This window comes from Thermobia domestica, chromosome 14 (genome assembly GCF_964235325.1).
Source record: "Thermobia domestica chromosome 14, izTheDome1.hap1.1, whole genome shotgun sequence".
Taxonomy (NCBI): domain Eukaryota; kingdom Metazoa; phylum Arthropoda; class Insecta; order Zygentoma; family Lepismatidae; genus Thermobia; species Thermobia domestica.
In genome coordinates this window covers 1,773,675-1,845,763 of record NC_137467.1, presented here as the reverse complement: position 1 = coordinate 1,845,763, position 72,089 = coordinate 1,773,675, and the positions used below count along the sequence as shown (strand labels likewise).

The 72,089-nt window shown below is 35.7% G+C and overlaps 1 protein-coding gene across 1 annotated transcript; it reads left to right on the top strand.

Annotated features, from left to right (window-relative positions):
- Positions 1-32,828: 32,828 nt before the first annotated feature.
- Positions 32,829-51,066, top strand: LOC145670637 (uncharacterized). The gene is made up of 4 exons (XM_081739430.1): positions 32,829-32,912; positions 38,966-39,130; positions 48,694-48,876; positions 50,830-51,066. Exons 1-4 carry the CDS (start codon positions 32,829-32,831, stop codon positions 50,995-50,997), a joined length of 600 nt encoding a protein of 199 aa, XP_081595556.1. The 3' UTR covers positions 50,998-51,066.
- Positions 51,067-72,089: the final 21,023 nt, after the last annotated feature.

The following is a 72,089-nucleotide window of genomic DNA, read 5'->3' as shown; positions in this document are numbered from 1 at the left end:
ATGCAAGATTGAAATATTGCACACGTATTATGTACATAACAACGTATTCTTTTTTAAAAAAATCTGATATCTACGTGATCAGAGATATTCCAGAGAATTGTTTGGGCGAGATTTTTAAAAAATGTCCAGTTTTTTTTTTAATTTTGTGGTTCAAGTGCATGTTACGGACATGTGAGAGATACCGTTGGTTCAAAGGGGCTCAACTTACTGAAGAAAAACTTTGATCCATCAGTCTAAGTCAAGAATTAATGACGCAGTAATTTTTAACATATATATATATATATATATATATATATATATATATATATATATATATATATATATGTGTGTGTGTGTGTGTGTGTGTGTGTGTATGTATACACTATGTGAAAACTATGGGTCTGCTTGAGGCTTTCAAAAATTTCTGTCGAGTGCAATTTTCAAGATGCAATACTAACATTTTGCACACTTATAAAGTACATAGCAAGGTATTCGTTTTAAAAAAACTCCGATCCCTACGTTATACCAGGTCCGGGTCCAAGGGCAAAGTGTTTTGACGAGATTTTCTAAAAAACTGTTTTTCCCGAAGTTTCTAGATCAGGTGTATGTTACGGAGAAGCGAGCTTTACCGTTACAGAGCATGCACTATGGTTGAAAAATGTGGTATGAGTCATGATCCTATGATGAATAGTAGGGAAGCTGTTAGAGTGAAAGTCTAAAATCTATACCAAAAAGTTAAAATGCTAAAAGAGTTAATCATCCGCACCTTGTTATTAATTATTGCTTTGTTTATTTAATTATTTGTTATGAATTAATGTTATTATTTTAATGAAATTATTATATATGTTTACTTGTGATGCTTGTACAGAGTGATTCATAAGTCTTCATACAAAACGACTAATGCTTATTTTTGATTTTCCAGGTAGTAAGTCTCCATACAAGATGACTAATGTTTTTTGATCGGTCAACGAATCGGTTGACGCGGTCCGGTGGAGTGACCACCAAGGTCACCAGACCTCACTTCCATGGATTTTTATTGGTGGGCCCACCTGAAATCGATTGTGTACCAGGAGAAAATTCGGGATTTGGATCATCTTAAACAAAGAATGAGTGCAGCTTGCAAACAAGTAACAAGTGCAACATTAACAAATATTCGTCGGACTTGGTAGAAGCGCATGTCATTTTGTCTCGACATGCAAGGGGAACATGTGCAACATATTTTATAACTATAGTGTAGTATTATCTCATTTGTATTGAGACTTATGACTCACCCTGTATATTCTGTGGCCTATCCCGAATCTGCTATTGGCGAAATTACTTGACTTCGATTTTTCCTTTTTTCGACTATGGCCAGCCTGCAACGATCTATTTACCATGAATTGGAGACAAGATTATGAAATTTATATTTTATGTATCATCACTCATAATTGATTAGAACATGAAGAAAAGAAGAAATGTTCATTAATTTTTAAGGAAAGTTGTTTTGAAAGCAAAAACGAAAGAAAAGAAATAACATTCTGTCTTACAGAATATAGAGGGAGAATGAAACTAATTCCATTGCTGTTCAAGGTCTTTTACGCTGCTCGAGGAGTCGTTTCTTAGCGATCTCACCGCCTGAGACTTCAAGGCAAGCTACCTATTTCTTGTACTTGATTCTTGAATCCTGTATGTGTAAAGACAGCTTTTCCTTGTACTGTTCGTCAGTTAATGTAAATGCATTCCTGTGAGACTTCGATTCCTTTCTTTTGTTAGTTGAAGTTTTTGAAGGAAGAATGATTTGTGAGTGTATGTGTGTGTGTTCCTGAAAACATGAATAAACTTGTGAAGTGTGTCACCAAACAGATATACCAATTAGTGAATTTTTAGAAAAATCGTGAAACGGCAAGTTAAGCAGTTTGTAAGTTTGCAAGTGGGCATAATTGAGAATGGAAACACTTTGTGAGAAGTGGAAAGAAAATCTTTCTAAGTAAGTGAATTATTGTAAAACAAAGTTCTTCCTAACCGTGATTTTTTTATTGATAATTGAAGTACTGGTTTGTTTTTTGAAACTTAGTGTCCCACAAGAGGTGAACGAGGAGGAAAATATAATTTTGACGAAGAATTAAGGTGAGTTATTATTTATTATATTTCATTTGGTTGTCCTCTGTCTGTGTTCTGCGTGTTTTGTGGGACGTTGACTTTGTCTCCAGTTTGATGGTTGTTAGGATGTTCTGGCCTTGACAGATTTTTCATGTCAGATAAATTGATAATTCAGCATCATTTGGTTAATGGGTTTAAACCCGAAATTACATGAAGTGCATTTTGCATGTTCCTTGCATGTTTTTTTCCTGGTTTACTTATTGAAGATAAGAATTAGTTAACGAACATTGAGTCCTTTCTATTTCTATTGAGTAAGTATTTTTGCATTTTTTTATCTCGTCCCGTTATCTATTTTAGTGGTGGGTAACGACTATTGTATAGTTGATATCTTGAACGGCCTATTAACCGTTAATTTGTTTCTTGAATTAATTTCAATTAGGAACTCGGGGTTCTTTAATTCTAAGATGCCCTCAAGAAACCTAGTGTCTAAATAGTGTATAACATCCCTTTCATTGCACTGATTTGATAATTGACATACAATTTGCCAAGGAATCTGATTTACCTATATTTGACTCAGCTTTGATATTAAATGACAAAATGACTTATATTGCAAGTTGCCTTTGAAAGAGCTGTTGGCTGCATCATTAAGAAAACTTGATCCAGAAAATCTTCATCGTCATGCTGCAACATTTCGTTTCCAAAGTTGGTACGTAAACGGTAGTATGTAGGCTTTAGAACTTGTAGCAACTGCAAACGATAAGGACGTAGTTGTAAGCTTCTCCTTAGAATTCTCCACACAGACAATTGCACTGTAACTACAGATTCAGTTTTAGCAAAATGTAAAACACAAAAACCTTTCTGCCCACTGGCAGCCATCTTTTCTACTAGCGCTTTCTAACGGCAGAGGATATGAGAGTGATGATACAATAGCTATTTCACTGCGAGTCTACGATTTTCTTTATACTAACAGAGTTAATGGCTCCAGGTACGTACTCCGTTGCCGTTTATGGCACTACCTTTTTGTGCATGAACTTGTCTTTCAAATGTTTATTGAATGGATTAGATTTGATTAGGAAGTCCCGATGACATGTTCATGTCGTTTCCTTCTAAGTAAGGTATTCTACTAGTGATCTAGTTTATTCAAAATATGTCAGTAAAGCATACTCCAGAAAAGTAGAATAAACTCCTATCCTTTTCAGCGAATAAAAGTCGGAAAAAACATCGTTTAGTACCTACAGAGCTATTGATATCAAGAGGAAGTTACAAACTGATTTTATTTAACCTCAAAAATAGCAAGAAAAAATCAAAGGTGTTCAAACCTGTAGCCGCTCCTTCATTTTGTTGGGTCACTCCTCTGGGCATCATCAAACCAACACAAGACGGTTCCAAATAGATTAATATTTTGTTTTAGCCCGGATATCACTAAATACGCTGCCAAGTTCCCTGGTCGTGGTTCGTTGTTCTGTAGAAGTACTGTGTACTTTCTATGTATAAAACTCACACGTCTAATTGGAATGTCAGCCATGAGATGATCAATACAAGAAGAAGAAGATAATTCAATATAAGGATGAATAAATAGAATATACCGTATTATATGCTACCTAGTGTCGATCAGGCTTCCTAACCATGGGCCACAGACATGAATACTATGAAGAGAACAATACGCTGTAATCATACACGGGCTCTTCAGCACCAGCATCAACATATTGCAGCATTGCCTCTATTTTACACATTCACCGTGATATTATTGTATACAACTGACGATTATACGTAGTCTGAAGCTATCAAAATATACAGTACTCGGTAAGTCTGTACTTTGGGCAAGACAGTGACAATAAGCAATGAATATTACCGGTTCCCACAATTATAGTTACAGTTCCTAAGAAGGAAAGACATAAAACAACGTGCCCTGCGGGGCTCTAACCCGCCTTCACTCGCTGACACTAGCTTGACAATAATATGTACTGACAGTATATCACTGCCTTGCCCAAAGTAAAGAGTTACCCAGTACTCATTCACCATGTCATCCAAAGGAAATAGAAGTAACTAAAATGATCAAATCTGGATATCACTACGACCATCTGTATATATTTATGCTGACTATAACCAACGACATAACTGGCGACTAAATTTCATCTATAGCACGAAAGAAGACTGGGACATCATTAGGTGTTAGGAGATTTGATCAGGGATCTCAATTACTTACTCGAACATAGTATTATTATTAGCTTCACGAACAAACATATCTATTCAATCGAAAAACAGAGAGACGTGGTTTAAATTATATATTTATATATAATATTAAATATGGGATACTAACAACTAGTATAATCCCTGTAAATAATACACGTTTAGTAGTAAATAAAACGTAATTAACCTTCAAAACTAATTTTCATGACATTTTAAAACTCCATGTCAGTAAATTATGCCACTACAACCCTTTTTTCTTTTTCTTCTTTACATAATATTTTCATTAAGAGTTCGGTTTTTCATTAAAATAACAAAATTGTGGATTGGATTTCCAAAGGGTTACAATGGTAAAATATATAATTATTTTGTTACATATTTTGAAATATGTTTAATTACAAAATTGGATATTTATTATATAGTTCATTATTCCGAATCTGCATATTAACTAATAAATTGAACATCTAGATATAAATAATCTTTGAAACAACGACAAAATCGATCAAATAAACAAATTATTTCAACCTTTCAGATATGCAGATAATGTAGGAGTTGACATATTGTATTTCTATTACAGCATAGATTTACTGTAAGGACCATGTGTCAAAATGGTCCCTTACAAACCTTCACTTCCATTCACAGCGTACAATGTCTTATGAATCTCTGTATGCTTTCCGTTATTCATTTCAAAGTTAGCTTTCGCTTTTGTTACTTTTAAGCTTCAGTATCATTACTACAACATTATGAAAAAATACATATATCACGTAGTGCGGGTGATTAGAATCTCATCTGCGTTTAGCGAATTCTTTTATCTGCAAAACCATCCTATTTGTCATTTCTCTAAAAGAGGAATTATTAGTATAGGCCATTTCACATTAAATTTAACAAGAACAATTTCCTGTTTCATATAATTGGTTCCCTGTGTGTTCAGGAAATGCATTCGAAAAAACAAAAGCACAGCTTAAGATACTAAACTAATTGCGTGTCCTTGGACAATTTAATTTGTGAAAGACATTGCATTAATAGAAAGCAAGTCATATTTTCAAATAGTAAAAATGTATATCTTTTGAGTATTGTGTAAGCACCTAACATGAGTTTGTGTAATTTAATCTCCAATTAATAACATAAGCATGTCTCTATTAGAAGCATTTACGAGACAAAAGGAACATGAGTTATCTATTTTAGAACACCGTAACAGATCAGAAACTATCCCTTGATATATTCTAACTAACCGAAAACTAATTACGTAAACAAGAATTAACAAAACTAAACTAGAACATAATCAAATACTAATTTGGATGTCTGTCCCTGATAACATCGCAATCTCCAGTCTCTCATGATTAATATGTGTCTGATTATAGTATCTCATCTCTAGGTGGAGAACTTGGAGCAAAGTGAATTCATAATTCACCTTGTAAAGACAAATTAAATTTAATAGTATTATTTGGAGGTAGAGTTGATTTAAACTAAAGATCCTGCGATTATTAGACCATCGTCTGGAACACCTTAACTATAATTCTCTCTCAGAAAGACAAAGAAGACTTACCACATTGATATTTATCATAGGAGATGGTAGTCTTATACACAAAATTTATAAAGATAATCACCAAAGAGTCAAGCGATTATAGACTATTTTAAAAACAGACTAGATACCGGCTTATAAGCTGAGCGACTGGGCCGACCCATCACGGAAAAAGTGCAATCTGCCACAGGAAGCATGTTGGAAGAATTGCTTGTATTATAGTGTTAGTTGACAGTCAGGAAGTAAAAGCGTGGTTGTTACGGTAAGAATTTGAAGCGAGAATCATAATAAATTTGGTGGTGTGATGTATAACCAGAGGACTACATATTTTGCATATGTATTTAAAAAGACTGGCGTGAAGTATCTGAAACTGAAATATATCAAAAACGTGTTATTTAAAATTCATACTCGTAGTTCAAAGTTAGTTTCTGTTATGTATACTGTAACTTTCTACGTTCTGATCGTTCTAGAACTCTTCTTATTGCTAGTTTATTATTATTGTTATCATTATTATTATTATTATTATTACTTTTATTCGAAAGAAATCAATTGTGATAGCATTTGTAGATATAGAAAAAGCTTTTGAGAATACAGATTGAAGTATCATGTTCAAGGAGTTGAAGATTATAAAGGTCGATTAGACACAGAAGAATAATATACCAATTAGGTACAGAAGCCAGGTATCTGTTATAGGAAGAGATCAGAAGAAAACAAGAATAAGTAAAGGAGTAAGACAAGGATAAGGATTTCCACCTCTCATGTTCAACGTCTATATAGAAGAGGCTATGAAAGAATTATTTGACAAAAAAGAAGAAAGGCTCAGAAGATGCCCAGGTTTACAGCACAAAAAGGTTTTTTGATGGCTAAGCACTAATAACGGAAAACTAAAATGAGTTGCGGGAAGCACTTTCAAACTACAATGACTAACTGGAAAAAACATGCAGAATGAAGATAAATAAGAGGGAAACGAAAGTGATGAAGTGAATAAGAGAAGAATATTAAGAGGAAACCGTATAGTTAGAGGGGTAGAAAATTGAAGACGTTAAGACGTTCCCCTATTAAGGTTATTCATTACGTCCAAATAGTTTGTGTCTAAAACGGTAGATGGCGCCACCGTCACCAATGTTAACATATGCAACTAATAAAATTAAAACAATCAAAAATAAAATGAACAATTCAAAAATTAAGCAAAAATGGATATAATATGGTTAATGGACGTTACAAAATCTAGGGAATGGTACGTGTCGATTTCACTTATTCTTATTAGTTTCATTGATAGAGGCCACCATTGTTAAGTAAACAATCAACTTTATCTGCCGTACTTTCTACCAAAAACTGACCAAACTTTACACACTTATTTCAGATTGAAATATCTAGAGAATGGTACGTGTCGATTTCACATATTGTTGTTAGTTTCATTGTTGAAGACCACCATTGTTAAATAAACAATCAACTTTATGTGCCACACTTTCTAAAACAAACTGACCAAACTTCGCACACCCATCCGATTAGCACAGACATCTAGCGAATGGTACCTGTCGATTTCACATATTGTAGTTAGTTTCATTGTTCGAGGAAACCATTGTTAAACAAACAATTGCTGGATTTTTCCATTGTTAAATAAACAATTAATTTTATCTGCCATACTTTACACTACAAACTAACCAAACTTGGCATGCTCATTTACAATTGAGACATCTATGGAACCGCACGTGTCTATTTCACTTATTGTTGTTAATTTCATTGTTAGAGGACATCATTGTTAAATAAAGAATCAACTTTATCTGCCATACTTTCTACCAGAAACTGACAAAACCTTGCGCACTCATTTAAGATTGAAATATCTAGGGAAAGAAATGTGTCGATTTCTCATATTGTTGTTAGTTTCATTGTTCAAGACCATCATTGTTAAATACACAAGCGTTGGATTTCTACATTGTTAAATAAACGATCATCTTCATCTGCCATACTTTCTAACACAAACTGACCAAACTTGGCGCACCCATCGGATTACCACAGAGATATATACTGAATGGTACCAATCAATTTCTCATATTGTTGTTAGCTTCATTCTTCGAGGCCACCATTGTTAAACAATCGTTGGATTTCTCCATTATTAAATAAACAATCAACTTTATCTGCCATATTTTCTACCACAAACTGACCAAACTTGCACAATCATTTACGATTGAGATGTCGATGGAACGGTACGTGCCGATTTCACTTATTGTTGTTAATTTCATTGTTAGAGGACATCATTGTTAAATAAAGAATCAACTTTATCTGCCATACTTTCTACCAGAAACTGACAAAACCTTGCGCACTCATTTAAGATTGAAATATCTAGGGAAAGATATGTGTCGATTTCTCATATTGTTGTTAGTTTCATTGTTCAAGACCATCATTGTTAAATACACAAGCGTTGGATTTCTACATTGTTAAATAAACCATCATCTTCATCTGCCATACTTTCTAACACAAACTGACCAAACTTGTCGCACCCATCTGATTATCACTGGGATATATACTGAATGGTACCAATCAATTTCTCATATTGTTGTTAGCTTCATTCTTCGAGGCCACCATTGTTAAACAACCGTTGGATTTCTCTATTATCAAATAAACAATCAACATTATCTGAGATACTTTCTACCACAAACTGACCAAACTTACACAATCATTTACGATTGAGATGTCGATGGAACGTTACGTGCCGGTTTCACTTATTGTTGTTAGTTTCATTCTTAGAGGCCACCATTGTTAAAAAAAACAACTTTATCTGCCACACTTTCTACCAGAAACTGACCAAACTTTGCACACGCATTTAAGATTGAAATATCTAAGGAATGGTACGTGTCGATTTTACATATTGTTGTTCTTTCATTGTTAGATGTCACCATTGTTAAATAAACAATCAAGTTTTTCTGCCACACTTTCTACCACAAACTAACCAAAATTTGCAGAATCATTTAAGATTGAGATGTCTATGAAATGGTATGGGTCGATTTCACATATCGTTGTTTGTTTCATTGTTAGAGGCCACCATTGTTAAACAAACAATCAATATTAATTTCCATACGTTCTACTAAAAACTGACCAAACTTTGCACACCCATTTAAAGTTGAAATATCTACGGAATTCTATGTGTCGATTTCACATATTGTTGTTAGTTTCATTGTTGTAAGACATCATTGTTAAATACATATTCGTTGGATTTCTTCATTATTAAACAAACAATCAACTTTATCTGCCATATTTTCTACCACAAACTGACCAAACTTGCACAATCATTTACGATTCAGATGTCGATGGAACGGTACGTGCCGATTTCACTTATTGTTGTTACTTTCATTCTTAGAGGCCACCATTGTTAAAAAAAACAATCAACTTTGTCTGCCACCCGTTCTACCAGAAACTGACCAAACTATGCACACCCATTTAAGATTGAAATATTTAGGGATCAACTGATCAAACTTGGCACACCCATCTGATTACCACACAGATATCTACTTAATGGTACCAATCGATTTCACATGTTGTTAGTTTCACTGTTCGAGGCCACCATTTTAAAACAATCGTTGGATTTCTCCATTATTAAATAAACAATCAACTTTATCTGCCATACTTTATACTACAAACTAACCAAACGTGGCATACTTATTTACGATTGAGATATCTATGGAATGGTACGTGTCGATTTCATTTATTGTTGTTAGTTTTATTGTTAGAGACCACCATTTTCAAATAAACAATCAAATATCTGCCATACTTTCTACCAGAAAGTGACCAAATTTTGCATACCCCTTGAAAGTTGAAATTTCTACGGAATTCTATTTGTCGATTTCACATGTTGTTGTTAGTTTCATTATTGATGGCCACCATTGTTAAATACAGAATCGTTGGATTTCTCCAGTGTTAAGTACACAGTCAACTTTGGTCTGCCATATTTTCTACCACAAACTAACCAAACGTGGCGCACTCATTTACGATTGAGATATCAATGGAATGGTTCGTGCCGATTTCACATATTGTTATTAGTTTCATTGTTAGAGGCCAGCGTTGTTAAGTAAACAATCAACTTTATCTTTCGTACTTTCTACGAGAAAATGAAGACACTTTGCACATCCATTTAAGATTGCAGTATCTAGGGAATGGTACGTGTGGATTCCACATATTGTTGTTAGTTTCATTGTTGAAGGCCACTATTCTTAAATAAACAATCAACTTTATCTGCCATATTTTCTAAAACAAAGTGACCAAATTTGGCACACCCATCGGATTTGCACAGAGATATCTACTTAATGGTACAAGTCGATTTCACATATTGTTGTTAGTTTCATTGTAAAGATCACCATTGTTAAATAGACATTCGTTGGATTTCTCCATTGTTAAATAAACGATCAACTTTATCTGCCATACTTTCTACCACGAACTAAGCAAACTTTGCACACTCATGAAGGATTGAGATATCTATGGAATGGTATGTGTCGATTTCACATATCGTTGTTCTTTTATTGTTGAAGGCCACCATTGTTAAATAAGGATTGAGATATCTATGGAATGGTATGTGTCGATTTCACATATCGTTGTTCTTTTATTGTTGAAGGCCACCATTGTTAAATAAACAATCGTTGAATTTCTAAATTGTTACCTAAACAATCAACTTTATCTTACACTCTTTCTACTACAACTAACCAAATTTGGCGCACTCATTTACAATTGAGACATCTATGGAACGGTACGTGTCGATTTCACTTATTGTTGTTAATTTCATTGTTAGAGGCCACCATTATTAAATAAAGAATCAACTTTATCTGCCATACTTTCTAGCAGAAACTGACCAAACCTTACACACTCATTTAAGATTGAAATATCTAGGGAAAGATATGTGTCGATTTCTCATATTGTTGTTAGTTTCATTGTTGAAGACCACCATTGTTAAATACACAAGCGTTGGATTTCTACATTGTGAAATAAACGATCAACTTTATCTGCCATACTTTCTACCACAGACTAACCAAACTTTGCACATCCACTTAAGATTGAAATATGTAGGAAATAATACGTGTTGATTTCACATATTGTTCTTAGTTTCATTGTTGGAGGCCACCATTGTTAAATAAAGAATCAACTTTATTTGCTATATTTTGTACCAGAAACTGGCCAAACTTGGCACACCAATCGGATTACCACTGAGATATCTAGGTAATGGTACTTGTCGATTTCACATATTATTGTTAGTTTTATCGTTTTAAGCCACCATTGTTCAATAAATAATTGTTGAATTTCTCCATTGTTAAATAAACCATCAACTTTATCTGCCATACTTTTTACCACAGATTAACCATACTTAGCACACACCTTTACGATTTAGATATCTATGAAATGGTACTTGTCGATTTCACTTGTTGTTGTTAATTTCATTGTTAGAGGCCACCATTGTCAAATAAACAATAAACTTTATCGGTCATACTTTCTACCAGAAACTGACCAAACTTTGCGTACCTATGTAAGATTGAAATATCTATCCTATGGTTCATGTTGATTTCACATATTGTTTTAGTTACGTTGTTGGAGACTACCATTGTTAAATAAACGAGTCACTTTATTTTCCATACTTTTTACCAGAAGCTGACCAAACTTGACATATTTACGATTCAGATATCTAGAGAATGGTACATGTCGATTTCTCATATTGTTGTTAGTTTCATTGTTAGAGGCCTCCATTTTTAAATAAACAGTAAACTATTTTCCATACTTGCTACCAGAAACTAAGCAAACTTTGCTTACCTATTTACGATTGAAATATCTATGGAATGATACATGTCGATTATCAAGGGCTAACAAGCTCTAGCCAAATTGTGTGTAATACATCAGTATGCGTTGGGATCAAACGATAATTATTCGTGATCAAACGAGCTGGACAAATTCCGATTGAATTTGTTTCCATGGTGGCTGTGGTGGAGGGGCTAACAGGTCATCGGTAAATGTTATTGTTCGGAAAATGGAATAGTAAAAAAAAATAAATAAATAAACATATTTCAGTCAGAACTTTGTTACGCCTGTTTTATAACCAGTGTGAACTAGTTGTGTGCCTCCAGATTTTTTTTGTCTCAGGTGGAGCGAGATGGCCCCCTACAGCGTTCCTAGAATTACACTCTAAAATCCCACAGTGTTCCTAGAATTGCACTCTGAAAGCCCCTCCCATACAACTGACCTGTGCTTTCCAGCAGACACCTCACATTTGAACTCTGTTGAGATTCTATGTAAGTTTGTCGGCTGTACGTACAAATTCAGAGAATAAACATGTATCAGGGAATGAGAAGTTCTCGAAATAAATTTGCAAGCTGAATATTTCTTCGCGACATAAGTGAAGAGTAATTATATACCCTTGAAGAGTACCCTGGAGAGTAAAAAAGCTCAAAGCAAAATAATCATTGAATAAATAGCAATGTAATCACAGTAATGTGTATATATGGCATGTTGTATTTCTACCAGATTGTCAGAGCACTAATTCTCTCATTTTTTGATGTGAGCGATTTCGCTATCGAATTTCCAGAAGAACATTTAAAAAAAAGTTGTATTTAGGTCTATTCCATTTTAAACAAACGAAATACGTTGCGTAAAAGAACTTTCCATGTTAAAATATTTGATGGGTAGAGTAGTTTGTGTGGGATTTGATTGTTATTGCATGTATCTATTGCATGCTGAATAGGTAGCTGGGAAAGCAGCGAGGATATTCATTCTGACGGTTGCAAGCCCGTGAAAATACAGAGCAACAGTTACTCCAAAAAATTCTTAAAACTACCGTGGGAGAGAGAGCCGAAAGAGGGTATAGTGTGAAAGTTTGGGGCGGAACTAGGGAAGTTCCGCCAGGAACTCAGAATCACATGTGTACAGCTCTCATTGTTGAGACAGTAAAATTTTTCAATTACTCGTATACGGAAGATAAACATTACGAAACTATTTTTATATTTATTTACTTATTCCTCGGAGGGTAGTCTATCTCAGAAGATTACGATTAGCATAATTCTATGTTTCAGGAGTGCGCTTCGAACCCACCCCCCAGAGGCGTTTTTTTGGGCGGGCGAACTATACCTTGTCCGCAGGTCCACACATTAATTAAAGTATATGTAACACACATGTACGTGTGTATGTGTGTGTATATATGTATGCTAAATTTAAAATATTTTTGAACCAATGTTTCCAATCCAAATAATAGAGCCCCACGGCTCCAACTCGCCAAGGGCTCCATAGGAACAAATTCCGCCTGTGTCACCTTCTACACATCAGTGGCTATGCCCATTGTATATTCTATGTTAACAATTGACTGATGTGCTTTTCAACTTTCACTTTCTTGGAAAGACAATGCGTAAGACTCTCTTAGTGTTCCAACGAGACGGGACTCGACTCTTTGAAGCGAGACACGATACAATACGAAACGTTTTGTGAAATGTCTCGTTTCGTGTCTCGAAAAATACAAACACAGTTTCTGAATTTGCTTAAAAAATTATTAACTCGGAATAAATTATTTGCCTTCGAAATGTATACCATTTTTATTATTTCAAATGATCAAAATAATTCAATGTTTCAAATCCTACAAAGAATAGGGAATACCTAAAGAATTTTTTAAAAATGATTCTTACAAACAGCTTTCACTTCCATTTTTCAATCGATTCAAGTTTAATTATTTTGTGATAGTGCTCCAGATTCAAACACAAATGTAAAGCGTTCATTGAGATCAGTGTTTCAGAAGATTTTATTCCGGGGGCTGGTGGAGATATCTACGTATAAAAATCCTGTTATAGAAGTACAAGTAGAAGTGGCAATTTTATCAGTAACAAACTATTGTTTCATGGTCTTTCTCGTTCCGAACCAAGACAGAAACGTGTCAGCCTTTCTCGATACTGAGTTTTGAAAAGATGCTGATTTGACAACAAAATTTATCTTTTTTATTGTTTTATGATGTTATTCGAAGCTAAACCATTTTTTAAACGGGAAAGTTACATAGGCCTCCTTATTTGTTGAAGTGGCGCCAGGGGTTCTGAAAAAAGTATATCAGAATAAATGGGGAAATCTTGCCTTTCGACTGTACTGACGGTATTGACAAATGTTTCTATCGAAGTAATCACTGGTTCAGTCGAATCTAAGCAGTCGTTGCTGGAAAATTGCAGTCGTGTTGTGTGTTATGCTACCAAACAAAACTTGGTTAAAAGTTGTAATTTTAACCACTTGGAATAACAGCTCTTTTTGCAGACCTCAGCCTTTCTGGTGTTGCCACGAGACGAGACAGAACCATTGGATACGAGACGAGACGGGCAGATCTTTTCTAGACGAGACGACACAGCCAGAAATCTCGTCTTGTCTCGTGGCAACACTAGACTCTTTAGATATATCAGTAAAAGGTATGACAACGTTCCTCACGGAGCACGTGTTAGCTCTCAGCCTCTTTCTTTCACTGATGTTTGTTTACATAGTAGATGAATATATAGAGAGTAACGAAAGGATGAGATATGCAGATTCTCCTGAAACCACATTAAAATTGTAGCAGTATTTGGAGCTTGTTATAAATGGATTTAGCGGGGAACTAAAATAATTCTTGGAATTGATCATACAGTATTGATATAAAAAAACATGGAAACAAGTAAAGAAACTGAAATCGTGAATTTGTTTTCAAAATACAGAAATCTCGAAGGAATATCTGTTTAGCCGACTTTAATTGTACCGTGTTATGCAAAAGTGAACTAAGCGCCAAATTTTGAAAATCCACGTAAATGCGACGATTGGTTCCTGATAAGCATTAGAACGTTTTTCACAATCGAAAAGAGAGGAAAACCAACACCTTTCCAAAAAAAAGAAACATAATTTCACTTTAGATTACGGCTACCCTAATGCTGGACATCAACCTTTAAACGTAATTTTCTTAAATGGCGCTTAGTTCGCTTAGTTAATGAAAGTGGCGCTTAGTTCGGTTTCGCATGACACGGTACAATTGTAAACGAATTTTGAATAAATTTGCATTCCTTGAATTCTTATTCATAAAAAATAGAAATCTTTCTTTTAGCGTACGAATGAGATGCTTTAGGAAATTAGGCCAAGATAATTAAAATGATACTGTCCTTTACAAAATTTAAGGGGAAGACCATGATCGAAAAAGCATCAGTCAAACTATAAAGGTCAATGGTAGCTTTTGTTATTTCTTACGACCACTATATGCACCTTATTGCGAAAAATTTTTTCCTATTATAAAACCGCTATCGTTCAATAAATGTCAAATTTAATAGATCTTTAGAGATGAAATTGTCATTACATCTGTCGCATAATATATTCTAGCTTTGGGACCCATGTCATTATATGACTTTCACGATAAGTGACAAGAAGAATATAAATCCCAAGTTCAAAACGTAAGGAAAGAAACCAGCTGTTCGCCCTTCAAATTATGAGAAATGTACCAAAATGGTTGAAATAATGATTTTGTATTTCTTTACGAGAAAGAAGAATAAAAATAAAAATTGGAGCAATTATGTATGTATAAGGCCACTATCTTCTTCAAGTTACTAAACTAACTTCAAGTGTTTCAACCATTTTTGACACATATATCGAAAACTTTTAGTGATATTAGAGGCAAGAATACGTGGTTGATAATGAGCTTTTTAATTATGTCACAATACTTTTGAACTTTACCTTATGAGAAATGGCATATTCCGAAAATAATTCAGTACCACCCTAACCTGAATTTTACCGAAAGATTAGCGAAAGTGATACGGTGTGCGTCGTCCAGGGTTTAATTCCCGGTGTGGCACTCAAACATTGCTGTGTTGACCAAACATCGAGAGAAAAGTTGGGAAACTAAAAGATAGCGGACTTCAATCTAGACAGCCGGCTACGTTGGGTGTAGTTGTGCTGACCACTAACATAAGCCCGCTGCAGACTCAGATCACAAGGGACTGTTGCGCCAGGAGTTTATATATATATTGGTGTTATTATTTTACCTTACCTCTCAGTAGCGTAAGTAAGGACGAATGGGCCTCCCCGCAAAAATGTTAAACGGACCCCCTCTATCCACATCCATGAGTCAAGTAAAATTTACAGAGAACAGTTTTGATTTTCTATGTTCTATCTAGTGAGTCACAACTTGCTCATATGCAAAAACAAAATGCACATTATTATTATTATTATTATTATTATTATTATTATTATTATTATTATTATTATTATTATTATTATTATTATTATTATTATTATTATTATATTATTACTATATTATTATTGTGCTATAGTTTTCGTCTATTCTGCTGTAGCAACCTCGAGAGTCTACGACATCCGACATTTTTAATGAGGTGTAGTCGCCCCACTTTTTGTTGGTTGGTTCGATGCTGGTTTCACTGATTTTTCCCACCTTTGAAATACATAAGCACGGCAGATCGCGAAAACTCGACAAGTCGCGCTGTTTTCGAAATGAAGCTCCCAGCCATTTACTCACCCTGATATATCGTCGTCCTTTCCCATTCAAGGCACAAGCACCACACTGACTAATCGAGTGAGATTCTTGCCACGTTTGGCGCGCGGTTGTGTTATGCCTTGTAGCTCTTATCTCTGCACAATGATTTCGTTCAAAAAGTAGCGAGTGGTCATAATAAGTTTCCGCTGGCCAGTATAAGTTTTGTTGGCATTTAATTTACTAAATAATCGCTCAGGTGTTACCGTCTTCACAGGTAAAAATGAGATATAGTTGGAACATCACATAATTTTTAACATCCTAATATTATAAAGTTTAACTTCGAAACTGAAATGGGCTTCTCAATGTTGCGAGCTCTGCAGGCCCTTTAGTTGCGCCACAGCATTCTCTCTACTCAGAAAGATAGGGACAAATAGAAAAATCAAAATTCATTCAGTCCATTTTTCAAGCATCATACACTTTAGGAAAAAAAATCATATAATACTGATATGTAAGAAAATATTGGTATTGTTTGTTTTCTGTATACAAAGAACCATTTCGGTTTTTAATCTCATATTCTGGTAATAATCGAAAAAAAAGAAAAGAACTTCATGTGATAAACGGACGAAAAAAAATTGTCAACGCGATGCGAATGACGTTCTCTGCAACCTAATTCACGTTTTTCGTACAAAAACTATATTCCTACCTGCAAAAAAAAAAATATTTCTGTTACTCGTCAATGGTTGAGATTTTGCCCTGCGGCTGAACAGCACGGCTTGTAAAAATAGACTCTGACTGACTGCAGGTGCACGAAGGGAAAAAAAACTGTGGGATTCCTCTACCCGCCCACTTCAAGTGTGGATATCCTAAACACATTCAAACTGAGCGGTACGATCTTTCATTTCTTCCCAGTAGAGGTGCCAGCAGTGATTGCTAAATGAAAAAGTGAGCATCTGGTGGCGAAAAGGCGAAGTGCTCGGACAAGGAGGTGGGCACAGTAACCTTAAGGAAGTCTTCTTATATCCTCAGACGGAAGAAGTGAAAAAGACGCTAGAATAAAGCAGCTAAACAAGCATTCAATATCAAGAGAGGACTGTTGACACCAAGAAAAGTGCTCGTGGGTTTTCTCGGGGTTCTCCCGTTTCCTCCCACTTTCTTCATTCCACCATTTTATTTAGGATTATTCCAACACGAAAATGCGCCATGCTTCTTCTTATAGCATATTGGGCACACGGCTATTTTATCACCTCTTACAAAATTTTTATTTTTCCTACCACTTTTATTTCCTTTGGTGGTATTCTATGCGTCCGCCTTATGTTGTCCGTTCACTTGACGATGTTTCCCTTCATTATTACGCCTGAAGTTAGTCTTCATAGGATTCTGTGATACCACTAATCATAGTTCGGCCATTTGATTGGCTAGGTTAATGAGGTTGTGGGAATATGAAGAGGTTGTGAGCGTTTGAAACTTCAGGTTGAGTGGAAGTTGACTGTGGATGGGAAATATTATGCCATTAGGTGCAGAAAGTAACGATTGCGAATAACAAGGAGTAGGTTAGGTGTGTTGCACAGTAGAAATTGCCTGTTCTGCATAAGTTGGCATTAACAAACTAGGATTCATGTGCGTATTAAAGTCATACAAAGGAAATGTTGCGGGCGTTTAGAGAATGAATTCCTGACAGAATTGTACATAGTTCCACTTCTGTATGAGGTTCTGAGCTTTTTCTAATTTATGGAGTCGATCCTGTAACTGCTGTATTGTTTGGAATGATTCGAATGCTATCTTCTGTAAAAAAAAAAAAAAAAAACATCTTTGCAACCCTAATGAAAGAAAATAAATCTTCTGTTGCTCCGAGCACAAAATTTATATTATTAAATTAGATAAAGTTATGAATGAGCATTATTATTGTACAAAGAAAATGAAAAATTAAATTAAATCTTTAAGTTTTACGTCCCACGTTATGCCGGTTAGGCTAAAGGAGACGGTAATGATGAGGTATGAGTGAAACGGTGGAATTATGAATGTGGGAGGAAACGGAAGAACCCCGTGCAAACCCCACGAACACAGTGTTTGTACTGTACAAAGAATTTTAATATAATTAAACATAAAGAGCATATATATCAAAAGTACACTACACTTGATTACGTTTCTACTTTAGTTCGTATTGTCCCTAGGCAAATGTATTCACGCGATCTCGTAAGACACATTTGTTATTATCATTTGAGTCTTTTGCTCCCTTATCAACGTTTATAGTATATACAGATGCTTAGGACTTCTAATACGATTTATATCTTTACATGTATTTACATAATTGAGTTAGAAGTTTTTATAATCATCAACTTGTATTTCTTTTCATATTACATTCGTTGTTTTAATCTCTCATGTATTGTATTTTAGAGTATATATACCTTTGCTTTTAATTAGATAAATTTTGTTATTATTTTACCTTTATACTCAGCCTTCATCTTCCATAATACTTTTTGTTTATTAGTAGTATAACATATTTTTAGCATTTTTTATAATCACTTGTGTCAAATTGATGAACCATTTCTTTTTAATCTTTTTAGAAAGAATTTGTTTCAATTAATATATAAAACTATCAGTGTCATATAACATTAATACATATTAATCTCAGGAACGGGAATGGGGAATGGGAGGAACTTCATAAACAGGAACTACGTAATTTATATGATTTACCTAACATTGTTAGGGTCGTGAAGTCTAGCAGGCTTAGGTGGGCGGGTCATGTAGCTAGAATGGAAGAAAGTAGAAACGCTTTCAGAGTCTTGACTGGAAGACCTAGGCGCAGATGGGAGGACAATATTAAGATGGATCTCGCAGAGATAGGAATACAAAGTAGAAACTGGATCAAATTGGGTAAGGATAGAAGTCAGTGGAGAGCTTTAGTGAACGCGGCATTGAACCTCCGGGTTCCATAGGCCATAGAGTTAGTTAGTTAGTTATATTACTGTCATACGTGGTTGAAATGAAAGTGATGCATTAAAAGCTTTGATAATTCTAATACACTCATACTCATGTATATTGGTTTATTAAAAGATAATATTTCATTTTCATATATGTTGTACATACACAACTCTCCAGTACATATTGTTCTGTAACAGAAGTTAGGTTTTGCAATTAATTGTCACACCCTTTTATAATCACATTCTAATTGAAAAGATTGTATCTTCCGAAGCTTCTGTAAACTCCATCCGAACCCACTATTATCGATTAACCTATTACAGTATTTTTAAAGCCATTTTTTGCTTTTTTTCTAATTTCTGAATTTAAATCAGTGGAATTTATAAACCAACCTTACATTTTAAATATTAATCCTATATACACCTTTTTTCAATCTAATTTCAAGTGGCGTGTATAATTTTATGTTTCGATAGTTAATAATATGTATTTCATTATTACCAAGTGCTGTTCATAATCTGGCTGTGCTATATATTCTGGAGCCAATTATAAGTCAGAAGTTTAGTTATCTAAGTGCTTTCAATACTCCAAATGAACTTCTAGTATGTATCCAGTTTCAGAGTTATCTGGTATATTCATTGTGTTTATGTAATAATGAAGCATTTTAAAGTCTTTCTATTACATCTATTGATTCATAGTTAAACTATACAAGTTATTTGAGTCTAAATATATCAAATACGCTTAACAAAATGCTTTAAGATAATTTTATACGTATTTGTTATATGATTTTGTTCTATTAGTATTATACCATTACCATCCTGAAACGAATATTCAGTCCTAAGAGGAACAGGAATGGGTAATGGCGGAAAATTCATAGCAAGGAACTACATAATTTATACGGTTCACCCAACATTGTTAGGGTTGTCTAGTCTGGGAGGCTTAGGTGGGTAGGTCATGTAGCTAGAATGGAAGAAAGTAGAAATGCTTTCAAAATCTTGACTGGAAGACTAATCGGAAAACGTCCATTAGGAAGAAATAGGCGCAGATGGGAGGACAATATTAAGATGGATCTCGCAGAGATTGGAATACAAAGTAGAAACTGGATGCAGTTAGCTAAGGATAGAAGTCAGTGGAGAGCTTTTGTGAACTCGGCATTGAACCTCCGGGTTCCATAGGCCATAGAGTTAGTTAGTTAGTTAGTATTATATCATAATCACTGAACATTGTAATTTAATTTTATTCATTTTAGTAATTGAATCCAACGACGACATAGATCTTGTATAATAATTAGCACGATCTAATACTTTTGGCTGTAATAACACAGTTCTAACTAGTGACTAGCTTGTCTTTTCTACCTGCTTCAAGAATTTAGTCCAGAATATCTTCTCAGCCGAAATACTAGCATGGACTTTTCAAGTGAGAGAAAATAATAGTCACGCAGAACAAGTTGCTTGTGCGTAATTTCTACATACAACACCATATTCTGGGAAGAATAGTTCTCTAGAAAATTTGTTTTTATTCAGACAAAACTGTGTAGACCATAATTCTGCCGTGAATTCTTCTGGGCTTTGTACACGTTTCTGAAGACTTAAACAAATATTAACTGCACCATTTCAACAGAAGTTGGAACTATTTTTACATATTCATTCACATAATATTTGTGAAAGAAATGCGATTATCCCCATACAACGATAGAATATTTACAGACTTTGCTCACAAAGGTACGGTACTGTTGTAGCAACGCTTCAAACACTTGAGGATATTTGAGATCTTTTGTTGCATTTAATGTAGGACAACCAAAGGCAATACTTGTCGTAGATAACAGTCATCTATAGCGGAGGATTACAAGCATAGCGGAAAGAGATGACCACATAAATTCGTCACTGAAGAGTCTACCGTAAAATCTCTTCATTGACTTCTGCCCTTAGCCTAAATAATCCAACTTATACGTTGTATTATTATTTCAGCGATATCTTACAAGTAAGGGACCATATGGTTGTCGCGCAAATCAAATGCAGACATACGCCATCTGATTGAGCATGAAAAGATATGGAGAACACAGAAATTTAAGGTGCTAAGGGCCATAGGGAGCGGAGCGAGGAAAGAGGAAACATTGAATGTCGGCAAATTTGGAGAAAGTCAGGAATGACGGGAAAAGTTAATTTCGTGCAAACAGGGAAAGAAAGTCAACCAAAAGAAAGAAACTAAACATAACAAGGGCATCAAGGACAAAGAAAGATCATAATCAGGGTTGCCATCCGGAACACAGTGTTGCCAGCGCTGCATAACATTGATATGGAAGATATAGCACAGTATAGTAATTCATGCAGAAGGAAAAATATTAGTAACACAAAAGACAATTGAAAAGACTCTGTACACGTGCGTAAAAAGGTTTAACGTAGTCGTGAGTGAATATTACACCCGCGTGAATACAAATGGAGGAAAATAGAGAACAGTACGCACCATTTGTAGTTTAATTGCAGTTGACGTGAAGATCACGAATGAATGTCTGGTCAACACACAAACATTTCACGCAGTGAGTACAGCGGATGAAAGTAAGCTGTATTACGGTTCTGGGGTTCTGGCAGCATTGCGCTGCAGGGTGCACACCATCCTTAACCGGCCTCCGTGAAGAACTCCCCACTCCTCGCCCTCAAATAATACAGCTTTGCACTATTTTATTTATGGGTTCGGAAAGTTCATCCCCACGACGATCGTTCAAGGAAGGCGCGATACACCTCACCGTTACGGTCCAGATTCGGACGGAAATCACCTGGGCGAAGATCTAAGGCGTATTATGAAAATAGACGAGAGCATCACCTACTTTCATGAACCGAACACAAGTTATCCAACAATCACGTTCTTATTACGTCATGCAATCTATAAAAGAAAAACTGACAAATTTATATCTTATTGTGCCATTTATTAAAATGAATAAACATACCTGAGATAAACAAACTTTTCCTTACATTATTCGCCCCGTTTACGTAATGAATTCGTAAGTGCACTTTTACTACTCACTTTATTATATTGTCCGCCATGGCTTGATGAAAGGTGTGATCACATTTTAAGTTGGAACACTATATATCCGTCGAATCCACTCACTAAGATCGTCCTTTCTTCCAATATTGAGAATTTAGCAGACAGTCATTCCAAGTGAACACATTGATGGCATTATGTTGTGGTTTTTGATAAAGAGTCGACTAGTTTTGATATATTTTTGTGTTGGTCGCTTACTACATGTCCGTTGCGTTTGAGTACCACCTTCTAAGTTCTTTTTTTTTTGCTTTTAGTCTCGAACACGCCCCCTTGTCGTTATAAAATATTACTTGGGGCTAATTTGTTTCGATAATGAGTTACGTAAGAATTGCCAAAATGTTCAGATTAGTAATACTGTTTTCGTTAATAGTTTCTACATATTCGAAGACAGTGATGAATTTCTAAATTACAAGGTAACTAATATTCCACTTAAAATAACGTCTGAGGACAAGATCATGTAGTGATCAGCAAAATAGCTGAGTCACTCACATTAACACACACCAACACAACACAACGAAAAACTAGTTGTCGCCTCTCATAACTTTCCTCTTCTTCTTCTTCTATCCTGTCTTTTAGCACCACTAGGCGGCAGCACAATCAACAAGAAGCATACACTGCACAAAGTGTACGAATTCAGATGAACGTCACATAACGCTCTAACGCAGAATTTGCGTTTATACGAAAAATATTTTAAGCAGAATTTTGGTACAGTTACATTGGCGGTCGAAAGGAATGTACGTGCACCATTGGATAATGGTAAACGTTCAAGAACCCTGACTGTAGTTCCACTTCAACAATCATCACTGTTCCATAGTGAAGACGAGCACTAGTTCACAAGGAAGTTTATAAGAACTTTCGTCGGATTACACTTCATCAGATGAAAAAGTTTCATTAAGTTTCATTTAACGTAGAAAAACGACAAACGCGTGGGGCATTTATACACTTACGTAAAAGTTTCATGGGGCTTTAATATGTAAAGTCTTTAAAGTTTTTTTTTTTTTTTTTTTTTTTTTTACATTCGGCACTGCTACTAAGTTAAACATTCATAAGTGCATGACTCACAATTAATATTCAAATAATTCTCATGATATACTTTTAATATACAAATTACAATATTGCTATATGCGCTCTTACCATTAAAATTAACACAAACATTATATGAAATCATGGCATTATTTAGAAGTAAAATATTCACATTACTTACTTTACGATATTATACGAATACTATAGAACACGAACAAATAATTATCATGGACAACTCAACTTTTCAACAAATAGATAAAACAAATATTATTTGAATAATATATTTCAATATTCCACAAAAGTAAATGAACAAACTTATTCTACACACATCATATTTAAATTGCATAAATGACAAAACATACTTGCGTTTCTCAAGCTATTCTGACAAAAAGTTACAAAAACAAAATTGTTATTCACAAATACAAGGATTACACATCATTTAAACAAAATAACTACATGAAACAAATTTATTACCACTCTATTGTACTGTAACAATAAGAGTGAGGCCGGATAGAAGTAAGTCTGCCACACTTTTACGCTAATAAGCGCCTATCCACTTAAGTTTTTAAGTCTCCCTTCCCCATTATACATTTATATTATCGTCCCACCCCTTTGGAATGGCAACAAGACCTTCTAGTGAGGTAGGAATATAAAGCAACATAGAAAAATGTACCCAAAGGTTAAAAATAAATGAGGGGGGGGAGGTTACCATTCATAATTCAATTCTCGTGTCACAGTGGTCCACTGACACATAAAAACTTACTCTTACTCTGACTACATCAGAGCATACCATCGTTTACATTCTTAATAACACATGAATGCTATACAATTCACCTCGTACATTTGGTGGTTTAAGATCTTACAGTTAGTCTTGATAACTTATCGCAAAGCATCAACAAGACAATACAATTATTCATGTAAAGGAGTTTTTTTTTTTTTTTTTTTTTTTTTTTTTTTTTTTTTTACATGTCACTTCTGTTCAGCTTAGGATTCAGCAAATGATTTAAAGCTAACATAAGAGTACGATACCGACAATCTAGCTTGTCGTTTAAATATTGCAAATATGTATCACATTTCAATAGTTCTTTCAACAACAACTGAACATTAAACTTATTACTTTCGCTCTCGTTGAAAACAGACAAACTAACTTTCGTTATATTCAAAGAATTTACATTTACTAAAGTTTCTGGTTCACAAGAATCGGTTTTTTCACTATTTTCTCTTACAGAATCAAATTCTCTTTCATGTATATGTTTCTTAGCTAATTCTAACCAGATGTTCCTAGTTTTCTGAGTGGGTCTCCACACTCTCATACGATCGATAGAGTGTACGCCACAAGATTCTCCAGTTAAAGGATCTACAAGTTCAAAGACTTTATCTGAAATTTTATTTTTACAAAACAGTGGACCTTTGTAAAGCATGAAAAACTTGCGGATCTTTTTGTCTACTGCTGAACTCAAATGTGATTGCAACAAAAATACCAAATCATTTTCTTTTATTTTGTATTTTCTTTCTTGGGATGCATTATATTTCTCGTTTCTTTTTCTAACTTTTTCACTTCTATGGTAGTCAGCCATTATGAGTTTATTTTCCCAATTTACAGGTTCACTTTCATCATAGTTTTCGTTTGTTACAATGCCAAAATGCTTCAACACAGAATAATTTGCTTTTACATTCAAATGAAGACTAGCAGGGCTGACACCTAAACTACTACACACAGAATAATTTAACAAAATGACAATCTGAGGTATATATCTCTATATGACGACGATTACAAAAGAATTTTAAATTTTCTACAATTCCAAAATCATTGCAAATATCACATATTCCAAACAATCAATCCAGCGGAAGGTAATAATTTACTTAACCTACGCCTACTTTCGGTTTCTCTAACTCAGGAGTAATTTTGTACGGCTTCATTTGCCAGAACATCATGTACGTAAAATCACAAATGATTAAGTGGTTTCTAATTACAGCTTTACTTTTAGAACACACCACATTTATACATGCACTTTGTTTTTCAACACTGGAGATGGCAACATTGCATAAAATATTGCTCTTTCTTTTGCATTTTAACGCACTAAACAGCTTGACTTTCACTTTATTAGCATTAAATTTTGCATCTTTTAATTTTTTATTCATTATGGCAACACTGCGTCGATACTTGGATCGCATACCAAGTTGTGAAGTAAAACACTGATTCATGCTAGAAGATTGATTCACTAACTTTTGAACTGTACCACAATCTTCACAATTTTTTCTATTTTTTCGAAGACTTTCAACACGCTTCACTAGCATTTTTCGAAATTTTGATCGATCACTAGTTTTACTTTTCATTTTAGATCGGTTTTTTGACGCACCTGCATGTTTGGGTTTTTTCATTGTACTGACGCGATTAACATACCGTTTTTCATTGACAAGCATTTTTGACCTACATTTCGTTTTGCATTTATTTTTACTTTTGGTTTTTACCAGTGCGTGTGATTTATTCAATAACCTAACGGACATTTTCTGAAAAATTTTACAATTCTTGCCGTTTACAAATGATCTGCGGTTTGCACCTGATTCAATACTTAATGATCTACTATGATCGCTAGATTTCAAATTACTGTCATTCGTACCACAACTTTCGGAAGACAATTCAGAAACATAAGCAGAATCATTTTTGCGTGTACCATGTTCTATCATTACACTACGATGATATTCAAATCTACTTTTAAGATTGGAACGCAGGACCTTATTTGAAAATTTATGAAAGTTATGCAACAAGCGGAACAATTTCTTCACTTTCTTACGAACTTTATGCAACTTTCGTTTGTTTTTCTCACTCTTTTTACTATAAGCTAATAAATGAGTGCGCTTTTCGACAAGTTTACTGCACATATGCTTTACGCTACTGAAAATTTCACAACAAACTAGGCTTTTTTCTTTCCATGAGACAAAATTGTTACTACAATTGGGAAACTTACTGAACACAGAACCATTATTTTTAATTTTTGAATGTACAGACATCGTGCATACGAGTACAAAGAAAGTTATTCGTTGGATTTCCTTAACTTGTACTTGACTGACTACTAACTCACAACAGTGCAGATTACTTTCAACATGACCTAGTTTAACAATCGTTACCTTAACAAAGTAAAAGCAACTAGTGCGGACGGGGATACATTCTAACTTACTAAGCGGTACACTACCCAACACACTATCAAGTGTTTGCGATAACAAGCTACCAACGCGCATTGAGGTCTCTTTGCCTCGAATTTCATTACAATAAACGACGACATTAGTGCTGTTCTTCGCCAAACGGTATGCACACAGCTCATGAATGTTATTCAACCCTTCACACAATACACAATTTTCTCTTACCTGTCGCTTTTCAACTATTTTCAGACTAGGTGTGTCTGCTACAGCAATCTGACAACGAGAACTTTCGTCAATAGCTAGACTAGGAGTGTTCGCATATTCTTTACCTGTGCAAGTACTAGTAACTTCAACACTATTTACTTGATTACTTTCTTTCTCTTGTGACTCAAACTTATCATTTAACTGTATGGAAAATCGCTTAACACTATCTGAGCCCGCACGATTGATTTTGTCTACACTTCTTTCTAAGCTCTTTTTCAATTCAACAGAGGATTCTCGTAATGTTGATAGTCCAATTGTAATACCGTCAAAACATTTTTCTAACTGTTGGTTAATTTTGTTATGACATTTTTCTACTTGTTGGTGAATTTCACTGTTTGTCTCATTAAGTCGCTGTTTGATATCATTCACAACACCAATAAATGATTGCTTAGTGTCATTAAAAGTACCATTAAGTGATTGCATTAGTTGTTCGGTGTCATTTACAGTATCATGAACTTTATTAATAGCTTCAAGCAAAGTTTGCAAGCTTATATTTTTACTTTCTGCCATGATTACCAATTACAAATATACAAACACAACAAACACCAATAATATCTTTAAGTTAGAGCATATAGCATATCATGAGAAATAAAACCAGTCGAATATTACACCTAGATCTTCTCCCAGATGTTACATCCGTTACGAATCAATTAATAAAAACGTGAATTATTATTAATTGATCCGTCCCTGGAGGGAAACGCCATTCTATTACGGTGTCCGGGCTCGATCCGCGTACCTTCCTGGTTGAGACTTTTGTCCCTGTGAAGGGCTTAGCCATTCTATTACGGTTCTGGGGTTCTGGCAGCATTGCGCTGCAGGGTGCACACCATCCTTAACCGGCCTCCGTGAAGAACTCCCCACTCCTCGCCCTCAAATAATACAGCTTTGCACTATTTTATTTATGGGTTCGGAAAGTTCATCCCCACGACGATCGTTCAAGGAAGGCGCGATACACCTCACCGTTACGGTCCAGATTCGGACGGAAATCACCTGGGCGAAGATCTAAGGCGTATTATGAAAATAGACGAGAGCATCACCTACTTTCATGAACCGAACACAAGTTATCCAACAATCACGTTCTTATTACGTCATGCAATCTATAAAAGAAAAACTGACAAATTTATATCTTATTGTGCCATTTATTAAAATGAATAAACATACCTGAGATAAACAAACTTTTCCTTACATTATTCGCCCCGTTTACGTAATGAATTCGTAAGTGCACTTTTACTACTCACTTTATTATATTGTCCGCCATGGCTTGATGAAAGGTGTGATCACATTTTAAGTTGGAACACTATATATCCGTCGAATCCACTCACTAAGATCGTCCTTTCTTCCAATATTGAGAATTTAGCAGACAGTCATTCCAAGTGAACACATTGATGGCATTATGTTGTGGTTTTTGATAAAGAGTCGACTAGTTTTGATATATTTTTGTGTTGGTCGCTTACTACATGTCCGTTGCGTTTGAGTACCACCTTCTAAGTTCTTTTTTTTTTTGCTTTTAGTCTCGAACACGCCCCCTTGTCGTTATAAAATATTACTTGGGGCTAATTTGTTTCGATAATGAGTTACGTAAGAATTGCCAAAATGTTCAGATTAGTAATACTGTTTTCGTTAATAGTTTCTACATATTCGAAGACAGTGATGAATTTCTAAATTACAAGGTAACTAATATTCCACTTAAAATAACGTCTGAGGACAAGATCATGTAGTGATCAGCAAAATAGCTGAGTCACTCACATTAACACACACCAACACAACACAACGAAAAACTAGTTGTCGCCTCTCATAACTTTCCTCTTCTTCTTCTTCTATCCTGTCTTTTAGCACCACTAGGCGGCAGCACAATCAACAAGAAGCATACACTGCACAAAGTGTACGAATTCAGATGAACGTCACATAACGCTCTAACGCAGAATTTGCGTTTATACGAAAAATATTTTAAGCAGAATTTTGGTACAGTTACAGCTGGTCACGCGCGTCTCTGCAGCATTCCTCTGTGAGTCCTTTTTTAAAGCAATATGCGGAAGGTGTTTCAAACTGTCCAGGATGTTCATTGGAGTAGCCACATTTGAAAAACGCAAAGCGTATCATCTTTTGGAATCGCCTAAAGGAAAACTGGTAATGAACAAATGACTGAAGGCGGAGAAAGTTCTCACGTTGCCTCACCTTAATACTGGAGAACACTAACGTATCTGTGATTAACTTCACCATGTTTTTGAATGGACGAAAGAAGAACACATCAACAGGTTGTATAAGGACTGTACATTTCGGATGAATCAGCTTTTTGTAGAACTGAACACCGTCAGGAACTGTCATGGTGTAAAGAGTGTCATCCTTGTTTGGAGTCCGGAGTCAACCAAAAGCAAAACACGATCCTTACCCTGAAGATCAGGCCACAAAACTTCTTCCAGGAAATTTGCAAATCCCGTTTGGACATATTCGCTGTTCTGCTTGCATATGCTTTCACATTGGATAATTTAGCGACCATGCGCGCTGGAAAGTTAGCACTGGGTTCCGAAACAAGAATATACATGTGTGGAAGGAGTGTACCGTCCATCCCAATCTCCGACATAATCATATAGGAATGCGTCGTTGCGGTAACTGAACCTACGGCACCAAAGATTGGGTTGCTTCCTTTAATGGCAAGGGTTCTGCCTGAATGCAACTCTTTAGCTAATCTCGACTGATCTGTATTAAGGACCTTTCATGTGTATATTTGTCCTCCCTCATGTACATTATTCACTCACGACTATCATTAAACCTTTTTACGCACGTGTACAGAGTCTTTTCAATTGTCTTTTGTGTTACTAATATTTTTCCTTGTGCATGAATTGCTATACTGTGCTATATCTTCCATATCAATGTTATGCAGCGCTGTCAACACTGCGGACCGGATGGCAACCCCGATTATGATCTTTCTTTGTATTTGATGCCCTTATTATGTTTAGTTTCGTTCTTTTTGTTGACTTTCTTTCCCTGTTTGCACGAAATTAACTTTTCCCGTCATTCCTGACTTTCTTCAATTTTGCCGACATTCAATGTTTTCTCTTTCCTCGCTCTGCTCCCTATGGCCCTTAGTACCTTAAATTTCTGTGTTCTCCACATCTTTTCATGCTCAATCACATGGCGTAGGTCTGCATTTGATTTGCGCGACAACCATATGGTCCCTTACTTGTTAGTATTGTCCTTGTATCTGCATCTCGGTCCTCGTAAAAGACTTTTCTCGATATGGTTTCCAGTTAAAAGTTTGAAAGCGAAACACGACTATTTTTACGTCAACACTGCGGATACTTGACCTGTACACTACTTACTTATCAGCTATAACAAAATATGTATAATGGGTTAAATGCGATTAGCTTTTATTCCTATAATGAAGTTGGTTTTACAACACTATCCGATAAATATATGCAAGCACAAAGTTATAAAGACTGTGTAAATTGATGCCAATGCAATTTTCCGTGAGTTTAGCAGAGCAATAAGGGAAAAGTAACTTCATCGTCATGGTAAATAAATGTTGTATCTGGGTAAAATGTGTTTTTTTTATATTATCTTAATTAGTATATTTGACAATGAGTAAAACTCTAAAAAGTAAACTCTAAAAAAATAGCTGGACCATTAAATAGGATAAATCGGCTGAAATTAGGTACTAACAAACCAAAAACCATGAAACAAATGCAGTCCAGAAAAGTGGACAAGAGACAATTTGGAACTGGACTACTCCGTTGAAGAACTAACTTTCGAAAAGCCATCTCAGGTATGGCTGAGTTAATGAAATCACCATTTACTCCGACGCATATAGAGGGTGTTTAAAGCAACAGCGACAACGTTTGCAGGTGATTCCTAATACCGAGATAAGACGAAAAGTATAATCAACGAGGGTGCACAAATGATTCCTTTTAGAGTTCTAGGCTGCCGAAAACCTGAAAAAATGAACTTTAAAGGTCCATAGCTGAAATACTATGGGACCTACCATGTAGCGTCAAGACTTAATTTTGGAACTAGGATGTTCCCTATCTAAATACCCATGTTTCAGAATCCTGCGGAACTTCCACAACAGTTTTTATAGAGTTAGTTGGTGAGTATTTCGAATTATATACCCGTAGCCAAACTGCCTCTTTAAAAAATTCTGGGTGAGTACTTTAGAATTCTGAAACATATAGTTTTGAATTGCGCACATGTTAGTTCCTAAGTGAAGTCCTGATCCGACAACGGCAGGTCCCATTTTATGGGCGTTATGGACCTTTTATGTTCATAGTTTGGTGTTTTAGACAGCCTGTAACTCCAAAGGAAGTGTTTGTGCACGCCTGTTGGTCTATACTTGTTGTCTCATCTTGGTGTCAGGAATCACGCCCCAAACGATGTCGGTGTTGTTTCTGAAACACTCTGTATAGTGTCAAATTATTCTTGGGTATTGGTGTGTATAACGTACATAGCGAACAACTTGTTTTGCCAAGAATAGACGATGTCAGAATGGTTAAAGTTAAGGAAAATTGACTATTAAGTATATATCAAATAATAAAAAATGACGAACCCATGAAAAATATATTAATTTAGATAAGAATCACGAAATGTTACAAAGGCGTAGCAAATCAAGGCATGTGGAGGTAAAAATAAAGTCTATATCTATCTATCTACGATGTTAATGGATTTACCTGTTACGCTACTAACATATTGATTCCATTAACGATCCCGGTCTAGATAATCGTTTTTACTATCTATTACGAAATACAATTTGAATCAGTAAGTTTCGTTTCACAGTGTGAAACTACAGTGGGGTCAAAAAGTATGGCAATTCACTACTCAAACTTGAAGTAGTACATCCATAACTACCGATTGCAATAGATTAAAAAGATCAAAGATAGAACCTGTCCATCGGACCCTGAATCCAAATCAAACAGCCGGTTCTCGCTATACCTTACTATTTTTGTTGGATGGCGATAGAGAGTACAACACAGAATAGTTAATTTGAACACTTAGGTCGTTGGAGGAAAATATAGACTGCAATCTTGGGAAATTGAATAGATTGCAAACACCGGCATCTTAATATCTCTTACCTTTCTTCCTCTACAGAAAAATGTATTGAAACGGAAAGTAATGGTAGATTACAATAACTTATAGTTTTCGTAGATCGTTGGTGGGTTCTAATGGTGTGTTGTCTTGACAGTATGAGTCAATTGCAGAAAACCACTAGTAGCTTTCTACTAACCGGTTTGATCTATTGCGATACATGTTCAAACCAGAAATGGTTATTTTAAACAATTCTGGTTTGAATATAGTTTTAACGGAAGAGAAAATATATAATTCTAGGACATTAAAATTAGTCGCCAGAAAGCACATCTCGATATCTGTTGTCGTTTTCCTCTGTGAAAATCAGTATACAAACCGGAAGTAGTAGTAAATTATAAGCACTTCCGGTTTGGGTAGAGTGTTGCGAGTTGTGGTCATATGTTTTCTTGACAGCCTCCATCACTCGCAAATAACTGCTCGTCGCTATCGTCTGCCGTTTTTGTTTTATTGCGATAAACGTTGAAACTCCTTATGACTAATTTCAACCAGTTTCATTTTGAAAATAGTTAGCACAGAAATTTGAGCCTTGAGATTTTGAATCGATTGTAGAAAACTGCATCTCGATATATCTTAGCGTTTTTGCTTTAATGTAGACAGAAAGATGGACGAATGGACAGTTGCATTCTGTAACACTTCCGACACTTCTGCATAACATAGATTGGAAATCAGAAAATCGCAACGTCCTGTTGAAACTATTGTATTGGCCAGCGGATATTTAGTCAAAGTTACTGTATTGTTCGTCACTTCTTCGGAAGGTTATACGTGATTCACTGCAGTTCATTGAGCAAAATATTAAAAAAAATATAAAGAAAGAAGTTTTTTTTGAAGGAATGAACACAGATCATATCTAAAACACGGAAATATGTTTACCCATGAACAAACACAAAAAAGAGATTAGGAAATGTGAATATTAGAAATATTAGAAAAAAAGTTGAACGAATAATATCAGTTATTGCAAATCGATACTGATCTCAAATAGCGTGTCAAACCTTAGCAAGTATGAGATTGGATATTGCGTAAAGAACACAAAAAATCACGTTTGTATAAATAAAAAAAATAAAAGCTGTATATAAATCCCAGCATCGCAATCTATCCAACTCTTGTTACCTGTGTGGTCTAACTGACAAATTAGTTCTTCTTTTCGTGTTGATAACTACGACAATGTTCGTAAGCCCAGATGTAATAACTGTGCTTCTAGGACTCTTTTCCTTGCAATTAACTCTTGTGTTCGCAGCGGAAACAGAGGTAATGTTATCCTAAAAAATATTAGTAAATTTCGAGGACATATTAGATAAAGTCAACCTTCACTTTCTTCAAAATAGGAGTTGTTTTAACAATTTCGCTCTTGGACTTACTTACCTTTGTAAATTTCAGTTTCCTGGCATCCTCGTACTTTCTTTACAACAAAACTATCATTTAGTACTATAATTGTTAACATACAGGATTCGTGATGAATAAATGTTTACTATTCAATTTCAAGATGAGCACAATATTTATTTTTGTTCTTGGAAAAAATTGCTACGATAACACTTCAAGCAAATGTTATTTCATTTACATGAAAAGATGGTTTTAAATAAAATAATTTGCAAAATCGTCCTGATACGAACACTCCAAAACAAGATGGACGGGAATGAGAAATTCCAAAGTTTATAACGAGTAATTACATAATTTATACCATTTACGTAGAATTGTTATAGTCACATTAAATATAAGGGTTCGGGTGAGGAGGTCACGTAGTCAGAACGAAAAATTTTTGAGCACTTTTGAAATTTTAACTGAAAACCCAAACAGAAAAAGACCATTAGAAATAAAAGTTAGATCTGACAGGAGGAGAATATTACGATGGGTCTCCTAGATATAGAAGTACTAAGTAGATTCTGGATAAAGTTGGCTAAGAATAATACTGATATGCGAATATGAGAAAAACCTTAGCGGCCGAAACCATGGATCCACAACTTCACGTTTCAGAATCATGCACAGTGAAACCTCGAAGCCCAACACCCAGACTGGCAAAAATCTCGGCTTATAAAACCTAAATGTTCAAATGTTGTCTCTGCAGAACCTCGCAGATGGAAATCTCATCCAGGACAAAATTTTGTTGGCCAAAATATCACGCGACGAAATTACACCCCAGCGATTTCTTCACTGTAGAATTTTCAATAGATCGCTGCATGAATATACACTTTTAAAAGCTTATACAATTAAACTTCTCTTAACGGACACTTTCATAGTAAGGTATGGTTTTTCTTCCGGTAAGAATATATGTATTATTACGGAAGACGTCATAGTCTTTGATAAATAGTGTCATTTATGAACGCAGACCGTCACTCACTAGCGACATGTTACTTATATGGAACTTTACTTCTTCATAAAGGAAGGACACTATTTTAAGTCCAATAGCATTTGTTAGCATATAACACTTCGCATTTCTACATTTTAAAAGTAAACCTGAGTACAGTATAGTAGACAGAAAATTCATTTCAGATTGTTCAACAGTTTTGAAGTGGTAATAAATGATTACACAAATAACGTTGTTTCAGAAGTGGAGAAAAGAATTCAGAAATTATTCCATCCGCTCTTAAAAGAAGAATTTTGAAAAACATTGGGTCGCATTTCCACTTATTTTTAATGATAAATTTATGAGTTTCATCTTACTATCTTCAGGGATTCCTAATAAGGTAAGTTTTGGTATAAAGTATAAATCCCCTGTTCACTCTCACCAAACAATTTATCTGAAATACATTTAATGTATAATATTGATTCTAATATGAGTTTATTGACTATTATATATCGATTCTTGTATTATTATTCTTATTCTCCTTCTTCGTTTTATTATTATTATTATTATTATTATTATTATTATTATTATTATTATTATTATTATTATTATTCATCTTTTGACTTTAGAAACTGTTATATTATTACGTAGTTACAATGTTATTGCGAGATTTTGAAATGCGAGGTTTGGTCCACGAGATATTGGACGGCGAGATTTTGGCCAGGAATATTTTGACCCACAAGATTTTGATCAGTTTGCTGGTGTACGTTTCGGCCACGAGAGGCTTTGGACGGCAAAGTTTTGAACAAGTGAGAGTTCTGTGACAGAAGATATTGGTTAGTGGTATTTTGAACGATAATGTTTCATCCACCAGATTTTGTCTGTATGGCCAACAGAACTTTGTATAATGGGACATGGATCCTTAGCGTCCCGTAGGTCCCAGTCTTAGTTCCTTAACGCGAAAAAGCGCAAGAATGTTTTTTTAGTGATACATTTAGTGAAACTGCTACAAATAAAGTAGTTTCTAGTGCAAAGAGACAATGTAGGACAAATAATAGCGGAAACGTTTGGAATCCATTTAGAAATAGTTTTCTCTTCGGTTGTACAGTGTAACTTCAAATTGTGGTCCAGAGAAAGAACGCTATTTTTCTAAGAAGACTTTTCACACAACCGAACACAACTTGCAGAACATAACTCCGAAACTCATACGTTACAATCCAGTTAAGCTCTGGCTTAAGGTTACCATTCGTCCCGGACAATCCGGAACAGTAACGGAATCGAGATCTACTTTCCGGGGTCCCGAAAGTATGTCTCGGGAAGCCTAAATATGCCGGATTTCAGCGACGAAGAAAGAAAAGGAATATTACAGTTCGCTTTCTTCACAACATTATGTATATAATTCTTCTCTTAAGAGAAATAAAGTAACAATTCAACGAATGAAGTTCTTCGAAGATAGCAAACACCGCCAGAACATATTGCCAATGAATTAACAGTCCTTGAAAAAAACGATGCCACAGAGAAAACAGAGAAGACTTCTGAAAAAAATATCACACCTTGAATTACCTAAAACAGATTCTGAAAGCCACGAAACATAACAGATCCTGAGGAATTACTAAAATTGTTTATCAGGGGGGAGAGGATAAATAATTAGGGAGAAGAAGGCCTAACTACTAAAATGCCTAAAAATGTGATAACGTAATACCTGAATAACTCTATCTAATGGAAGAAAGTAAATTAGTACAGAACAAGTCTTTTCATTTTAAGCATTTCAAAGATACTCGTAATTTAGTAGCGTCCCGGATTTTAATTTTGAAATGTGGCAACCCTACTCTGACTTTGTCTAGTTATATTTTTTTTTTTAAAAAAAAAATAGCACGGGTTCTTCTATTGCTTAAGGTTGAATGTGTTAAGTTTCGTCATACTCTTTGGTAAATGCCTTCCCTATAGACATGCTCTGCTTAATTAACAACAATCAAAGTTTATGAAACAGATAATAATAGAGTATAACAAAGGCTTAAAAGAAGAAAAATAGAGAGAGAACTAACATATATCTGAAAAAGAATTCCCGTGTTCTAATAAAATACTGAAAGTGCTTAGAACTGGCATACGTCAATGTTAGGATTATACCTTTTAGGGTAAGGACTACTTCCATTACTCTAGGAGAAATCCAATAACGGTAAATACAATCCAGTTCTTTGGAGTATATATTTTTTTCATATTCAGTGCATGAATGAATACATAGTCTACCAAAGATGAATAGAAACTATCAGTCACGTCAGCTCGAAACCAAGCAACGCATTATATATATATAGGGTGCCCCATTTTAATCTTTGCAGGGAAATATCTTGAAAACTGTTGAACATAAATGAACTGAACAAAAACTCAAATAGGAAATAAAATAGGACAAATCGAATGGTGATGTTGCGGTGCGCCCTAGGGCCGCTCTTCAAGGGGCCCGGGACCCAATTTTAAACTTTTAAATGGAAACATGGGGCGAGTGACTCCTCTTTCGATAGAACTTTATAAACTAAAAAGCGATGTGGCAAAATAATTTTTATATCGGTCACCGTATTCAAAATGGCTGCCAAGATAGTTACCTGTATCAGATAAACATCCAGTAGCATTAATATGAAAGCGGTTGAACATAAATGAAGCAAACAAAAACTGAAATAGGAAAGCCATGGACAAAATCGAATGACGTTGTCACGGTTCCCCTCAGGGTCGCATTTTATGGAGCCCAAGCCAGACTTAGAAATTTTAAACGAAAATGTGGATTAAGTGATACCTCGTTCGATATATCACTATACACTAAACAGCGTTGTGGCGAAATATTGTTCATATGGGTCACCGTTTTCAAAATGGCCGCCAAGACATAGTGCTTGTATCGGAACGAGGTATCACTTGATCCATATTTTAGTTTAAAATTTTTAAGTTGCGCCTGGTCCCCAATGAAAGGCGGCACTGGGGGCCACCGCAACAAAATCGTTCGATTTGCCCCATCGCCTTCCTATTTCAGTTTTTGTTCAGTTCATTTATGTTCAATCGTCTTTATATTAGTGCTACTGGACGTTTACCTACTTGGCGGGCATTTTGAATACGGTGACCGACATGAAAAATTTTTTGCCACATCACTTTTTATTTTGTAAAGATCTATTGAACGAGGTGTCACTTGCCTCATGTTTCCATTTAAAATTTTAAAGTTGGGCTCCGGGCCCCCTAGAAGAACAGATCTGGGGGCACCGCGAATTCACCATTCGATTTTCCCCATGGTATTTCCTATTTGAGTTTTTGTTCATTTCATTTATGTTCAACCATTTTCGAGATGTTTCCGTGGAAAAATTAAAATGCGCCTCCCTGTATATAGGATGGTAAGAAACTATTTGATCATACTTCGGGAGGCGATTCTCGTTACCGAAACTTGCAAAAAAGTCCTCTGGAACTTTGGTCAGTGAGGGATGGTTTCGGCGATATAAGGTGCCGAAAGCATGGACAAATGAACTTCAGCGGGCTGTAATTCAAAAACAACGCAATGTAAAGGGTGCGGTTTAATACATGACACCCGAAGACATATCTGCTCGATTGAAAAATGTATATTTCAAACCTCCGCAAAATGTGTACAAGGTATTCTCCAAAGGAACTTAGGGATTCCTTATACCCTGTCAAGTAATCAGCTCCCGAAGTTTTTTCAGACAGTTTCTTACCATCCATCCACATTCTTGGAAAATTTACTCTCAAGTACGTGATTTTGTTAAGCATATCACAATTTGTTACGCAGAGTCGTATTTCGTGGACTACTGGCGGTAGCCCTTGGATATTACGAAGTAATGGGTTAATTGCCGCAGATGACAGCCCCGAAACACAAAATATACAGAATCAGACTTAATGTTATAACGCGAGTAACAAACCTTAGAAAGGTAATCACTGTATTGTGATAAATGAGGGAGAAAACATAAGATAAATTGTGTACTCTATGTGTTCGCGGATTGACGCGATATAAGGTAAGGAATCAGTAGAGCGTAATTTGACAGTGTTTCAAACCCATTAACTAAAACTAACTAACTCTATGGCCTATGGAACCCGGAGGTTCAGTGCCGCGTTCACAAAAGCTCTCCACTGACTTCTATCTTAGCTAATTGGATCCAGTTTCTACTTTGTATTCCAATGTCTGCGAGATCCATCTTAATATTATCCTCCCATCTGCGCCTAGGTCTTCCTAATGGTCGTTTTCCTATGGGTCTACCAGTCAAGACTTTGAAAGCGTTTCTACTTTCTTCCATTCTAGCTACATGACCTGCCCACCTAAGCCTCCTAGACTTGACGACCCTAACAATGTTGGGTAAACCGTATAAACTATGTAGTTCCTCGTTATGAAGCTTTCGCCATTCCCCATTCTCGTTCCTCTTGGGTCCGAATATTCTTCTCAGGATCCTGTTCTCAAATACTTTCAGTCTATGTTCTTCCCTCAGAGTAAGGCGACCATGTTTCGCAACCATACAGAACAACAGGCATGATTATCGTTTTATATATTTTAAGCTTCAAATTCCTCGACAGAATTCGCGACGACAAGAGATTTTGAACCGAATAGTAACACGAATTCCCTGCTTTTAGTCGACATTTAATTTCTTCGTGAATATGATTTTCGTCTGTTAATATTGATCATTAATATTTGAAAGTATCCACTTTATCAAAAGTATTATTTAATATTTTAACGCCTCCACAATTTGCCGTATTCCGGTCCGACGACGCATTTCAAACCCATTACGTTATTCAATAATCTGAAAAGTGGAAAATTTGTTAAAGAATTCCTGTCAGGGAATGTAGGCATTAATTTTCATTTGGGTTCACCCTGCAAACTTGCATCAATTACTTAATTCTATTTTCGTATATAAATATTGTTTGTTAAACCATGTCATTTTTTTAATGAAAAGACGTTGTGAACATGCTGACGTTATGGTAAGAATGGCAGACAAGAACTGCATGCATTTAATTAAATTTGAGATACTCTTTTACATTCTTTCAGTGTGAAGGTTACAAAATCTACCTGGGACATTTTCATGATTGTGGTGTTGAAGAAAAGGAGCACCGTGCTCTATCAATCGATGTGAAATTTCGTCTAGAGGGCTGTGAGGCCAGGATAGAAGGATGTGTGGATGTCTTGAAATGGTTTGGAAACAATACTGCCTCGGTAAGGAAAAGTAAGAATGGAGTAGATTAAATAGCATGAGTATTTTAATTGTACAAAATAATGTTTTAATATACTTAAGTGGTGTACGACATGAACTCACAAGTTAAATTTATGTATTACTACCAATGTACGATTACATTAGTATGTTTTATAAGTTAGTTTCGACATAAATAGTATTTTTTATGGACATCACTTTCGTGTGCTCAAAACGTAATAAGTTCGTTGTTTTTTGTTATTTTTTATGCCATCTCCGAAGACCAAAGGAGAACTAAAATCATCTAACGCTAATTCTAGAAAGATATGCTCACATTACCCTATCCGGACAAAAAAACAACGTGAAGAACGAAATGGAATACCTGAAAGTTTTAAGCAATTGATAATAAGTATGGCTACTCAGTCGTACTAAGACAGCTGTATGCGAAATAGTTTCAATTTCAACTGATTTCTAAGATATAAGTTGGGAAGTAAAAGTTACAATACAATGTAAAATTTCGTATTTCGTATGTATTGTATTGTTTAACAATTTTATATGGTTCCATGATTACTTGTTAGTTTAATTTGATCAAAATTAATCGTAATTATCATTAATGATCTTAATTTTTATAGCTGAGAACAGCTTTCACAAACAATACAATAACAAACAACCTCTAACAGACAAGAAGTGAGTGATAAAAGGTAATGACGTTTTACAAATACAAACAGCGATTTTGATGGGTTTGCTAAGTAATTTCACATTATATTTTCTACAAGATTAAGTAATAAGTTAGTAATATGTATACATATACTTATCAATTTAAGGTCGCACTGTGGATTACTCGTAGAGCTCTTACCTCTGGTGCCTGAGGTGCATGGTTCGTTCCCCGGACAAGCAATCTGTTTAGGACAACATCGTGTTCTTGGATTTTCTCGGGGCACTCTCGTTTCTTCCCACATTTCATTCCACCAATTTTAGATTCATCATTCGCTTGCTTTAATCATTGTCTCCCTTAGCCTAACAGGTGTAATCGTGTTACGTTAAGTGAATGATTACAACTTACCTGATTACGCGAATAACGAATGCCTTTTAACCCATTAGTTATTTGTGTGATAATTTCCACAGTCGTGATAGATACACTCATGTCCAAAATGATTGTCGCATATCTATAGCTGTCTTGCAAGAATATAATTTAATAGTGATTTTGCAGGGCTCTTTTAATACTGATACTATCTGTATAATCGGGAAATAAATATCGGGAAATGTAAACAATTATAAATACGACAATTAGAATGAGTAAACCAAAATGATGCTAAATGGACAAGAAAGTTTTACTTTCGTTTCATTGTTCTTATTTGCTGCCCTTTGGACATGAAATTTAACACATGCATGTCTTTGCCGATTATACATATACTAACATTGTAAGAAATACCGGGCGAATTCATTATCAACTTATATTTCTACAACAACATATTTATTGACATGCGACAATAATTTTGGACATGAATGTACAATTTTCTGATTAATATGGTGATGAGTCAATTTCCCCCTCAGAACAGCACTTATGCAACGTTGTCGTGAAAAGTAGCAACGGAATACTTTTATCATGTTGTGCCAAATGCATTGCTTAGTTTCGTAAACGAGATGAATGCGGAAATCTACGAGGGGATCCTCTCGCAAAAGCGGAAAACAAATAGGCAATTATTTTCTATTGTGGTAACTGGGTGAGCCACAGAAGTTGTTCGATTTTATGCTTAAACTACACACTCCTCAGAACATGCCACAAAAGCTCTGACTAGAAATAAGTTCATTATCATCGTGGAATATGGAGTCGTTGTCCAGAAACAGAATATAAATCACATAATGCGCATACTCTCCTAAACTGACGGCATAATCACAAGCCATGATACAGAGTTTAAATGTTATCAAGGCGCCCACTATTTACTTATCTATTTCAAGAACAGAACATCTATTTTTCCGCCGAGCAGTTCAGTGAAATAGCGTTTAATGTAGACATTTAAAATGAAAAGATGAAACCTACTGAAACATGTTCTACGTATCGGTCTTAATACTCCGCTAAAATTCAAAAAAATCCAGATGCTGGTTTTCCGCAATGTTGGATATATAGCCTGCCATCTTGGATTTCTCACATGCACTTAGTTTATGCCACATAACTTCTAAACTAATTGACATAGAAGGATCATTCTTTCTTTATTATACTTCTAATGTTATAGACAATATAATAAAATATTATCACTTTTATAAATTATTATCACTTTTCTCCGAGTAACCATTTGGGCATAACTTTAGAATATAATGAAATATTCCTTTCATTGCTTCACACAACTTAACAGAGTAGAAATATGGAAAAGTTGTTCGGATAAAAGTTGTTGGAAATTTCATAATCTTTGAAACGATGTATATATTGTCACTATATACTGTGTGAAAGATGCGTAATGAAGCTTCACATCATCGGATTGCGCACAATTTGTGCAGAAACATAAGAATGAGTCATTTAACATGAAGAAAAAATATTTAATGATTTGAGACGGCTTCCCAATGCAATTTCCGGTAAGTATCATCAGGTTTAGAAGTCTACCTACTTTAATAAATAGTTCGTAAACAGTTGTGTCGCCAGGGTGTGCGCAAGAATTCTGAAAGTAAACTTTCGCACTATCTTTCTGTAATGTAGGACTAGGTGTCCATTGAAATTAGTATTTGAGATAAACGTTTTAAAAAGAAGATGAAATCTATTGAAATATGATTTACTGATGTTGTTGTCATGCAAACAATACAGTTGCGGGTTTTCTACCTTTTTGAATAAATAGCCCTAGCCCAGCGCAATTACGGCAAAAATCAATCTAACTTAAACTTTTTTTTAGATTAAAGCTGTTAGAACATGTTCTATGTATTGATATTACACTAAACCAATCTCAAAACTCTTCATAGCTCCTTACCCACTAAACGTAAAAGTATATCTTTTTATTACACTTCTAACAATATAGATCATTAAATAAGTTATCACTTTTCTGCGCGTTACCGAAAGTTCAGTGTACCGTACATCGTTATCTATTACTTGAAAATATAACTTTAAGGAAAAAATAAAAATGATTTAAACAAGGGATTAATCATTAAAAAGGAAAAAAAAATCACCACTTGAATATACACTGAGCACCAGTTGACTTTGAGATACCTACCTAATACCGTGTAACATCACCTTTCCCTCTGACAACGGCGGCTAACCCCACGGCATGGACTCCACGAGGCGCCTGAAGGGTTCTTGTGGCATCTTAATGTATATATGCTGCACAGTCTCCCACATTGCCTATAGGTTAGTCGGAAGAGAGTCCATAGTCAAAGGCGTCGTTAATGGAATCCCACAGGTGTTAGACCCTATTGAGGTCCGGTGACTATGATTCCAAGAGAAGTATTGCAAGATCAGTGGAGTGCTCATCAAACCACTCTGCGGCCATCCAGAGCGGTGGGCAAACGCATTGTCCTGCTGAAAGATGAGGTCACCATCCGGATGTTGCAGCCGAGCAAATAACATGAAATGGTCGTCCAGAAGATCACGGTAGCGTTCACCTGTAAAAGTCCACGCAATCATGCCCCAGAGGAGAATACCACCACCACCGGTCTGTACAGTTCTCTGCTGGCATGGATCCATTCTGTCGTGCGATTGGCAACGCACCCTTACCCGTCCATCGGCATGTACAAATGTGAAATGTGATTCATCTGTTCAGGCAACTTTTTCCCACATTTCCACTGTCCAGCAACGGTGTTACTTTGCCCATGCTAGACGTTTTTTACTGTGTTGTGAGGTTAGAAGGGATACTCGCGTGGGCCGACGCTTCTGTACCCCATGGAGAGTAGGTAGTTGCGAAAGGTGTGGCTGCTGACACGGCGTTGTTGTCTTGTATTGAACTGTAGTCCGTCTATCGGCTGTTACGATGTAGGCCAGTGCGCGCCTACCCCTGTCATCTACGTGCCTATGATCGCGGCAGTTTGAAAGTGTGGGTGCGGTTTTACCGGAAGCAGGTACTAACGATACCCCTTTGACACAATTCCATTTCAATATCCGAGTGCCACAGCCACTTCCGAAAGCGAGCTACCAAGTCGTCTGAGCCCTACGATTTGACTACGGGCAACTGCACTTAGGTCCTTCGTCTTGCCAATCACACACTGCACTGACACGGATACCGAGAGAGAGGAAGTACACGGCAGCAGTACACTTGCAATGCGTTTCATGCATATGAACTGGTGGAGCCACTACAGGGCGGTTTCTCCAACTGTTCTGCTGTCTCTAATTCAACGCTGATGAATGTATAATGCATCGTAAAAAGCCTTTCGATGGTATAGAACTTAAGCGAAAGTTCTAAATATATCTGTGTACTTTGAGACTTTTAGTTTTTTCGATGGCATCTTGGAGTTGAATGTCCACAGTTTTCGTTAACTTCTTTCTCAAGGAACTTAGTTTTGATGACAGCTTCATCATCACTTCTTTCATCTGCATCTTTAATTAAAGTAGTGCTATTACCACATCCGTGTCCACTGCATTGCCCAGAAAATGGTGTACAATATAGCTCTCTTCTTTTGCACCCACAATTGTTTCTCAGTTCGTGTGGCAGTTGCATGCTATAGACTTTAACAAATCTTCTGAAGCAGGTTGTTCAAGTGTTGTTACAGGAAGAAAGCAATAACAACAAATTCTCCAGTCCCTTTCAATTGGAGTCTTCTCTTGATTTTTCCATTGCTGAACTTGATAGAACACATGGAGATTATGCTGATTTAAAGCAGCTGTTTTTGGAGGTTGTGCTAAGTTGAAAGTGCCACTAATGCGTTGTTTAGATACAATCTTTTTGTAAATGTAGAATCTTGCACAATACAGATTTCCTTTCTCTGCACTTCTACATAAATGAACATTTTTCTCGGGCAGCTGCGACATCATCAGCAGATGATGCTGGATTGTTGAAAACACCCTTTTCTCCTCGCAATTCTTGACTTTTCCCATTATTTTTTGAACACAACTTTCTTCCGTTTACTGTGTGCAGCATAAGTTGCATCACAACCAGTGAAGTCATGCAGAAATAAAATCCAGTTCACCATATTTCACAATGCTCTCTGAAGTTTGGACTGCTGTATACTTTATGTGGTGCCAGGAATAAACATGTAAGTTTCAGCTGTTGTGATAGCTACCATCAAAACCAAAATATCTGAATCTTCTCCCAATATTTACTCATGAGCCAGATTTTGTAAGATTTGTTGCGATTGACACAACTAATGTCTTCATCATCAGGTGATTGATGTACAGTGAAGCCAGATTTCTCGAGATATTTCGTCAGAAGCTACACCAATTCGGATTTGTTCTTTGTGCTAGTAAGAAATTCACGTTTTACTTATTCTGTTTAGATAAACGAACTTGGAAGTTATCCTCAACGATTACGCGTATTCATGATTTCTTTGTTCATGTCAAGTGTTCTTTTCCTTTACGCTAGATCCACCATCATAAGTATCAAATACAACACATTATTTACTATAGTGTTTTGTGATATACCTCACATGTTGCTGACACAATTGGCCGTAAAAATGGCGGAAATCCAACAACTAGAGTTTTGAGATTGTTTTAGTATAATATCAATACATAGAATATTCTAACAGGTTTAAGCTTTTTAAAAAGCTTTAAGTTTGATCGATGTTTGTGGTAATTGCACTGGACTATTTATTCAAAAAGTCGGAGGGGGCGCGGTGGCTCAGTGGTAGAGCGTTCACCTTCGGTGCTTGGGATCCCTGGTTCAAACCCAGCTCGCACCGTGTGGACCTTGTGGTGGACAAACTCCGTGCTCGTGGGTTTTCTCAGGGTTCCACACTATTTTTTAAGTTTTACGTCCTAATTCCTCCATTCCACCATTTCATTCATTTCTCATCATCACCGTCTCCTTTAGCCTAACCGGCAGAAAGTGGGACGTACAACTGAAAGATTTCATTTCATTTCATTTTTTTTTTCAAAAAGGCGGAAAACCCGCAACTGGATTGTTTGCAAAATAACAACATCAATAAAACAGATTTCAATAGATTTTTATCTTTTTAAAACGTTTATCTCAAACACTAATTTCAATAGACACATAGATAGATCTACATTACAGAAAGTCTACTTTCCGGGTTCTTGCTTTGGCGACGCCACTGTTTACGAACTATTTATCATACTAGCTGGGCTTCTAAACCTGATGATATTTACTGGAAATTGCATTGAGAAGCCGTTTCAAATCACTAAATATCTTTTTCTTCTTGTTAAATGATTCATTCATATGTTTCTGCAGACATTGTACGCAATCCGATTCCATTTGAAGCTTCATTGCGCATCTCTCACATAGTATATAGTGCCAATATATACATCGTTTTAAAGGTTATGAAATTCTAAAAAACTTTTATCCGAACACTTGTTTCATATTTATACTCTGTTAAGTTGTATGAGGCAATGAAAAGAATATGTCCTCTAATACAGATCACAATTTTTCACTTTATCCTGAAGTTATGTAAAAGCGGTTATGCGGAGAAAAGTGATAATATTTTATTATATTGTCTATAACATTAGAAGTATAATAAAGAAAGAATGATCCTCCTACGTTAATTAGTTTAGAAGTTATGTGGCATAAATTAAGTGCATGTGAGAAATCCAAGAAGGCAGACTATTTACTCGAAATGGCGAAAACCAGCAACTGGGTGTTTTCGGATTTTTTGCAGAGTTATAAGACTGGTACGTAGAACATATTTCAATATGTTTCATCTTTTCATTTTAAATGTCTACGTTTGGTCAATTTGTGGCGAAATTGCACTGTACTAAAAGTATAATGGTTGAACAGACTTAAAAAGAAAAATAAATAATGAGATAATAATAAATATCGAAAATATAAAAAATGATGTTTCTTTGATGCGCACCACATCTCTCACACTGATGCATCGATTACTCATAATGAGCTGTTCCACTTGACTAATGTTGGTTTCGCTGACTGCACTTGTTCCGCATGGAGTAAGAGTCACATTGTGAAAGTATTATCTTCCTGCTTTGAATTTTGAAGACACTCATACTCTTCTAACTGTCAGAGAGTTTCTTCGCAATATTGCGCACTTAATCTACTGAAGATTTCACGCTTTCCTTCAGAAGGAACTTGATGATGCAGAGCTGCTACACTGGGGACATCAGCTTCACATTGCCATGCTGTGTTGCTATTGTCCATCGCTGCTGTCTGAGACTCATTCTCCTCAACTACCCGGGGTCATAGAAAAGAGTCAAAACTACACTATCACAGAATGGGACATAGACAACATGCTGTGCGCAGCAAACACCTGATAAAAAGAGAAATATATATTCCACAAATTTTATTCCTCCTAGATTCAAACCCTAATTTCTGGGGATATTTACAATGTCATAAACCCAAATAACTTTTACTTGATTTATATTGGAAAATTGTCTCGAATGTTTGTGTACAAGCTTGCTGCATGTGGTGGATTTTAACCTCTTGTTCTCTGGTTGTGCTTGACTGGATTACAACCACAAACAACATGATTATTTCTGCAAGTAAAAGGAAAGTAATTACCAACAATCATCAAAATTAGATAAGTTTTAGGACAGTTAACATCAAACAGATAGACAGAGACGCAAATGCTAAGTAAACAAAGGTAGCATTAGAGGCTTTTCTAATGCTTGCTTCAAGTACAATTCTATTCTTCATCCTTTTTAATAAGAGATTAATACAATCGTTTTCATAAAGGACTTAGATGTTTTACAATTACAGTCATTGCTATAAAGGTAACCAAAAAAGATATATCACTTTTTCATCCACCGCATTGAAATATCGATATGTCATCTAAGACGTATCTGGAAGATCAGAAATAGTTCCCATCAGCATCGACGACCTTCTCCGGACGTTCTGGAAGGCCTTGGGTTACATTGCCGTAGAACTTGGTGGGCCATAAAGCGAAGAAGGTATCAACTGCATTTTGCACCTCTACCAGAGATTTGAACTGACGTCCTCTAAGGTGATTGTCCAAGGAATAAAACAGGTGATAATTGGACTGTGCAATATGCAATGAGTGTGGCGGATGCAATAGTGTTAACAATTCAAGGTGTGGAAAAATGTCCCGAGTTATCCTAGCCTCGTGGGACTTAGAGCTGTCCTGTAACAGAATTCCCCTTTGCGATTCAGAAGTACTGGCTCCAGAGTTATGAGTTTTTCTTGAACACAACTCAACTGCTGACAGTACACATTTGCATTGATGCTCTCACCAGCTGGCAGTAGTTTCCGATGCACAATGCTGCGAGCAGTCCATCGAACGCACAGGATGACCTACTGGTGCAGTGCTGTTTCGGCTGCTTTGAAACTGGTTCATGGAATGCTAACCAATGATGACGGCGTTTTGGAGCTTCGTACAGAACCCACTTCTCATTACATGTCAACACGCTGTCCAGACATGGCTCCGTCCTAGTACGAGACAGCAAGGAAACACAGGTTTTTGTTTCCGTTGCCTTCAAGCCTGGAGTCGAATCATGTGGGACGCACCGACCTAACTTATAGTGCTTCCCAAGTTGTTGGAGGTGATGCCGAATGGTTTCTCCAGTCACACCGAATTGTAGTCATAGTTCCTCACATTTCTGGCGACTGTTCGCCTCAACTGCTGCTGAAGATCTTAATTTTGTACATGTGTTGATCTTTTGGCACGTGGTGAGTCTTCGAGTGTTTACTCACATTTCTTAGACTTGTTAAACCACGGCTGCACTGTCCACATAGTCACGACAGCCTCATCAAAGGCCTGGCATATTTTCCACCCCGCTGCAGAGGCGTTTGACCCCAGTGTGAACTCTTGCAAGATACACTCCCTTATGACACTCTGTGAAGATCCCGTGTTCACTCTGTTCTTACGCAAGTTCACGGTGTAACTGAATTGCCGCAACCAAATGGTATCTTGGCTATACCCACGCCAACAACTAATCTTCTCCTTATCACCATTCGCATTCAACCCATGGTGTGAGGGTCAATTGAACACAGACCTTCACAAAAAAAGGCAGAACTTTCTTGGTTAACTTTATACGTGGAAAATTATTTTTGCATTTTTATTGTGTATGATTGTTGGCACCATAATTTACGTAGGAATGTCACACTGGCTAATACTGATCCAATTTGATAACAGAACAATGATGGAATAAGCAGAAGACAGAACAAAATATCTGAATGACAGCAGGAGAAGTTGGCAGTAAGTTATCTTTCATAAGGGAGACATGCATTTATTTTCTTGTATCTTACATTACCATTTCATTGAACAATAATTGGAAGCAGACGGATATTTTGAGGTCAATATTTTGAGATATGTAAACCACAAATCAGATCGATTAGTCATGAATAAAATTTTCTTGAATCCAAGGCAGCTTTGAAGTAAAATTGCTGTTATTTACTGACATGAAATCAACATCCTATGTTAATTAGCTTTATTAACTTTGGCTATGATGATAAGCTGATGGAATTAAACGTAGATGTGACCAATCATGTGCGTTGCTTCTATGTACTCAGTTTATTATTACGTTGTTTGATTTCAGTGTGAATTTGAAGTGAGGGAGAAAACAGGTAAAGGGATGTTTGAGCAAGAAAAGGTTCTAGTAGAAGGTGAGCGAGAAGATGTCTGTAAAGATGCAGAGGAAAACAAAGACACAGAGCAAGTGGATGCCAAACTCATAATAACAGCAATGCAAGCAAAAGAAATGAAATGTCCACAGGAACCGGTAAGCACAAAAATTAAGTAATATTTCAAGTCTGAACATAATTACTTTGACCATGATATGCTACTAAACGCTAACTATATTGCAATAATTTCTAAGTGGGTTAGAACTTATCATTGCTTTGAAATAATGCTACCGTATTAGGTGGATCTCTCACTTATATTTCTTGTTACAACCGACTCTGCTAGTAAAGTATAAATAGATATATTATACACTTTATGTGTAATACGTCTACGGTGAAACGTAGTAGGCTAAGTTGTTTTCTTTTAATGGTTTTATGCTGCGTGGCTCTGAGAGAAAGAAAGCTAGGAAGATCACAGAACCACATATATAAATCAATTCAAGGGGGTAAGTTTTTATGACTTATGACAAGGAGATCATTTTTCAACTGGCATGCATATAAATTTGTAAGCTTTGGTCAATTCACTGATTGGGGAGCTCCAAAAATATCTTCCTGAGCCGGAGCCCCGACGAGATTCATTTTTTGTTATTCAATGCTCGAAATGGGTAGTATACTCCGGTATGACATACATCGGCACTTCTTTATTCCATTTAATTTTTATATCGGCACCTAGCATAGTGAAGTAGTACATGCCAAGTCTTTTTAATTGGACAGTATATACAAAATGTATAGATTACCAGACGTAGCGTTTCACATTTCTCGTTTTGCGCACTGGGACATAAAATAATTCCATAGTCCTTCTTCTTACTCCAACTCCCTCATTTGCTTGAAAGTGTCTTTGTGAAAATCGTCAATGCTTGGCTTCGAAGACGAAAATGGGCTTCGGGTTTCCAAACCAACAAATCGCTTTCCAGTTTTGAAACCTAAAAAATATTTCGGTTTTCGTTTGAACACACTAATCGCTATACAGTAAAATCCTTAATAGCAAGTAGAGTTCTCTGCAATCAATTAACTGTGAAAAGAATACATCCTATCCAAATCTAAAACATCTATGAGATGTGATCAAAACTTATGGTAAATTATTTTATTAGAACCAAAATAATAAGCGTACATGCAATTTGAATTAATTTAGTGCAAAGTACTCTCCTTGGCTAGCATTGCACTTATCCCATCGTTGAAGCCATTACTGGAAGGCTTCTTTTGGATTCCGTACAGCTCCAGTGTCCCGGCCATCTCAATGTCAGGGATGGTGTCAAAATATTTGCCTTTAAGCACGGTTTTATTTTAAGGGAGAGCCAAAATTCGGATGGTGAAACATATAGAGGGAACAGCGAATGTGGATACACAGGAATATTTTCTTGAGTCAAAAGCTCGCCGATCAAAAGCAAAGTGTGGCATGGCGCATTTTTGTTGTCAAGGAGGAAGCCGTTTGCCCGTTTAATCGGCGTTAAAATACTTGTCGCGTACTCATACGAGAGGTTTAGTTCTTCAGAAAGGTCTCGAAAAGTCATTCGCCTGTTCGAACAAATCATTTGTGCCACATTTTGCATCAGTGTTTGACGTCGAAGGACATCTCGATCGTTGTTTGTTTTTAATCAATGTCTGCTTCATCATAATTACTGAGTTTGATATTTTGTAACCTTCTCTGACACTTTTCTGCAGCTTAGAAGAGAACTTAATGTTGGCCCGCGACACTCTCACACTCTTAACACTTATTCACTTTTTGCCTCTGGAAGACAACTAACATGTCACAACTCAAACTTGACATTGACTGTACCAAAAGTTAAGGCTACCGGGGTAACAAGTTAAAATGGTTAGATCGATAGATGGCACTATCCGTCTACATTCACCATACTTTTGATCAAACTTTGCACTAAGACTGGAAAAGATAAAATTCAACTACTACCTCTAATTCCAATTGTGCTCACGGGCACTACCATTGGTTAAACTTTATTGCATGGTATATACAATACTGATTTTACAAAGAAGTTTGTATCATTTGCAGTTTTAAATTCATAAATATTGCGTTTTAATTAATTATATTATTTTTTCAGGTCCAAAAGTGTCCTCCAGAAGATTTTGTCTATGACATATCAAAATTTAAAGAAGAATTCCCTATGGTGTATGGCAAACTATATACCTTCAGAGCAAAATGTTTCGAAAATGGGAACGAGATTTCTTGTTATTGGCTGGACATGATGGTCAAGGAACACGGAAGTTAAATGATATATTCTCTGCATTATAACTTGCTGCAAGTACGTGTCAGTAACGTCTATCGTATACAAATAAATAGTTGGATTCTAATTTCGTGCAAATTGTATTTCAAATTAATATACTAAATAAACGTATTGACTGTGCATGTTTCTATTTTCATTATCCTTAATCTTATGCAAACTCATCTGATCTGAAAATAAACAGGGACTTTTCACTCAATTGAGACGTTTGGCTGAATAACTAGAGACGTGTCACTCAGAATATTATATGGGGAGATACACTTTAAAAATACACTGAGAAAAATAAGCAGTAACCTAATCGAAATTAGTGGACAATTTGGCTGCAAAAACCGGTTAATAATTTGCAACAACCCTTCTGAGATAACAAAGGTTAATTTTGCGAGTTCGCGTGTAATTAATGGAATAGGTTTACTGGAAAATGCGAAGAAACAATACAGTATTTGGTTGTTATTAACCCATAAAAAAGGTTAGAAGGTAAGCAATTCAAGAAGATTAACTTAAAATACTCTGTTGCCATCAACAGATTTTCACATAATATAAATTTAATACTCGAGACCTCGTTTACTGGTAACACTGCATTACTCTTACTTTAACAAATCAACGAATAAACTTAAGTTCAAGATAGGAAAGATACCGATATTTCCTGGAACCATCAAAAAAGAAACCGAGAACAATGAAGCAGTAAACAAGTGCGATGAAATGAAAATTTTATTATTAACAGGGGGTTGGAAGACTACATATTATTATCTGAAGGTCACTACACATGAATATTTAATTGTTGGGTAAACTCAAGTTCATCTTTTGTAAATATCGTTTAAGCCTATTTGTACTTTAAAATGCTGCTGTGGTTGTTCTAGCATAAGTAGAGATCTCTTATGGGTGTGGTATATGTATTATCGTTACTTTATGATGAAAAAGTTGAAATATTACATGTTGGCACCAACAATGTACCAAGTTACCCCCTCTCCCCCAACTAAATAAAGAACTAAAAATACACAAAACATTTATACAGGGGTATGGAATTTCCATGCATGCAGAAATTAACGTGGAGGACTTGGATGTAAGAACTATTCTGGGAAAGATATTAACCGAGCAAACATGTTACCTTAACTAATTGAATATGTTTTATGAACCGAACTACTTGGTTATTCATTTGTCTTACTCGAGTAAATGGGTTTAAACATAATACTCGGTTACTACAGTTGACACACCCTGTTTGATTCACCGAGGAGTCTGTTGCTGCAACATGCTAACTACTTTGTAGATTACTGGCTATGATTGAAAGTAGTAACTACGTGATCGGTTATGAGGCGTTTATCGATAGAAAGCGACTAATCGACTAGCAACTGAATTGAAAGACGTTCTATTTTCTGTGGTCGATTCTATTTTCTTCTGCTATAACACCGCAAATTGTACCAATTACTTTTTGCTTGGACACCTTTAAAATTGCCAGTCGATTTCGAATCGACCAGAGGAGAGCGAGTCGACAAGCAGCATTCAATTTCGGTTGAAACAATTGAACACATCCATCGATCTGATTCGGCCTAGTTGCTTCGATTTAGTCGCAAATGCAGCGAGTCGATTTAGCCGTGCGAGTAAATCGACCAAGTGTAAGCGCCTCAATAGAGTACCCCTGCGAGCTATTACACTGTAACCTAGCAATATTAACCTGTAACGCAAAGTTGCAATCACCTTCTCTCGTTAAACTTATGGCTTGGTAGCTCGGACACACGACTTTGTTGTTCCTAGATTCACAAACTAACTTTGTTACTGACCACCATTTTCTTGTTTACTATTAACGTTTCTTCATTTTTGTATGTACACTCCCATTTATAACGGAATACGCAAGTGTGAACGTGTCACTTTGTTCAACTGAAATTCGCACAAACAGAAATATTATACTACAAAGTACTACGGTGAATGATGTGTTTCACCAACACGGTACTGCATTCTGAAGCTCTTTTTTTCCACAGTTCTTCGACTATAATTAAACGAAACAGAAGAGAGTAAAATCTATGTAAATAAAAATTAAAGTGACTATGTTTGTCACTTAATACCTCCTGAATGACCCGACATACCTCGATCAATTTTTCAACAGAGATCAGGTTCCGACGTGAATTTTGTCATTTCACTTTGATGGTTCAACTTAGATTGGGGGAGAAGGAGCTATATAAAAATGATCCAAAATGACAAACTTTAGAACCCAATTCAGCCCACAGCACTAATATTTAATATATATTTCTATGGATTTCCTGACTTTCTGATTTTCTAACTTTTCATTATATTTTCTTTGTTTCTATTGATTTGAGAGCGGTTGAGTAATAGTAAAAAGTGACTGACTAAAGGAACGTATTACTAATTTTTGTTATTTTTACCAAGCGATCCGGTAATGCACGCAAGTTATTAAATATTTTCAACATTTTGAACTTAGTAAATCGCATATAAAATTGTACTTTTATATAACATCAGTTTCCGAACCACAAATCGTATTAAATATCGTATTTATCTTAGAAAAAATATTGTTTATAAAAGCCTCAAGTTTCATAATATATTTCATTTATTTAATAAAGCTCAAAGACATAGGTGTTCTTCTATTACAAATAGATCATGCGTATCTTTAGAAAAAGCAGCACCTACTACAAGAAGAAATTAATTTTGTAGAACAGAAGGAGCAGAAATGACTTAAATAGAAAAAAAGAGGGAACAGAAACAAATGTCTCCTAAGACTGAGAGAGAAAACATGTCTGTTGTGAAACATAAGCTTTGTGCGAGGTAGCAACGTATGTACTGTTTTGTTGTTATGGGTCACATTGTTCCATTAGTAGAAAACACATGACTAGGGCTATCTGGCAGCTTCTTGACAAAACAAACACTGGAAAACAATAGGTGAAGCATAAGTCTTCACGTTCCACTGAAAATTGAAGTTTTGCCGGAGTTGGAGTTTTCTCCATTACGCCGCCATACGGTTCAATTCTCGAGGAGGTTCAATTTCTTTATTTTGTATCAAACAAGCACATTATTCATTATCAATGACTTATCTTTCGAAGCATATTTTTACATTATTAACACTTTCGATCCTGGGCTAATCTCACCTTGTTTGTTCAAGTATTCTGGGATTTTTAGCCTTTTTAGAAAAATTACAGCACATTGCTAAATAATAATAGACCCACTAAAGACATTGCAAACATGGTTTTGGACTTTAGATTTTATCACGAACTAGCAGCGTTCACCCCGCTTCGCTGCGGTCACCCCGGAACGCAATAAACCTTGTTAATTAGATAATTTTTACTTTTTCGCTTTCAAGTGATATGATAAAAACCATAGTAGATTCCAGTAAATGTTAACATTATATCGCCTGTCATTTATGTTAACCCGCCGAGTCACATGGTCATGCGGGTTGCATATAAATACGTTTATTTTTACCTATGATGAACTAATAACAAAGGATTTGTACGTATGGACACTTGAATGGTCAATTATCTCAAGACACTGGTAATTAAAAATTAAAGTGATATGATAAAAACCATCTAGGGTCCAAATCCTAATAACCCCCCAAAAATGAAAGAAATTGGTTCAGCCGTATTAGCGTGATGAGTTCACAAAGGATTTGTGCGTTCTCTTTTATATATATAGATATATAATTTGCTGATGTAAGAAGGGGCAGGTCGCTACACTACTCTTTGAAATATGTACTTTTTGAACAAACGAAAAAAGAATTACAAACGAAAAAAATGTACTCCCGCTGCGTGTGAAGTACGAGCAGACAATGGCGTGTAATAAGGAGCTTGAAATCTGCGAGAAATGACCGCTGAGTTCCGTTATTTAGTGCAGTCAGATTACCAAAAAGTCAGGAACAAATTAGTAACAAGTCGAAACTTGGTACAGATGTTGGAAGTGTTGTTCTAAACAACATACTAAAAGTCACCTGAAATTCCACGCGACCTCCACCACCATATTGGAAAATGGCGGCTGCAAGTGTCAAATGAACAATACCCAGATAAAAATAGCAAGAACTTCGCTATGGTTGAACATATACTGATAAACTTAATGTCGCTTTAAAGAACATGGATAAAACATTTTTATAGAGAAACAATTTTTCATAAAACGCATACTCTTACATTTTTGCATTCGGTTGGAATCCTTTCGTTGCCGTTTTGAAGAAAGAAAAGAAAATATAATCGTTAATTTGGGAAATATAGCTCACTGGTAGAATTGAGAGGTGTCTGAGAAGACGACGAGCGTTTTCAGTTTGTAGGGCATGTGGGTACAAATAACTAACTAACTAACTAAAACTAACTAACTCTATGGCCTATGGAACCCGGAGGTTCAGTGTCGCGTTCACAAAAGCTCTCCACTGACTTCTATCCTTAGCTAATTGGATTCAGTTTCTACTTTGTATTCCTATCTCTGCGAGATCCATCTTATTATTATCCTCCCATCTGCGCCTAGGTCTTCCTAATGGTCGTTTTCCCATGGGTCTACCAGTTAAGACTTTGAAAGCGTTTCTACTTTCTTCCATTCTAGCTACATGACCTGCCCACCTAAGCCTCCTAGACTTGACGACCCTAACAATGTTGGGTAAACTGTATAAACTATGTAGTTACAAATAAATAAGAACAAATATTTTAAAAAAGAGAGTTCAGGGTCTTAGTTTAGGAAGAAAGAATAGGAAGGTTGTTAGGGCGTTTAGGACCTTTGATGTACCTCAGTTCCTGGGCGTCGACTGGTCGTCTCCATGTCTTGGCCTCTGTAGCAATTTGGCGTGGGAGTTGGAATAGAACTCTCCTGCTGTTGCTCACACTCGCTCCTCGTGTACTTCTCCGCTTCTCGTGTGCTACTCCCATCTCCTGGATCCTGGAACGTTTTTACGCCAACAAAAGAAGGAAGACGGCCGTCGAAATTACGGAAAACATCCAAAGTACGCACTTGTAAGGATTCAGGAAAATGCAAGGTAAATGGAATTCTGGACTTATTTAATAATTTGTCAACAGTTACAGAACACTTTGGTTACATCAGGTTACATAAGTTACATAAATTTACCAAGAATGAAGAATGAGGAATCGTCTGCTAAAGAGAATTTTGAAATGTTTGCTGGCTGTCTTATTATTCCAAGTTATGACTGTTTCTCACCATCGACAAAAAAAAAAGATAATAATAATTGAAAGATAATTGAAAGATAATAATAATAACAATTGAAAGATAATAATTTGTTAAGTACAATACAAAATCTCTAAATATTTGAGAAACTGTAAATGCTGTCGATTCGGAGACAATTGGGATCAATGGTGGTACAAGTGGGGAAACATTATGACGTGTTTAGGGTTGTCGTCTGCCATCTTGGTGGCCGCCATATTAGAATCAACTTGTTTATTTTAAATGACAACATGCTCGTGTGAAAAATTTATGAACTTCCTCGTTCGGAGAGAAACCCAACGGTAGGTTTTTTTTCCAAAGCCTGCAACGGTTTTGAAGTTGTGAATAGATTTAGGATATGTTGTGTGAAATGCTATGAAATGTGCTATGCGAGCTTTCGAATTGACGGATAAAGTAAAATAAAAGGCTTAGTATCATCTCACGTTACGTATTCTTTAATAACCAGAAAAAGAGAGAGCTAACACACATAATGCAAATACAATACATTACATGTTCAACATGCCCAACGCTCTGTTCTATTCACATCCTTAACCGTGAGACCCAGTGCTTGTGCACTCTGCGAAGCATAGTTGGTGAAATTTGTTTACAGGCCGTAATTATTCTCCTTTTCAGGTGGCCAATGTCATTAATTTTACACTAGAAGACAATAGATTTAAAGCGCCCCCAAAATAGAAATGAGGTTGGGGAACCTTGCTGGTTACTCAACTGGTCCATGCCGACCTATCCAGCGACCGGGAAAATGTTCATTGAGCAATCGATTATATTACGACCATAATGTGATGGTGCCCCATCTTATTGCCAATGTTGAGGAAATCACCCTTCCTCGTTCAACAAAATGACATCACAGTGTTTTCAAGCATATCTCGATATTGTACATTTCCAAGGTCCCATCAATGAAAACAGTTCCAATAATTATTTTTCGCCCCATATTCGACACCTAGTGATGGTCAAAACATCTGGAAATATTTTGGGGGTTTTCGCAGGGTTTAAACCCTTTTTTCATGTAACGACGAATATATATATATATATATATATATATATATATATATATATATATATATATATATATATATATATTATTATTATTATTATTATTATTATTATTATTATATTTGTTTACAAGTATAGCTATCTCTCTTGACTTGGAGAAAATTGCATGTTCTTTCGCAGTATAATAATACAGTTTTCATAAATTTTACTATTTTATGAAAATTAAATACTTACCACTTACAATGCTTCTGAAAGTAACCGTAAACACATCACACGAAACAAAAATAGTAGTTTATGGACGTGCCACGTGTCCAAGTCAAACTAACAGTAAGTATACCATATCATTCAAAGTAACTTAAGTTGGATGATTTTTTGCGTGAAATAAGGAAACACTAAGTATGCTGATAAGAGTATATTGTTTGTAAAGTTTTTAATTGTGTGTATTGACTGATGAAGTCCACTGTATCATAAAATTGCTTAATGGCTAATATATAATCATTATGAGGTCTAAGTATTGACCTTTGACTACAAACATTACTAATTTCAGTTTAGACTGGGAAAGTAGTGGTCGGCTGGCCAGTACTGCCATAATGTCTCGCTAGGTCAATTAAAATTACTTTGATTTTAGTAAGAAATAGCAAAACAGAATCAAACACTGTTAAGATAAATAGATTATTTCTTCCATGTTAGAAAAATAAATCTCAGCTGGACTTTCGATTACGGAAATTAGGTTAGGTTAGGTTGCTTGTTTGGTTCATGGCGCATAGCTAGTGAAAAAACGGTTATGGTGTAAACTTTTGCAAGGATCAAAAATTGGACTACCAGACGTATAAAACGACAAGAATTATATAATTTTCTTTTTGTATGAGGGGCAACGTATCACTAATTCAGATTTATCACGTTATATACAAAATACACCCACACCTTATACGAACCTGAAGTCATTAATATGTAAGTAAGGTGGACTAGTTTTCGTTACCTTTCCTAAACCTTGATTCTGAAAAATTTTCTGACGGACAAAATATGATCTTACCGTTTCTTCTACAGCCATACTATACATAAAAGAATGGATCTCATGCTCTTTTACTTCCCTCTCTCTTGACACTCTTGAGCTTCCCACAAAACTATGGTTGGAGATTATTTTTGTTGCGGGTCTAATTCAATTAACTGTGGTGATACAGTTCAGCTCGAACTCCACACTGACAATGTACTAGAATTTACAGACTGGTATAAATTTGGCAGAACTAGTATTTGTATTTGTCCCCTAGTTTTGAATAGGCCTACTAAATAGAGATGTACACTTCTGGCTTGTTTGGAGGAGCTTTCTCTCTATATCCTCTGGACATCTGTAGTAGAGGTCTGCACAGGCCGGAATTTTAAACCCGAGCCCGGCCCAGTCCGTGAATTTCTAGTGTGAAGCCCAACCCGAGTCTGAAGTATGTGTTAGCCCTTAGGCTCGAGCCTATATGATAATCAACTCAGCACGAAATAAGCCCGAATTGCATACGCATAATAACTAACTCAAAATTGTATTTTTATTTAAAGCATTTAGAGAATTTTGCACTTGAGCTTAGGAGTTCTCAAGAAAGAACTAACTAACTAATTAACTTTGTGGCCTATGGAACACGGAAATTCAATGACCTGTTCGCAAAACCTCTCCACTGATTTCTATCCTTATCCAATTGGATCCAGTTTCTACTTTGTGTTCCTATTTCTGCGAAATCCATCAAAAAATTGTCATCTCATCTGCGTGTAGGTCTTCCTAATGGTCGTTTTCCGATTGAACTTCCAGTTAAAAGTTTATAAATGTTACCACTTTCTTCCATTCTAGCTACATGACCTGCCCACCTAAGACTCCTAGACTTGATGACCCTGACAATGTTTGATAAGAAGTATAATTTATGTAGTTCCTAGTTATTAAGTTTGGGCCATTCCCCATTCCCGTTCCTTTTGGGTCCGAATATTCGTCTCAGGATATTTTTCTCGTATACTTACAGTCTATGTTCTTCCCTCGGAGTAAGCACCCATGTTTCGAAACCACACAGAATAACAGATATGATTATCGTTTTATATATTTTAAGCTTCAAATTCCTCGACAGAATTCGGGACGACAAGAGATTTTGAACTGAATAGTAATACGAATTCCCTGCTTTCAGTTGACATTTAATTTCTCCTCTGATTTTCCTCTGTTAATATTGATCCTATATATTTGAAACTATCCACTTTATCAAAAGTATTATTTAATATTTTAACGCATCTATAATTTTCCGTATTACAGTCCCGACGCACTTCCATGTATTTAGTTTTCTCTGCATTTACTTCTAAACCCATGTCCCTGTAAGCGTGTAATAAGATCTCTGCCTTTCTCTCTATTATTCTTCTATCATCCCCTATTAAATTTACATCATTAGCGTACGCATAACCTGGTGCACACCGTTCAGCTTTAGGCTCTGGTTACTATCTTTGATTTTTCTTATAGAGTATTCCAGCAGAAAGCTAAATAGTATTGGTGACAATGCCTTTCCTTATTTCAGGATATTTTCGACGTGAAAACTCGTGGACAAAAATGTTTCTACCCGGACTTTACTTTGCGATTCATTTAAACATATCTTAATTAATCAAATTAGCTTTCTCCATATTGCAAGTTCCGTAAGAACGTTGCATAATGCTTCTCTCCTAACCGACTGGTACGCCTTTCTAAAATCGATAAATAGTTGATGTACCGGGGTATTGTATTCCCACTTTTTTCGAGTATTTGGCAAAGGGTAAATATTACTTTTCCGAGTTTACGTCCCACGCTTATGCCGACTAGGCTAAAGGAGACGGTGAAAATGAGTAATGAATGAAATGGTGGAATGAAGAAAGTGGGAGGAAACCCACGCACACGGTGTTTGTCCACCACACAGTTCACTTGGCGGGAGTAGGGTTTGAAACCGGGACCCCAAGCACAAGACGTCAATGCTCTACTACTGAGCCACCGCGACCCTCAAGAAGAATATGTAGAATACCATTTAAAATTGATGATGAAACTAGAAGAAATAGTTATTCTTCTCACAATCTGTTAGAATTACTAAATAAAAATTCCCTAGAAAAAATCTCGTACTGCACAGAGTCTTCCATTTCGAAAGATTAGGCAGAATGAGAATTAGGCAGAACAGGAATTCCCGTTCTGCCTAAAGATAAGATCATTGAAAATATTTTCTGCAAAGTAATGAAAAGGCTTTAGGCAGAACGGGAAGAAACCGTACCAATTGCAATCACACTTCCTGTTAGCGTGGCTTCAGGCGAAAGGAGCTTCTCAAAATTAAAATTCATTAAAATTATTTGAAATCTAGCTTGTGGCAGGAGTGACTCATGGGACTCGCCATGATGTCGATTCAGTTCGATGTTCGTCAAGATATTTCACATAGATTTCATTCCCAGGATTTCGCAGACAGAAAGCTCGGAAGGTTATATTGTAATCGTTGTGAGATGCTGAAAACAAATTCATTAAAATTGTTTGTTTTCAGTACTATATATATATATATATATATATATATATATATATATATATATATATATATATATATATAATGTATTTGAACCTTAATTTTTCTTGTGAGAAATGTGTTTAAAATATTAAAATCACTGTAATAAAATTTCAATATAGGGTACGAATATGAAGGGCGCCAAAAAGTTCTTTGCCCGGGTGAAAATTTTACCTTGGTCCGGCTCTGCATAAATTTAAGATATGACCATTATATTATGTACATTGCAAGTGGAAATGATTATCAAGTCAATCTACGAATACCATAGTCAATAATGCATAATTACGTTAAATTAATGCAGCGTCTGTCAAAGAGAATAGACCCACAGAAAACATCATATCTTCGCAACCACGAATCCGAAATAAAGAAAAAAAACTACGTGACAAGGTGCAATCTAGAGATTTACATGATTGCCGCTAGAGAGGAGAGTAAAACGTCATCCGCCTTCTAACCTGAATTTGAGATTTGGGGTGTAGTAATGCAGATTTAGAAACCATTTGCTGAGCGAAGTCCAACAGAAAAAAAATGAAGTCCTTACACCGAAAAAATATGGATAATCCCCTTCCGTTGGCCCTAAGGAGCTGTAGACTTATATTAGCCACAGGACTCCAAAGGTGGCTCTACTTCCGAGTTTCGCACCTGCTTAAAATTATGGAAATTGGGCCTAAGCAAATTTCCAGTTTTGATCATCTGTATTTCCTCCATATTTATTAGGTGTAAGAACCTCAAGCTTGTTCTGTTGGATTTTGCTTATGAAAAAGTTCCTAAAACTGCCTTTTTGCCCCCAAAATCTGAAATGTAGGATGGCGTAGGAATGGCTGCCCTCCTGCATCACTGATGCCCCTGTCTAGGGGATGTCATATGAAACACCCTTTTACGATGTTTTAGTTACATTTTTTCGGACACTTGACTACGAAGATATTACGTTTTAAAATAGAATTCATTTGCTGAGTAAACTTGAACCTTATTGAAAATGGACTTGGATAAATTGTGCACTAAAAGTTCCAAATATTACTTTTCTTCAATAAATTATTGACTTAAAACACAACCAATTACATAGGCATGCAGAAAATATTCTAAAGTTAGCACCACATGAAGTGTGTTTCAAACATTACTTTTCGAAAATTTATTTATTTTGAAATAATTTTATTAGCATCAGTGTTCTGAAATAGTAATCAAATTTTCAACTAAAATATCATCCGCCTCCACGAAACGTGACCTTAGTCTCAAAGAGGATAATTAGGAAGCTTTCAGAAGGAGTAACTCTGAAGTGATTTGTTGTAGAGCTGAAATAACCGCAAAGCGTATTTCTCGTAAACTTCTAACCTTAAACATGTATCATGACTCCATTTGCATTTGAAAGTTTGAATGCCAATAGAAGATGGCCGCCATGTTGCTTGATAGCATTATCTGATGTGTCAGACTACTTTCATATTTCTCAAACTCACAAGTATAGTGATGACTTCTGATTTGTTTTGGAGTGAGGAGAGGTTAGTTACGAATATCCTGAATAAGCATTCGAGGACAGACGACAAGGGATGGTCCTCTAGCTTGGGGATTCGGAGAAAGACCATCAACCTTACCCTGTAAAAAAAATGCTTGTTCAGAAACATTCACACAAACCTTGAAGTCGGCTGAACAATTGTCACTTACACAAATGCTTATTAAAGAGATGCAAAGATTTCTTTGGTGATCTGCTTAACACGCAGCGAGAAAATAATTTTTGCGGAAAAGAAAAAATGAAAACAGGAGAACCGCACATCCGAGAGCGTAGAAAACTTGAAACTCTGTATTTCCGTGCATGTAATATACAAATAATAATAATAATAATAATAATAATAATAATAATAATAATAATAATAATAATAATAATAATAATAATAATAATAATATAATAACCAAAATACAAAAAACACTCTTTTTATTTCCTAACCATGCCATGTACATTTTAAGACGAATGTACAAAAAAAGTTTCAAGAGTTTCAGAGAGAGTTTCAACTTTTGATCAATAACACAATTTGTAAAAAAATAAATAAATAAATAAAATAAAATAAAATAAAATAAAATTTGATTTTATGGCCATTAATGTTTGACGGTTTAACCTTTTGCAAGATTTCTTACACTCTAATGAAAGAGCAAAAATTAACCTTTCATTTGACACCTGGATGAACCCAATAACTTGAGAAATAAGGAGGTTATGGTAATTTTAGTTCCATTACGCTGAGTGCCAAAAAGTGAATTTGGTGCCAAATTTACATTTTTCAAAAAACTTTTCTCGGCCCATTTCTCATCCAAAAAACCGGAAAAAATTAATTTAGCATAATTTCATTGATATTTATGTATGAAAACTTTTGAAGAGAATCTGAGACATTGAACCAACTTCATGCTTTAAAATTAGGTGATTTGACATGGAATGACCCTAGTGTGGCAATGTCCGGTTCAATCTTCATTATCAAGTCATTTTCAAATGATAAGCCACTTTTGTCTTTGTTTTAATGATTACCATGGAAAAAGAACCACTCCAACCAATGGTATTCATTTTGAAATAATATGAAGGGATAGGATTCGATATTTGTAACATGAATGAATTAGCTAAATTTGGGTTTAATCCATTCGCATTTAGGGAAGTTACTGTATCCACTATATACAAGAAATGGATTCTACTATTATAGAAATAGATGTGTGTTGTGAGATCTCCGTAAAATGTGTATTAAAACTCCAACACAAGCTTACAAACAAGAAAATATAAGAGGGTCTATGGCTAGAGGATTGACAAAATAGGGTCGTGATAGTGATCAGGTGGAGAACCGCTGCTCTACAATATTCTATAAGCAAGATCCTATACACAGATAAAATTATTGGAGATTATCAGAGAGGACTCAGGCGAAATCGATCAACTATCGACCAGAAACTCACAATTCGACAAATACTCGGAAAGAAGCGGTTATACAATCCCCGATACATATATGGCCAGTATGGAAGAAAGTAGAAACGCTTTCAAAGTCTTTACTAAAATTCAATCTTAAAACGACAATTAGGAAGATCTAGGTGGAGATGGGAGGATAATATTAAGATGGATCTGACAGAAATTGAAGTACAAAGTAGAAACTGAATCCCTTGGCTGAGGACAGAAGTGAATAGACAGCAGTGAAGAGTTAACTGTGTTCAAAAAAATTTCTCACAAGGCTGCAGTCATGGCCGTTTGCGAGAAATTTTATCCCCCTTCCCTTCTCAATGTTTGCACTGAAATCAAGTGTAATTCATAACATACAAGGTCGACTCAAATGGTATTTTTTAAAGCATTTTATACACTAAACTTTGTGTAACAGTAGTTATTCTAATATAAGCTATAAAATATGAAGAAGTATAGGTTTTGTATATAAAGGTTGTTTTGTATGTCTCTTTTACGTAGAAAAGTATAAATTATGTAAGTCGCTTCGTACTGCAACGGATGTCAAATCAACAAAACACGATGTGTTATTAGTTGTAGCTCCTGAGTAATAATAACTAAATGTAAATTGACGGAAGTTGAATATTACGTAATTCGCAAGGCTATTGTATCTCTCCGGATAAGCAAGTACTGTATGTAAGGTTGGTGTACAGTATTTCGTCACAGCAAACTTTGAATACCTATTGCAAAATTAGGAACTTTTCTATAGCAAGAATAGTGCTTGCATTGGAAACTTAATATTTCTGATATTGAAGATGAAAATGTTTGATTCACAGAACAGCAACTGGGGTCTTTTAAACAGGAATAAAAACCTTTGCAAGTAGTTAAATTACTGGACAGAATATAGTCAAATTTAGCAGTTTGTGCAGAAGTCCCAGTTTAAAATTTAGAAGATTATTTATATCAATATCTACAAACGATCATTTTTCTTGTAATTGAATGGCTTCGCCGAACAACGTTGCAGTGACAACAATCCAAGTTTACAGAAATCTTTTTTTTTTTTTTTTTTTTAAAGCTATATGTTGATTATGTATCGGCTTTAAAGGGCATGAGTAGATAAGCATAGTGAAATGGCCCCAGATGAATCTTGGGACTAAAAGTGGATGGCATGTAGGTACCCCCAAGATACATTAATTCCTCACGTTTCAAACCTCAACTCTATTGGTTCATGAGAAATGGTGCAAAATAGAAAAGGTGGGATTAATTTATTTCGATAGCATGGCTCCATTGATTTTTTCAAACTTTGATGTATGTACAAGTGTATACAAGGGATTTGTTTGAAAGAATAACAGCTCCCACGACCATATTCCCCCCTCAAAAAAATCGATTCAATACTTTGAGCCCCTTTTAACCTATGATGGTCTGCAACCACAATTGTCAAAAAATACATTTTACATGTCGCTTTAACGTTAAAATCACATTTTTTTTTCAAAATTGTATCACGAGAATTTCATGGTCAAAATTAGCCATGTGATTGTAGGGTTAAAGCGACATCTAAAATTGATTTTTTCACAATGGTGTTTGGCAGACCACCGGGGCAAAAGGGGATCAAAATATTGAATCGAATTTTTTGAAGTGGAATATGGTCGAGATGAGCTATTATTTTTTTTTTCAGACAAAGCCCTTGTATACACTCATACATACATCCAAGTTTGATTTGAATCGATAGAGTCATGCTTGAGAATTAAATTAATCCCTCTTTTTCGATTTTGCGCCATTTCTCATGAACCAATGAGAGTTGAAGTTTGAAATGTGTGGGGTTAATGTATCTTGGAGGTACCTACATACAACCCACTTGTCATCCCAAGATTCATCTGAGGCAATTTCACTATGCTTATCCGCCCATGTCCTTTATTTTCTCAGTTTCAAACTATGCCTTTATTTCAAATGTTACGTAGAATTTGAACTTCTACTAGAGTACCGTTGTTGCGTTAAAATCTCCATGTGAGAGAAATTGTCACTTGCAACGTCATTCGATGGAGCTATTGAATTGCAGCACTGAAAAAAATCTGTTATCCGAACAACGGTATATCATACAAATGTACGGAATCCTAATGTTTACTACGGAAATGTTTACGAAGTATACGCTATCGATATACTACATACGAACTGCCCTTATGACACTTAGATCTTACATCAACCCACTGTAGGAAGTCTGACATCTAACAGTCTTCCGTATATTACATACGTATATGTATTTTACATACGTCAGCTATATCCTATACATGTCCCTGAGCATGTGAAATTCTGACTGTCTATATACAGATCTTTCTTTGATACGGAAAGTACGTTTATTCGCAAAACTTATATGGGAAATACTTATGAAACATACGTTCTCAGCTATACATTGCTGTGGGATCTTACATAGGGTTGAATTTTAAGTCCAAAAGCTACAGGATTTACGTATATAACATTCCTTTGCTTACGTAACATACGTTTCTTTGTCAGTGTGGTAATTAGAGGGTTGTGAATTTAATATTGGTTCAACTTTTTCATAATTCATATATTTCAGTTCCACGATTTTCAGAAATCTGAAATAATTACTTATAATTTCCCCCAGGGCACTTAATTGTAAACATAATAACTAACTAACTAACTCTATGGCCTATGGAACCCGGAGGTTCAATGCCGCTCCACTGACTTCTATCCTTAGCTAACTGCATCCAGTTTCTACTTTGTATTCCAATCTCTGCGAGATCCATCTTAATATTGTCCTCCCATCTGGGCCTAGGTGTACCTAATAGGCGTTTTCCGGCTGGTCTTCCAGTCAAGACTTTCAAAGCGTTTCTACTTTCTTCCATTCTAGCTACATGACCCGCCCACCTAAACCTCCTAGACTTGACGACCCTAACAATGTTGGGTAAACCATATAAATTATGTAGTTCCTCGTTATGAAGTTTCCGCCATTCCCCATTCCCGTTCCTCTTGGATCCGAATATTCGTCTCGGGATCTTGTTCTCAAATACTTTCAGTCTATGTTCTTCCTTCAGAGTAAGTGACCATGTTTCGCAGCCATACAGAACAACAGGCATAATTATCGTTTTGTATATTTTAAGCTTCAAATTCCTCGACAGAATTCGCGACGACAAGAGATTTTGAACCGAATAGTAACTCGAATTCCCTGCTTTTAGTCGACATTTAATTTCTCCTCTGATTTTCTTCTGTTAATATTGATCCTACATATTTGAAACTATCTACTTTATCAAAAGCATTATTTAATATTTTAACGCATCCATAATTTGCTGTATTCCGGTCCCGACGCACTTCCATATATTTAGTTTTCTCTGCATTTACTTCTAAACCCATGTCCCTGCAGGCGTTTAATAAGATCATTGCATTTCTTTCTATTGTTCTCATATCATCCCCTGTTAAATTTACATCATCAGCATATGCCATAACCTGGTGAATACCGTTCAACTCAAGGCCCTGGTTGCTATCTTTGATTTTCCTTATAGCGTATTCCAGAACGAATTAAATATTAATGGCGACAACACATCTTGTTTCAGGCCATTTTCGACGTGAAAGCTCGTGGACAAAAATTTTCCTACCCGGACTTTACTTTGGGATTCATTTAAACATATCTTAATTAATCTAATTAGCTTTCTCGGTATTCCAAGTTCTGTAAGAACGTTGTATAATGTTTCTCTCCTAACCGACTCGTACGCCTTTCTAAAGTCAATACATAGTTGATGTACTGGGGTATTGTATTCCCACTTTTTTCGAGTATTTGGCGAATGGTAAATATTTGGTCGATAGTTGATCGATTTCGTCTAAATCCTCACTGATAATCTCCAATAATTTCATCTGCGTATGAGGTCAGTCTTGCCAACAGAATATTTGTAAGAATTTTATAGGATGTTGACAGAAGAGAAATGCCTCGATAATTATTACAGTCAGTTTTGTCGCCCTTCTTGTGAATTGGAACAATGATTGATTCTTTCCACTCTTATGGCAATTCTTCCTTGTTCCAGATAAGGAGAATGAGATTGTGTATCTTGTTCCACAATTTTTCGCCTCCAGCTAAAATTAACTCAGCCGGAGTTTCATCTACACCCGGAGATTTGTGTTTCTTTAATTTCTTTATAGCGGTTTCCACTTCTATTCGGTTGGGTTCTGGAATATACGGTTCTGCGGTGTGTATTACCTTTTCTCCACGCACAGTAGTTTTTGGTTGCGTGTTAAGAAAATCGTCAAAGAAATCTTTCCCCCTATTTAAGATGCTATTAGTATCAGTGGGAACTGTACCGTCAGATTTCTTTAATATATAAGCACGAGGTTGATAGCCTTTCTTAAATTCGTTGATTCCCTTATACATGTTCCGGATGTTTTTATTTTTACTATTATCTTCAAGTTCCTTAATTTTAGCTTTCAGAAAGTCGCGTTTTTTTGTTCTAAAAGTTTTGGAAGTTTCCCGCCTGATATCTGCGAAAGTTTGTGTAGTTATTTCATTCGGATTTTGTAGCCACCGTAATTTTGCCTGTTTTCTCTTCTCTGCTAGTTTAATGCATTCCTGCTCGAACCATGGTTTGTTCCTACGTATTTCCGCGTGTCCCAATTTTTCTTTTGCTGAAATGTTAATGCTATCTCTAATTTCAATCCAAGTATCCTCGACACTAGTGCACTCCGAATCTTCTAAAGCCGAGAATATATTCGAAACTTCAATCTGGCATTTCTCTCTTACCTGGCTCTTCTAATTTCTTTAAGTTGAATCTCTCCGTTTTCGGACAATGAATATTACATTTATTCAACGATAAATTCTCTCGTATTATCGCTACTACCAGGTAGTGGACAGTATCACAATCAGCTCCTCTAAACGACCGGACATCAATTATGCTTGATTGCCTTCTTCTATCTACTAAAACGTGATCAATTTGATTGTGTGTTTTTCCGTCTGGCGATGTCCGAGTGTATTTATGAACGTCGCGATGTGGGAATTTTGTACTCTTCACGATTAGGTTTTTGGATGTTGCGAAGTTCACGAGTCTAACACCGTTGTCATTACTTTCCTTATGCAGACTTTCGTTCCCTATAATCGGTTTGAAAATATCCTCTCGTCCTACCTTCGCATTGAAATCCCCTAATAGGATTTTCATATGGTATCGCGGGAGATGGGAGTGGGAGTTGGTTGTAAACATAATAGCATCAGAAACATAAAGAACAACCGAGAGCATAATAAAATATCACATTTTAAAATTTTGCAATCATGTTTCTTTCACAACATAACGAAAGTGCATACTATGTTTTATTCCACTCAAGGAACTACGCGAGGGTAGGTGCTTAGGACTCAGATCCCTCTCATCAGTAATCTCGACTTTCGTGTAAAGTCACTGTAATTTTAGGGATAATTTTACAAATGTTAATTAAATTTAACATCTTGTTGAATTTGAACCCTCGGAAATAAATTTCCTAGTATATCCCTCATGCCTCTTCTCTCTTACCGTTTCTGGTCTATGTAAATCAGTATTTATACCGAAAGTAGTACTAAATTTGAACAAATTCCGGCTTTTAATAGAGTGTTTAGGCTTGTAATGGTGTTTCTTTGGCACCCTAAATGGATTGCAGAAAACCGTCTCTTGCTCTGCATTACCATTTTTGTACTATGGCGATAAATGTTGAAACCGGAAATCCTTAACTTGAACCAGTTCCTTTTTGAATTGGGTATAAATGAAGAAGTTGGAACTTATTCTTGGGAAGATGAATTATTGTTAAACAAAAAGTCATCTCGAAATCTCGTACTGTTTTTGCTTGATGGAAATTAGTATTGAAACCGGAAGTAATAATAAATTTCAACTACTTTCGGTTTCGGTTGACTGTTATAAAATTTACTGTTGGGAAGATGAATCAGTTGCAAGAAACCACCTCTCGTTATCTTTCACCGCTTTCGCTCTGGTATGGGTAGAGTGTTGCGGGTTGTGATGGTATGTACTCTGGAAACCCTGAAACATTTGTATCATAGAAAACCGCTTGTCGCTATCTATTAAAATTTCGTTTTGTGCTAAGATACTTTTAAACCGGAAATGGTTAATTTGCTCAATATATATATATATATATATATATATATATATATATATATATATATATATATATATATATATATATTGTTTGCTATATACAAATTGTATTAAAACCGAAAGTAGTGTTAAATTTCAATACCTTCCGTTCTTGGTAGAGTGTTGAGGATACTGATTCGTTTGCAGAAAACTGCTTTTCGATATCTAATACCATTTTCGTTGTCTCACGATACGTGCTGAAACCGGAAATTGTTAATTTGAATCACTTCTGGTTTGAATAAAAGGTGAACGGATAAGGGGTAAGTTATTCTTGGGATGTTTAATCAACTGCAAAAACTGGATATCGATTTCAATTACTGTTGCTTTTTCATTAGTACTCTACATTAGCCAACTTTGAAACCACAACTAGTAATAAATTTGAGCGACTAATGGTTTGAATAGGGAGTGAATGGAGCAGATACAATCTTTTCTTGAGACATTGAATTAATAGCGACAAAAGTGTATCTCGATATATCTTACCATTCTTACTTTGTAGAGATCAGTATTGAAACCGGTACTGTTTTCAAATTTGAACGACTTCTACTTTTGGTAGAATTTTCGAGGTACTCATGCTTTGTTGACCTCAAACGTTGAATAATTTTGCAGAAAACCTCTTATTATTATATGGTACCCTTTCTGTTCTATGGTAATAAACATTGAAACCGGAAAATTACTAATATGAACCACTTCTGATTTGAGTAGAGAGTCAACGGAGGAAATTTAGCCTACTCTCGGGACGCTGAATCGATTACGGAAAATCGCACCTCGATATTTTTAGTTATTTTTGTGCCTGTTGACAGATGGACAAACGAATGGAAAACATCGTTTTTTAATACTTCCGACACTTATGCATAGCGTAGTTTGGAACTCTAGAAGCCAGGGCATTATTTTCTAATTGGAAGTTAAATGAAATATTACTTAATCAGATAGTAACTACATTCTTCGTTTCAAATTTCCTATTTAAGAGTGAAAAGGATTTAGTTTATTATCAGATTACGGTAAAGTAGCTGAACTATTTGAAATTACTTTCTGGATATAGTTACTACCTACCTTGAATCCTATTTTGTTCTTATGCAAGAAAATGAATTTCTCACGATTGTGTCAAGTTTAGGACGATGAAACTTGGTATATAAGCTCTTCATTAAAAATAAGAGACTCCGTGTATAATTTCTTTCTTTACGTTGTAAGCGATGTTGTCTGTTGCTTGTAGTCGCGACAGGAAAATATTTGAATGGTTTGAAATGAAGTTTGGAAGATAGTCAGAACTTGTCTTGAATTAAGTTTTGGTCATGGTACCTTGATTGAAAAGTGCATTGTATGAGTGGTAGAGGAGTTCGGAATTTATATACAAAATATAGTATTTCACTACACTTCAAGCTGGGAAGATGGAACTCGGTATATAAAATTCTCATTAGAATACGTTTGTTGTCTCTTGGCACGCTTCCCGCCTAAAGGATGGATCTGTCTGCAACGCCTGTTGCCAAGCTACGGTTAAGTTGAGAGTTAGGATATCTTAGGAGACATATCAAAATGCCACACTACTCGGAAATTACTGTAACACACTTGTTCGCGTAGCAACTAAACGCTTCAAATAACCGCCAAATAGCAATGTCCTCATCTGATGGGCTGGCTGACAACTAACGTCAGGTACACGACAAAACCAATAAGACGTCTATTGGATTAAAACATCAGTTGAATGTTAGGAGAAAACACTTTAAAGGCCAACTAAGAACACTGGTGGGAAATGTGCCAAGATAAAACAAACGTACTCTAAAAGAATGGGAACACGCGTTTCGTCGTTTGCTAAACTTTTCCTTTATACGGTGGAAAAAAGCACTTTAAAAAAAGTCTTTCTCTACATTGGAATCAACATTATGTATTGTCTATGATTGCTTCGTTGAAGAGTGTCGAACCCTTTGAAATTCATTTTAGAACATAGTTAAACCCAACCTCAATGTGGGATGAAACGTTCCCACCATAACCCATCGTAACAGCAGCAATACGTTCGGCTGATAACCAATATCCGACCCCAGGTTAAGCAATATTCGGCCATTGTTCTAATCGTTTGCGGTTGACATAGCACATACACTCTTAATGTGAATTGAGGATATGATACAGAAAACTTCCCAATTATTCCTTGCACTCAGAGAACTCCTCACTTCCAAACGATAATACTCGTTGGTCGGTGCCAACTCAAATTACACACATCAGTCCAATCGATTAATTGGATGGTTGTAGTTTACTGTCCCTTTGAGGAGGAAGGGTATGTGAGACATGGACCCACAGCTTAATGTGAAATCCCGACTACATGAGCTTCCGCCGAGATCCTTTGTCATTTTAACGATTATAGGAATTCTCCGAACGACAGTGACATGGTATGTGCCTAACTGGCCTGGAATGGCAGAATCC

What these genes read in the sequence shown, in the direction of transcription:
- LOC145670637 (XM_081739430.1), top strand. Translation starts at nt 32,829, where the DNA reads ATGTTCGTAAGCCCAGATGTAATAACTGTGCTTCTAGGACTCTTTTCC. An exon ending in TGTTCGCAGCGGAAACAGAG is followed by an intron (nt 32,913 to 38,965) that starts GTAATGTTATCC and finishes ACATTCTTTCAG; the next exon opens with TGTGAAGGTTACAAAATCTA. An exon ending in TTGGAAACAATACTGCCTCG is followed by an intron (nt 39,131 to 48,693) that starts GTAAGGAAAAGT and finishes GTTTGATTTCAG; the next exon opens with TGTGAATTTGAAGTGAGGGA.